Source organism: Gorilla gorilla, chromosome 11, assembly GCF_029281585.2.
Source record: "Gorilla gorilla gorilla isolate KB3781 chromosome 11, NHGRI_mGorGor1-v2.1_pri, whole genome shotgun sequence".
Lineage (NCBI taxonomy): Eukaryota > Metazoa > Chordata > Mammalia > Primates > Hominidae > Gorilla > Gorilla gorilla.
Window position 1 is genome coordinate 115,434,275 of NC_073235.2, and position 72,089 is coordinate 115,506,363.

The following is a 72,089-nucleotide window of genomic DNA, read 5'->3' on the forward strand; positions in this document are numbered from 1 at the left end:
AAAAGTGAAGGTATTAATAAGATGTGGGGGGTGGTCAGCGGATCCTTCAAAGTGGGAGCTAGACTAGGATTGCAGAAGATTCACAATATTATTGTTTAGGATTGGTGAACATGGGATGGATATGGTTTCAAAGAGAATTTTTGAAGAGGAAACACTCTTTTCATGCTATATTGTCCTGAGAAAAGGTATTTTCTCTGATGAAGTTATTGGGGCTCAGAGACTGGTACCCCAGCAGCTTTGACATACTGAACTAAAGAAGCAACCTCAAGGTCTCTTTGACCTTCCCCTACCCCTTCCTGTCTCTCAATCCTCTGTCTCTATCAAAGCACTTGATGAAGCTGGTCTCTGAAGTTTCTTTATCTGCCTGAAGTCCAGACCCACCAAAGAAGAACACAATTACCTCTGTTCCCTTCCTTGAATTTGCATTAACTTAATTCATATGGCAAGAACAAAGACTAAAAGACCTGGACAGACTTTTGTCCAAACCATTGTCTTCCTTTTTGGTCCATTCAGTATTTCAAAGAGAATCATTTACCAGTCACTGTCTGTTTTGTGGGATCAAAATACTTTGTCCTAGGCCATTGTATCTTCTCCAAATCCATTTATTTTCACCTAAAAATCATTTATTATGTCTCAAATTGCCACACTCCCCCCATCTTCCTTTGCCCTATGAAGAAGGGTATATAAGCATCTGTACCCCACTGGGTCATTGGGTAATCATTCTCCTGTGATTTCCTTATGTTATGCCCAGTAAAATAAATTTTATATGCTTTTCTCCTATTCACCTACATTTCTAAGTTGATTTTCTGCAAAATTTCAGAGAAAAAGAAATTTTTTCTATGGCCCCTACAATGGTAAATGGAATGTTTAGATAAATAGATTTTCTGTGAGGTCCTGAAATTAACAATAAAGATATTTACAACTTTAGTTTCCTAAGTTTCTTGAATAGTAAAATCATGTAAAACAAGATAAAAAATAGTAAACTCTTGTTAGTGCAGAGTATAGATAATAAACTTATAGTCTCTTGAACAGACACTTTGTAGTGAAACAAAATGTGCCTTTTCTTTAGGCCTCAGCCATCCTCATGACAGTACCTCCCTAACACCTACCATCTTTCTGGATTCTTCCTTAAACTGTTACCTGAAACCTTTCTGCTTTGTAGTCCCAACTTGAATCCCCATAATCATTTCTATTTCCAGGCCTTTTCTGTTGAAAATCAATCTGATATTTTCCCGTTCCTAGGATTCCAATCAGAATGACAGGATGCCAGCCCTAAGGAGGCAGAAACAATAAAGGATCCTTCCTTCTTAGAGCTGGAAGGGAGTGGAGGTTAACTTCAGTCTCTGAATTTGTATGTTAATATCTGTGTCCTCTCTATAGGTTCAAAAGATCTATCTGATGAAAGAAACAGTGAGGAAACAATTAATATTAGATGGTGGCACAGAATTAAGTTTCACGATGTTTGTAGCACCAAATAGAGGAAGGTTTTTTTAAAAAAAAGTATTTTAAGTCTTTTATGAGTGCAAGTAGAAGGAAAGGAAGGGAATGTTCTCTGTTGGGGGCCAATGATATATTGACTAATGACAAGGAAAAAGCAAACCTCTCTTTGGACTGAAAAAAAGACAAGACATGTTGATAAGAGGAAACTGTAGCTTTAGCTGGGGAAGCATAGTTAAACTTCTGGTCCTGAATTATTTCTAAAGGTCTGTAAAGAATCTTCAAATTAAATCATTAAACCAAACATTGGCAGTGACCTTTGAGGGACGATCAAAAACAGTAAAGAGGAATAAAACTGGAGACAGGCAAATACCAGCCAATCTTTGACAAATGGGACAAAGAAAGATTTGGCAAATTAAGACAAGTAAAAGTTACATTGATTTCAGCTAAGATTTTAGAATCGTTTATATAAAGGAATAGGTGTAGAGAACCTAAAGAAGCAATGATCACTAGGAGCCAACAAAGACTTCCATAAACAATATTAGACTCACCTCATTTCCTTCTGTATTAGTCAAGGTCCAGGCAGGGAACAGATGCACACATAACAAATTAACGTACTAGAGGAGAGTTTAGAAAAGAGAATCCTCATAAAAATATGGGTCAGGGTTAAAGGAAGCTTAGAGGGACAGTAAAGCAACTGGGGAGAACCAGTACCGACCACAGGACTGTCTGCACAATTTGCAGGCGCCCCCACCCCACTAAAAAAATGATTAAGAATTTCACGACAGGGATAGCCTAGCATTAAACCAAGCATGAGACCCTATATGATCACACAAGCTGCAAGACTATGCAGCCTGCCCTGGTCTTTAGGTTTGAAGAGGCAAGGAGGAAAATATGTATGGGAACCTGGAGAGGGTTGTAGCTGTATCTTCAGCTGAAGCAGAGTCCATTGGAGGGACATTGTGGACTTCGGTAGAAGAACTAAGCCACTTACACTAAACTACTGATTATCTCTGGCTATGAAGAGAGCAATCTGGGGAAATACATATTTTGATCTCATTCTCCTCATGTCCTCCTGCAATCTCTTGCCAGTGCAGGACAAAGGAATCAAGTTAATGCAGTGCATGGAAGACAGATTCCAGGGACACAAATCAGGGTCGACAGTGGATTAGGAGAAGCAGGAAGAAGATAACAGACATCATCCTGCACATCTTTGTGAAGTTATGCTGTTAAATCTGTGAAACCAATCTATAAGGAATTCAGAAAGATGTTTGACACAGTTTCACAATTTTCCTTTGTATAAGATGGAGAAATATGTACTAGAAGCAAAATAATTATGTGGATCAATAATAGGCTAAACAACTATATCCAAAGTCTACTGAAAACTGGATCAATGTAAAACTGAAGGGAGTTGCATATGTATCTCAATTCCTTTACCCTGTCCTATCTAGCTCAGAATTTTTATTATTGACTTGCAGACATAAAAGGAACATGTATTAAAGCATGGTTTGCAGATTGCTGAGAAGGACATTGTCTAACTGGGATGAAAGAATTAGAATCCAGAAAGATCTTGACAGGCTGTAGCAATGGAATAAAAAGATCTTGCCCAACTGGAACAATAGAATAAATCTAGCAGTAATAAGTCTTGAGAATTGTTCTCAAATTCAAAAAGCCAGAGGCATAAGTTTGGGACAGGGAAGACCATACTTATCAGCTATTAAAATGACTCAGGGAGTTTAGTGGAAGGTAAAGGCAATGTGAGTCATGAGCATGGCAGATGCTTCAAAAAAGCGGATTAAGTTTTAGGCAGTATTAATTGAACAAAGGAGGTAATAATCCAAACCTATGTTGTGTTGATCAGACCATACCTGGAAAATTTGGGTTACTTTTGAATGCCATATCTGACTTGCAATGCATTCTGAAAAGAATAACTAGGATTGGAGAAGACACTTATAGACTAGGACCAACCACAAAAGCTGGTCCAGCTTTAATAACTGATGTAAATGACAATGTGAACATGACAGTGTTGAGATTACTGCTCAGTCAGCAAACCAAAGAAGAGCATAGGATATACATGAGATAAAAGAAACATAGAGACTTACGAGTGGAAGAGGCAACTCTTGCTTCCCTAGTTCTTCCCCCGAAACTTGCAGAGTTAAGAATTCACCAGGACAGACGATCCATAACCAAATCTCACTACCTTTTGGAAGGGAAGGGGGACATTACCCCACAGGAATCAACTTTATCACCATATAAAGAAATTCTTGCTGTGTCATGGTTACATACTTGTGAATTCTCTTTCTTATTCTATCATTATACCTATTTGTATATAGAGCCATGCAGTAACACAGAACAGAAATCATGCCTAGGAAGTAATAATTGAAGAGATCCGGGGCCAGTATAAGAGACTACTCAGGAGAACCATGGCATCCAAACGGTATCCAAATATATTAAATGCTACCACATGGAAGAATAATTATCACTGTCCTCCATTATCTCAAGGAATAAAAAAGGATCCTTAAAAATATCAGAGAGATACTTCATTATGGTCCAACTTTCTGAGGACTAATGGACTGTCATGGAAAGTAGAAAGTTTCCCAAAACCAAGCATAAACAAACATAGTATCATGTCTGAATTACTGCTTAGTTGACATGTTATTTAAGCAATTCAAGCTTTAGATGGGTATTTAAAGTAGTTTTTAAAGATCTCTTCCAATAATGAACTTCCATGGCTCATTCTTTCTTTCATTAAGTATTTATTAAGAACCAGACATGTACCCAACATCATCCTAAGAACTGAGGATACTGCAACAAACAGAAACAAGCCATTTCCTCATGAAATCTGATGGAATAGGTAGAAAATAAACAAATAATTAATAAAATCTCAAGCAGCAATAAAGATTGTGGAGAAAAATCAAGCAGGGTATGGATCTTGAGTGATGGAGAAAGGGAAGAGACATGAATAGAATGGTCAGAAAAGCCTCTTGGGCCAATGAGCTCATCTGTTTATCATAATCAATTTCTCTAAATTTTCAGTCTGGTAGCTTCCTAAGGCCCTTATTTTTCCTCCTTATGTTAATTACCATCTATGCAGTTTACTCTTTAACTCTTAAACCCAGAATAACTCTAACTTATAAATCCAACAGAACTATTAGTGAAACTAGAACAGTGGTATACTTATTTCCACAATCAAAAAACTAAGTGGGTATCATTCAGTTTAAGATGGCAGAACAAGCACAGTTTTCTATTTTCCTCTTGTTCCTAGTTACTATGAAATCATAGAAAAATAATTTTTAAATAAAAATTGCAGTTTTGGAAAATAAGATATTCTGATGACAATTTGAGAAGATATTAGAAGTAGACAGGATCTGATCACTGGGGGAAATAGAGCAGGGAAACTATGGCCCCAAATGCCCTAAGTAGAAGAAGTCTGAATATTAAAGGAATTCTCAAAGGTTTTCCACGCTCAGAGTTAATAAGTACAAAGAGCAAGAGTAGATTGTGCAAAAATATCAGAGTAATTATTTAGAGAATCATACCTGAAAGGGGAAGACTTCTCCTCTTACTCCTCTCCCTCATGAATATCAAGCAAATGGTGATGGGAGCTGAAATTGTAGACCTAAAGATACACGTAACACCCCTTCACATGACTGCCTGGTCACATACCTGAAGTCTCTCACTCTTCTCACTGCTTCCAGACATGGATAAAGCACCACACAGCTGGATTTACCAAGCTGCTGCTAAAGGGTCTAGATATTATAACCCAGTTATAGAGGAGTTAAATCCCTAATGGACAAATTCTAACCAACGGGACACAGGATTCAGAAGAGCACCAAGCAGAAAAGTTATCCTCTATTCCTGACTCACTGGGATGGACTTGCTTGAGACTGATTTTCTCTTTATTCTTTATCTGAAAATATCATACATGAATAAATAAGCACATCTGCTTTGTAAACAACTGTGCTTTGCTGTGGCTTGTTGAGAAATGTGGCTAAAATGATAATATTTCACTGTGAATTGCTTCCTGGTCTTCCCTCCAACATTTCCCATTTCCCTCATTCTCTCACCAATGGGATTACACTTCTCCATCAACATTTAATCCTTGGCTCAGGCTCTTTTTCTAAGGAGTGAGGGCCATTATAAGTTAAATTGTGCCTCACCAAAAGATGTGTTGAAGTCCTAACCTTCAATATCTCAGAATGTGTGACCTTATTGGAAATAGCATCATTATAGATGTAATTAGTGAAGATGAGATCATACTGGAGTGGGGTTGGCCCTTATCCAATATGACTGGTGTCCTCTTCAGGAAAAAAGAGACAAAAACATACAGGGAGAAAACCATGTTAAGACTGACATAGAAATTGGACTTATACTGCCATAAACCAAGGAACTCATAGAGCTACCACTTACTGGAAAAAGCAAGGAAGGATCTTCCCCTAGAGATTTCAGAGGAAAGATGGCCTTGACGACACCCACCTTCATTTTGCACTTCTCATCTCTCCAAAAAGGAGGTTATACATTTCTGTTGTTTTAAGCCACCCAATTTGTGGTAATTTATTATGATATCCCCAGGAAACTAATACAAGGGGTCAAGCAATTGGCACTAGAAATTGTTCTAGAACACAGACCTTTACAATGGGATTTTGGAGTTGGATGCCCACTTGTTGGAAGGCAAGAGGGACATCATTACTGTGTTAAGTAGGATGCTAATAACCCATGGCACACAATGGTATCACAATTAAGCTTAAGGTAAAGCTAAAAGAAGGAGCCCAAGTATCTGTGGTAATCAGTATGGGTACACGATAAATAAAAAGATAATGGAGTAAGGTAGCTACTTTTGATAGGCCTAAATAACTTGTAAAAAGAAAATCATAGGCTCAAAGCAGTTAATTGCTAACAAGGCATGCTCTGATTCCCAGAGGACTGCTATGGCAGCATTAATGGAAACTCAGGACAGACTGTGGTGAAAAATTAAGACTGGAATCCATTTATGGCATTGTTAGAGATGTAAACGAAACTAAATGTACAGTTGCAAGCGTTCTCCCAAGTCATCGTCAGAACCCAGACAGAAAATATTGAGACCATCAGTATCTTGGATAATGACATTTAGGGGGATGAGCATTGTAGTCTTGAACCCCTGGATTCTCCTGAGATTTCCTGGCGGATAGAAGCAGCCTCATCCTTCTCACCAGCGAAGAACAGCCTCTGCTTGCCTAGAGACTGTGTAATGATTACACTGAAATTGTAAATTTGCAAGATCTCAGAGCGTGACATTATCATCTCTCACTGCTTCTAGGCCAATAGCCAGATCATGTCTTAACACAATTTGTGCACGGAAGTAAAATCCCAGCTTCCATGCTAAAGGCATTTCATGACCTAGCTAATAAGTATCAGCAGGAATTGGAAGAATGCATATGGGACTGGATCTTGAGTGAGTTAGAGGTAGAAAATGGAGGTTGGAGTTTTGGATGAAAGAATTCATTGACAACTTCCTGACCAAAGACCAAAGGCACTATTTTGCCCTTTCCCATCCTTCCTTGCTTTATTTCCTTTTTCCTTTATTATCATTACAATATTATTAGATTATTTAAATAACTTGTAGTATATTCCTTCAATCAAGTACTATTCAGCCATTTAAAGGTATGAGCTATACCTGTAAGACATAAGAAACACGGAAAAGCATGTTTCAGTCATCAATACATACTAGCACATCAGATCCTTTTGATAGTACCTGTGTCCAGGCCTTTATCCAATATGACTGGTGTCCTCATGAAAAAAGAGACAGGCTACTAGTTTTACCCAGGTGTTACGGTGACAATTCACTTTCTCAGACCTTACTATACTGTACACCTTAGGCCCCAGGGCTTTTCTGTTGCTGCTGAGCTATCAGTGGCAGGGGGATCCATTTGGTTCTCACACACTGGTAATCTGGAATCACAGGGGAACTGAATGCCCTGTACGGTGAATGAACTTTTGACATGTGGGAGATTGAGCTAATAGATACACTTTTCTCCCTTCATTTCAGAGATTAATTGTCCTGAGAGGAAACAGTTTACTCAACATCTGGGAAGATGATCCCATGAGATCATGCCGTCAGTTGCAATTGACACCCACAGTAGTCAGCCCAGTAATGTATCCCATCATATTTGTTCTCTTTTCTTCCCTTATTCCTATTCCTCTGGGATTTACCTGCAAATAAGTGAGCATATCAGCTTTTTCTTTAAGCTCTGTTTTCTAGGGTACCTGACTCAAGGTAAATGTTTGTCATATAATGTTACATGAAAAAGTAAGTTACAGAATACTATGGAAAATAATGAATTTTACGTAAAAATATAAAAGCATATACACATTTAATTATTTGTGACATTGTCAAAGAGGACTGGATGGTACACATCTTTGAGAACAAGTAGGAGTAAATAAAAAGATTGTTTATTTATTCTTCTCTAGAATTTTTAAGGTCATGTATTACATTTGCAATTTTTTTAAATACTGAAAAAAAACTTTAAAAAAATACTGAAAAATACTGAAAAAAATACTGAAAAAATATTTTAAAATATCATAAAGTTCATATTATGCTATACTTTAAATTGAACATATTGCATATTTTTATATCATTAATAACAAATTTTAAGTATTGGAAATAAACAATTAAAAAATGATAATATTGGAAAATGAGTTAAAGTAAATGTTGACGTGGTTTTCTATTAGCTTTAACATTTACTGGTCCTAAAGTGAAATGTCCTTGTACGTAGAGTGGAATTACAACACAAAACAATGTCTTTTAAGGTTGTATTTATACAACACAAAAAAAACCCCACAAATCTATAAATTAACTGATTTAAAAAAAAATCAATATAGATAAACAAGTAGATAAAAACTGTAAAAATTAACTGGTTAAATGACAGTATTTATTTACTGTGCTCTCAAGACAGACTTCTTTATCTTTGCAAAAAAAAAATAGCTCCTTAAGAGAAATTAAAATCGGTTTCTTCCCTTTAATCACATTGAAGTTTCAACTTCAATATTATAATAGTATTCTAATAAAATATAATGCTTCTTTAGCCATACATGTTCATTTTTAAGATGTAGTATGAGGCTGGACACGATGGCGCATGTGTGTAATCCCAGCACTTTGGGAGGCTGAGGTGGGCAGATCGATCACCTAAGGTCAGGAGTTCAAGACCAGCCTGGCCAACATGGCAAAACCCCACCACTACTAAAAATACAAAAATTAGCCAGGCATGGTGGTGGGCACCTGTAGTCTCAGCGACTCGGGAGGTTGAGGCAGGAGAATCGCTTGAACCTAGGAGGCGGAAGCTGCAGTGAGCTGAGATAGTGCCACTGCACTCCAGCCTGGGTGACAGAGCAAGACTCCGTATCAAAAAAAAAAAAAAAGATGTAGTATGACGCTTCTATATCACCATAACTTGGGTTTAAAACATTTCTCTTCATTTTATCCTGAAAGTGAGAAAATCTCCCCAAGAGAGGGTAGCATGTCCATGAAGGTAGTCTGAACAAAAGGTGATTGTGTAGGTTATTACAAACTGACTTGTTTTATTCAGTTATTACCTTTAAAATGCAACATACAAATAAATCATTTTGTTTTCACAAAATAATATAAAATTTCAGATAATTCTTACATACACTAGTGAATAATTTCAACTTTCTTTCTTGGCAATAAGGACAAACAATTGATTCTAGGGGCCAAAAAGTAGTTGTTAAACCAATATAAATCATGCTTTCATTTGTAGTGAAGGCAAAAGGCTTTGACGCTCCCACTAATGAGAAATATGTAAAATATGAGAAGAAATTACCAAACCAATTCATTTATATCCAGTAATATATATATATGTATAAAATAGGTAAGGATGAAAGCATATAAAGTCCCCTTAATGTATAGATAAGTACAATTCTTGATAACGGTCTATTTATGAATTTTATGGTTTTCATGAATTTATATTGTCAACCTAAATAGAAAACACAGAAGGAGATTCTGCAAAAGAAAATTATGTTTATTCAGAAATAGGTATTTCAGTGAAAACATACGTGCCATAGCAACTATGTGAGTATTCAGGAAAGTAAAGGAAGACAGAGGTTTTTAAAGGAAAAACGAGGATTGTGTCACTGTTTTTAGATAATTATTCTGGCTACAAGGATCAGTAACAACAAAGGTGGTGCCAGTCCAAGGTTGGACAGGCAGTTGCTGGGCAGATGTTCTACAGAGGTGTAAGATTGTAAGGTTGTGATGGCCTTTGTTCAAGATTGTGGTTTTTGTGGTCACTTTTGTGATACTTCTTATGAGGCATTTATGCACGAGAATTCTCCCTTCATGGCTTTCCTTACCTCTATTTGTCAGAGATTTTTAACACAAGTGACTGCATTTTGATTTTGACAATTTTCACAATGTTTAGGTCATAACTAAAAATTACAATAACTGGCTCCAAAATTAGCTGTTTCACACAAAGGTGTTAACTGATAAATAGGACAATAATAAGGAATATTTTAAAAGGTGATTGCTTATTAACCTCTGTTAAAAACAGCTTCAAGAATTTTGCACTCAGAACCAAGGATGGAGAGAAAGAAGTCCAGATTTATTCAGTAGAAAGCTCATATTCCTAAATGAGGATGAAGAGGCTAGGATTACACAGGCTAGAAGCTCACATCCATACCGAAAGATGAAGGAGGCCTGCGTTACACAGGTTGACACTTAAATGCCCATATCCAAGGAAGAAGGAAACCAGGGTTCATACAACCAGGAAAGTCATATTCATCTCCATATAGAAAAGGATTCCTGGGTTTACAAATCCAGGACATGCATATCTACATCTCAGAAACAAAGAAATTAGCCACTAAATTCATTACTAGTGGGAATATAAAATGGTACAACCACTCTGGAGAAGAGTCTGGGCATTTCCTAAAGCCCTAGATAAATACATAACCATTATACCACCCAGAAACTGCAGTTTGGGGTTTATCCTGGAGAAATGAAAACCTAGGTTTGTAGAAAAACCTGCCCAGGAATGCTCGTAACAATGTGATGTGTAATAGCCCCAAAGTGGAAACAACCCTACAGTCCTTTCAACAGGTGATTGGTTAAACCGACTATGGTACATCCATACCATCGAATAGTACTCAGCAATAAAAAGGGAACAAAGTATTGACACCTTGGTACCACTGGAAACTCACTTCCTAGTACAGAAAACAGGTGGTCAGGGTTTACAAAGTAAACACACTGAACGAATTTGCAGAGAACAATGCTGCAGGGGGAAAAAGCCAGTCCCCTAAGCTTACATATTATGCCATTCCATTTAAATAGAATTCTTGAAATGGCAACATTCTGTAAGTGGGGAACAGCTTAGTGGTTGCCAGGCATCAGGGCAATGGAGAGGGAAGAAGGTGGTTGGTTGGCACTGGAAGGACAATGGGAGGCATCCTTGTGCAGAGGAAAGGGTCTGTATGTTGAGTGCGCCGAGGTACTACAGCTGTCCAAGACGCCACCGGTGGGGGAAATAGGTAAAGGGTACACTGCGATCTTTGTATTATTTGTTATAAGTGCATGTGACTCCTCCATGAGCTGGTAAAAAAGATTTTAACTAAAATAGAGTTGAACCCTGCAGCACAGATTGACCTGAGTATTCTATCAGTACAGGTTGACCTGAGTATTCTGCCAACAGACTGACCTAGCAGGTCAGTCCCCAGGCCGGGCTCTACCCCTGGGAATGGCACCCCTCCTCCAGAGGAAGCATTTCCCAAATGCCCCAGGATAGGAGTTGGCGCGGAAGGAGAGCCAAGCCGGCGATGAAGACATTCTCCGCTGGACACAGGAACACCAAGAGCCAACGCTAAGAAGCGGCCTCCACACTGGACGGCGGCCTCCATTAGCCAGCTGCTGCTGGTAAAACAAAGAGAAGGCCGTGGGCAGGCGGCGCTGAGTGCAAACTAAGCGCAGTCCGCGGCGGCGGTACCTGAAAGCCAGCACAGATCCACCCAAATGGAGCCCTCGCCTCCCCACAGCTAGCGGGGCGCTCCCGCGGGGGTTCCGCGCCTCCCCTCCGCCAGGTGGAGCCAGTACTCGCAAGGGGGCGTCCGCGGTTCAGAGGTCACATACCGGCTGAAGTAAACCGCGCTCAGGCGGCCTTCAGGGGCGCGACCCCAGCGTCTTTCCTCGGCCCAAGCCCCGGCGCCGAGCAGAGACGACCTTAGCGGTCCTACACCTAGCGGTCCTGCAGGTCCCTGAATCCTCTTTGGATCAGCGCTGAGGAAAGGCGGGAGTGCGGCCGCGCGCCCTGCCTCCGCCGCCATGGCCCAGCTGCGAGCCTGCGAAGTCCGGCAGCTGCTGCACAACAAGTTCGTGGTGGTCATGGGGGACTCGGTCCAGCTGGCCGTGTACAAGGACTTGGTGCTCCTGCTTCAGAAGGACTGCCTGCTGTCCTCCAGTCAGCTGAAGGCCAAGGGCGAGCTGAGCTTCGAGCGCGACATGCTGCTGGTGGGCTGCAGCAGTGGCCGCATGCACTACGACCGCCACTACCGCGAGGTGCGCCAGTTCCGTTCGGGCCACCACCTGGTGCGCTTCTACTTCCTCACGCGCGTGTATTCGCACTACGCGGAGCGCGTCGTGGAGGAGCTGCGTAGGGCCGAGCCCGCCCCGGACGTGGTGGTCATGAACTCCTGCCTCTGGGACCTCGCCAGGGATGGCGGGGGCTTCCCCAGGAGCTACCGGCGTGACGTGGAGAGCCTGTTCGTGCGGTTGGACTGGGCGCTGCCCACGTCCTGCCTCCTGTTGTGGAACACGGCCATGCCCGTGGCCGAGACCATCTCGGGAAGCTGCCTCCCATGCGCGCGCCAGCTCCGCCGCGCCCGCCTGCGCGAAGACGTGATGGAGGCCAACTTCTACAGCTCCGCCGAGGCGGCGAAGCGCGGCTTCGACGTGCTGGACCTGCATTTCCACTTCCGCCACGCCACGCGGCACCGGCTCCCCGACGGCGTGCACTGGGACGAGCGCGCGCACCGCCACCTTTCCCAGCTGCTGCTGGCCCACCTGGCAGACGCCTGGGGCGTGGACCTGCCCCGCCGCGAAGCCGTGGACGGGTGGGTCAGGCATGGCCACGCCAACAGACGTGCAGCCCCGGCGGGCAGAAGGCAGCCCCGAGACGACCGACCGGACCCACACGGCCGAGGGGACCGAGCGGGCCGAGGAGACCGAGCGGGCCGAGGAGACCTCCGTGCCCCTCGATCGCTCGCTTCGTTCTTCTGGGCTCGACCGCCTTTCCCTCCCCGCCGTCAGGTCGCCTTTCTGTCCTCTGACCGGCATTTCTCCAACGACTCCTCCACGCGCCACATCCGACACAGCGGCGAAGAAAACGCCAGGGTTGGCCGCGAGTCGCGGCCGGGCCCCATCCGCCCAAGCTCTGCTCTGCGCGGAGAGAGGAGGCATTCCCCTTACCTTCGGTGGCGCCCCAGCGAGCCACCCCTAAGCCAGCGAAGCCGCACACGCACACACAGAGGGGTCCCGAGAACACCCAGGCCTCAGTAGCCAGACCTGGGAGAACGTCGTCTTCCCCAGCATGGTCAATGGGCTGCCTGACCACTATCACACGGGCCTGGCCTTCAGCAACTCTTCCGAGGTGGGGGTATTTTTACGCTTCCTACTCCAATCAGTGAACCGCTTTCCACCACTCGTCTTTGCCAGAGCTTCCACGCCACTTTTTGGGAAGGGAGCAGGGACCCAGACCACCAGGCCGTTCTCCTCTAAGCATTTAGGGAGAAATGAAGTCTACATAAAAGTGCTCCCCGCCTTAAAAAAAAAAAAAAAAAAAAAAAAGCAGCCATACCCGAATGTAAGTCTTCAGGCAGTATTTTCCACTGACATTCTTCCAAAAAAAGGTAAAAATTTTGATCCTTAGAACTTAAACATTTCAATTAAGATTTCCATTTCACCGTTCGTTTTTGAGTATGTTCATAGAACCTGATATCTAAAGCTTTCACCTAAGTTGTCTTATATATTCTTTACATTTCTCTGTGCTTCAACATAGCATTTGTCCTAAAAAAATTCCATTCACTAATGCAAGGTTGTTTATTTTCTGTTAGAAACATAATCTTTAAAGTTCATCGGATGCCTAGCACATTTTTAAAAATAGACTTTTTACTTTTTTTTTTTTTAAGATAGGGTCTCACTCTGTTGCCCAGGCTGGAGTGCACGGGCTCAAGCGATCCTGTTGCCTCAGCCCCTCAAGTAAGTGGGACCACAGGCGTGCACTACCATGCCTGGCTAACTTTTTAAATTTTTTGTAGAGATGGGGTCTCGCCATATTGCCCAGGCTGTCGTCAAAGTCCTGAACTCAAGCAGTCCTCCTGCTTAGGCCTCCCACAGTGTTGGGAATGCGTGGCCTCCCACAGCAGGGCACCTGACCTAGAATTTAATTTTTAGAGCAATTTTAGGTTCACAGCAAAATTGAGTGGACAGTACAGGGAGTTTCCATATACTTTTTTGATTTCACACAGGCAAAGCCTCCCCCACTATCAACATCCCACATCAAATGGTATATTTGTTATCTTTGATGAAGCTACGTTAACACATCATTATCACCCCAACACCATAGTTCATTAGAGTTCATTCTTGATGTTCTCCATTCTATGGGTTTTGACAAATGTATAATGGCATGTATTGTCCATCATTATAGTATCATACAGAATAGTTTCACTGTCTTGAAAATCCTCTCTGCTCTGTCTGTGCATCCTTCCTGGAAACCATGGATCTATAACTGTCTCTATAGTTTTGTTTTTCCCAAAATGCTGTATAGTTAGACATACAATATGTAGCCTTTTCAGATTGAGCTCTTCTGATTAGGAATTTAAGTTCCCAACATGTCTTTTCATGGCTTGAGAACTCATTTATGTTTTTTTATTTTTAATTTTTGTGAGTATATATTTATGGGTTACATGAGATGTTTTTATACAGGCACGCAATGTGAAATAATCACATCATGGTGAATGGGGTATCCATCCCTTTATGCATTTATGCTTTGTGTTACAAACAATCCAGTTACACTCTTTTGGTTATTGTAAAGTGTACAATTGTTATTATTGACTGTAGTCACCCTGCTATGCTATCAAATAGTAGGTATTATTCATTCTTTCTGTTTTTTTGTACCCAATAACTCATTTATTTTTAGGGCTGAATAATATTCCATTGTCTGGATGTACCACTGTTTATTCACCTACTGAAGGACATTATGGTTGTTTCCAAGTTTTGGCAATTATGAATAAAACTGTTATGAACATCTGTGTGCAGGTTTTTTGTAAATAAAATATAATTTGAATAATTATCAAGGAATATAACTGCTGGATGATGTGGTAAGAGTATGTTTAGTTTTGTAAGAAGCCGCCAGCCTGTCTTTCAATGTGGCTATACCATATTGCATTCCCATCCACATCCTTGGAATCATTTGCTGTTATCAGTGTTTTGGAGTTTTTCTGAAAAGTATAAGGTAGTGTCCAGATTTATGTATTTATTTTTGCATGTAGATTATTTTTGCATGCAGATGTCCAGTTGCTTCAGCACTGTTTGTTGAAAAGACTGTCTTTTCTCCATTATGTTGCCTTTGCTCCTTTGTCAAAGATCAGTTGACTATATTTGTGGGTATCTATTTCTGTGTTCACTATTCCGTTCTATTGACCTGTCTATTCTTTTGCCAATGCTGCACTATCTTGATTACTGGAAGTTTATAGTAAGGCATGAAGTCAAGTAGTGTCAGTACTCTGACTTAGTTTTCCTTCAATATTGTGTTGGCTACTCTGGGTCTTTTGCCTCCCCATGTAAATGTTAGTATCAATCTGTCAATGTTCACAAAGAGTTTGCTGCAATTTCCCTTGAGATTACATTGAATCTATAGATGAAGTTAGGAAGAACTAACATATTGACAGTATTGTCTTTGAGATATCTCTCGAGATTTCTTCTTTGATCCAAGTGTTATTTACAAGTGTGTTGTTTAATCTCCCAGTACTTGGGGATCTTCAAACTACCTTTCTGTTACTGGTATCTAGTTTAATTTTACTGAGGGATTTGACAGCAGACATTGTATGATTTTTATTTTTAAATTTGTTGAGGTGTGTTTTATGGCCAAGAATGTGGTCTGTCTTGGTGAATGTTCCATGTGAGCTTGAGAAGAATGTGTCGTCTGCTGTTGTTGGATGAAGTATTTTATAGATGCCGTTTATATCCAGTTGATTGATAGTGCTGTTGAGTTCAACTATGTCTTTACTGATTTTCTGGCTGCTGAATCTGTCCATTGCTGATAAGTGTTGAAGTTTCCAACTGTAGTAGTGTATTCCTCTATTTCTCCTTGGAGTTTTATAAGTTTGTGCCTCGTGTATTTTAATGCTCTGTTGTTCAGTGCATACGCTTTAAGGATTGTTATGTCTTCTTGGAGAATTGACTCCTTTTATCATTATGTAAAGTCCGTCTTTATCTGTGATAACATTCCTTGCTTTGAAGTCTGCTCTATCTAAAATTAATGTAGCTACTGAGTTTTCTTTTGATTCGAGTTATTATATCTTTCTCCATCCCTTTATGTTTAATCTTGATATGTCTTTATATTTAAAGTGCGTTTCTTGTAGACAATATATAGTTGGGTCTTTTGATCCACTCTGACAATCTCTTTTTGTGTTAATGACAATTGATGTTTAATTATTGATATTGTTGGATTAATATCTTCCTTATTACTGCATTCTATTCATTGTTTTTTATTCTTCCACTCTTTTGTGGTTTAACTGAGCATTTTGTGTGATTTCATTTTTTTTCTCCTTAGCATATCACCTATAGTATACTTATTTATTTACTTTTTTTAGTGGTTGCTCTGGCATTTTCAATATACATTTGCATCTAATCCAAATCTACTTTTGAATAACACTATACTGCCTCATGGATAGTGCAAGGTTATCCATAAGTTACAATCACTAAATACATTATTGCCATTATTATTATTTATTTATTTATTTATTTGAGACGGAGTCTCACTCTGTAGCCCAGGCTGGAGTGCAGTGGTGCGATCTCGGCTCACTGCAACCTCTGCCTCCTGGGTTCACACCATTCTTCTGCCTCAGCCTCCTGAGTAGCTGGGATTACAGGCGCCCGCCACCACGCCCCACTAATTTTTTGTATCTTTAGTAGATCTGGGGTTTCACTGTGTTAGCCAGGATGGTCTCAATCTCCTAACCTCGTGATCCACCCACCTTGGCCTCCCAAAGTGCTGGGATTACAGGCGTGAGCCACTGTGCCCAGCCTGCTATTATTATTTTTAACAAACTGTTGTATATTCAACCAATTAAGTAGAGAAAAATAAGTTCTTTTTTGTTTACCTTCACTTATTCCTTCTCTGATGCTCTTCTTTATGTGAAGCAAAATTTCTGACCTATATTATTATCCTCTCTGAAAAACTTCTTTTAACATTTTTTGCAAGGCAGTTTTACTGGCAACAAATTTTCTCTATTTTTGTTTGTTTGGGAAAGTCTTAATAGGCATACCTCAGAGATATTGTGGGTTTGGTTCCAGACCACCACAATAAAGCGAATGTCTCAAAGCAAGTCATGGATGTTTTGGTTTCTCAGTGCATACAAAAGTTAGATTTACACGCTACTATAGTCCAGTAAGTGTGCAATAGAAGTAAGTCTAAAGAACCCAATGGACATAAGTTAATTTAAAAATTTTTATTGCCAAAAAATGCTAGCTATCATCCGAGCCTTTAGCAAGTTGTAATCTTTTTGTTGGTGGAAGGTCTTGCCTCCATATTGATGGCTACTGACTGATCAGGGTAGTAGTTGCTGAAGGTTGAGGTGGCTGTGTCAGTTTCTTAAAATATAAAGTTGAAGTTGCTGTATCAATTGACTCTTTGTTTCACAAAATATTTATCTGTAGCATGCAGTGCTGTTTGACAGCATTTCACTCACAGTAGAACTTCTTTCAAAATTGAATCAATACTCTCAAACCCTGCATACTGCTTTATAAACTAAGTTTATGTAAAATTTTAGATCTTTTATTGTCACTTCAACAATGTTCAGAGCATCTTCACCGGAGAAGTTTCCATCTCAGGAAACTATTTTCTGTGCTCATTTATAAGAACCAACTCCTCATTCGTTCAAGTTTTATCATGAGATTATAGCAATGTAGTCTCATCTTTAGGCTCCACTTCTAATTCTAGTTCCCTTGCTATTTCAACCACATCTGCAGTTGCTTCCTCCACTAAAGTTTTAAACCCCTCAAAGTCATCGATAAGGGTTAGAATCAGCTTCTTCCAGACCTCTGTTAATGTTGATATTTTGACATCTTCCCATGAATAAAGAATGTTCTTAATGGCATCAAAAGTGAATTCTTTCCAGAACATTTTCAATTTATTTTGCCCAGATCCATCAGAGGAATCACTATGTATGGCAGCTCTAGCTTTATGAAATGTATTTCTTAAATAATAATTAAAAGTTGAAATTGCTTCTTGATCCATGAGCTGCAGAATGGATGTTATGTTAGCAGTCATGAAAACAACATTAATCTGTGTATATATCTTCATTGTAGCTTTTGGATGATCAGGTGCATTGTCAATGAGCAGTAATATTTTGACAGGAATCTTTTTTGTCGGAGCAATAGGTCTCATCAGTGGGCTTAAAATATATATTAAGAAAACCATGCTGTAAACAGATGTGCTGTCATCCAGGTTTTGTTGTTCCATTTACAGAATACAGACAGAGTAAATTTAGCATAATTCTTAAGGGTTCTAGGATTTTCAGAATGGTAATCGTTGGCTTCAACTTCAAGCCACCAGCATTAGTCCCTAACAAGAGATTCTCCCTGTCCTTTGTAGCCTTGAAGCCAGACATTGACTTCTCTAGCTATGAAAATCCTAGACGGCATCTTCCAATATAAGGCTCTTACCTCTACAATGGAAATCTGTTGTTTAATATGTCCACCTTCATCATTGTCTTTGCTAGATCCACTAGCTTTCTCCTTTTCTTCTGCAGTTTCCTCACCTCTCTTGGCCTTCAAAAAATTGAAGAGAGTTATAGCCTTGCTCTGGATTGGGCTTTGGCTTAATGGAATGTTGTAGCTGGTTTGATCTTCTATCCACATCACTAAGACTTTCTCCATATTTGCAATAAAGCTGTTTTGCTTTCTTATCATTCATGTGTTCACTGGAGTAGCGCTTTTTATTTTCTTCAAGAACTTTTGCATTCACAACTTGGCTAAACTGTTTAACACAAGAGGCCTATCTTCCAACTTATCTCGCATTTTGACCTGCCTTTCTCACTGTTTAATTATTTCTAACTTTTGATTCTGAGAGACCTGCAACTATTCCTTCTACTTGAACACTTAGAGGCTATAATAGGGTTATTAATTGGCCTAATTTAAATATTGTTGTGCTTCAGAGAAAATGGAGGTCTGAGACGAGGCAGAGGGATGGGGGAATGGCGAGTCAGTGGAGCAGGCAGAGCACACACGACATTTATCAGTTAAGCTTGCCCTCTTATATAAGTGTAGTTTATGGCATCCCAAAACAATTACAGTAGTAAAATCAAAGATTGCTGACCATAAATCACCATAACAGATACAATAATAATAATAAAAGTATGAATTATTGTGAGAATTACCAATATATCACACAGAGACACAAATTGAGCACATGTTGGGAAAATACCATGGATAGACTTGCTCAATGCAGGATTGCCACAAACCTTTAATTTGTAAGAATCATAATATCTGCAAAGTGCTATTAAGTGAAGCATAATACAATCAGCTATATTTGTACTTCTCCTTCACTTTGAAGAATAATGTAAAAGATACAAAATTCTAGGTTGGTATTTTTTTTTCCTTTTTTCTGAACATTTTGAATATATCACTCCACTCTCTGCTTTTTAGTTGTGGAAGTTTCTATGGACATATCCTCAAGCTCATTAATTCTTTCCTCAGATATGTCTAATCTACTAACCACACCATCAAAGGCATTCTTCATTTCTGTTACAGTGTTTTTGGCTTCTACAATTCTTTTTGATTCTTAGAATTCCATCTCTCTGCTGAATTACCTAATCTGTTCTTGAGTGTTGTCTACCTTTTTCTATTAGAATCTGTAGCATATTAATAATAGTTGTTTTAAATTACTGGTTTGATAATTTCAAATTCCCTGCTATATCTGAGTCTGGTTCTGAGCTTGTTCTGTCTCTGCAAACTGTGTTTTTTTTTTCCTTTTATTATGCCTTGTAGTTTTTTGTTGAAAGCTGGACATGATGTACTAGGTAAAAGGAACTGTAGTAAATAAGCTTTTAGTTATATGGTAGTAAGGTATGGTGGGAGGAGAAGCATACTATAGTCCTGTGATTAGGTCTCAGTCATATAATGAGGCTGTATTGCTGGGCTGTAATCTTCACAAGTGCTTCTAAGTTTTTACCCCCACTTAGTGGGACAGGATGGCTTAGAGGGGGCTGGAGTTGGGTACTTCCCTTCTTTGATGTCAGTTAGGTGCTGATAAAACCCCAGTAGATTAGGTTCCAGCAAAATAGTTTCTCTTGAGGGCAGCATGTGTTAGGAATAACAGAATTCTCTGAGCATATTTCACAATGGCTGCTTTTTCCCTCCCCATGCAGAAAGGATAGGGAATATTTCTTTCCTTTTTACTGTGAGAACCTGGTAGAGCTCCTGAAAGTAGAACCTAGAAAACATGGGGCTCACCTAAAACTGGGCTCTCCTGGAGTTTTTAGCATTCAGGTTTGTTCATACTGAGCCTTCAGCAATTAGCCAATTACAGTTTAAGTTTTCCTCTCTTGACCCAGCTCCCACAAGGTTTATTCTCCTTTAAGTTGTGCTTCTCTGTATTTGCCAGTCTGTCCCCAATTCGGGGGATAATGGTTTGCCCTGTGTTCTCAATTCTCTGAGGGATCTAAGATTTGTTGCCTTTCAGTTTATTCAGTATTTTAACTGTTAGAATGGAGTGATGACTTCCAAGCTTCTTACGTGCTGAACCAAAACTGGAACTCCCGTCTAGCACGTTTTGAAGTGGCCCAGAGAACTGAAACACATTGCACTGTAAGCTACAGCTCCCACTAAACAATTTTTATTGTCTATTTTTATTCCTTAACATTATCTACTTCTTTATAGTTTATGCTTTTTAAAAAACTTTTGGTTAAGAAATTGGTCTACTTTCCCATCAGCTATCTTTGGTTAGAACTTTACATTGACTACCCCTTCTAGTAATACTGCCCCCCATATGACAAATCAAAGTATGGGTTTACTCCAGGCTGCCCTGACTCTCTGTCTTTGCATCCTTTCCCCAGCTATAGTGTGGCATATTCCTGGGGTAGAAGCCCTTCTGCCAGGCTGCATGCTGCAGGAGGTACATGCAAAGTAAACAAGACAAAATGAACATCATCACACATTCAGCTTCATTACATGAACGGGAAATTGAAAGCAACATTTCCATCACATTTTCTCAATAATCAATGCCATGGAATTTTAATAATGAAAGATAGAGATTAGTACATTGTGATGTAGAGTGTTTTCAGGGAACTAGGATATTGCCTGAAAATAAATAGCATTGAACATTTCCTCACTGTTAAGTTTATGCTAGGTCCTCTTATGTCTCGCTTATCATAATTCTCTGAAGCAGGTTCCTTTGAAAAAGGCTCCATTCTTATCACATCCTTTGTTACACTCTCCCCATGTTTTCATAGACCGTAAACTCGCTAATGCATACACATGGCAGGGACTAAGTCTCATCTCAGTGCATCTTGTGTCACGGTGTACCCATCAATCCACTGTGCACTGAAAAAAGACTACAGCCCTACAACCTCTTTACTCGGGTTTTGTGCATGCTGCTTAATTTCACTGCATCTGTCAAGCCGTTCTTTATCGAAGAGTCTAACAGCCTTTGAGTGCACGGTGCTCTATCACTTATGTAGGGGTTATATTGATCTTTCTGGTGTGTGCTCTAAAGTGGCTGGCATCAAAATCCAGTGAGGCAGCCAGTTTGAGCAGTATGGGCCATTTACAAACTTCAGGATGAGATGCTGCAGGATGCCAGGGAAAACGTTTTTGTTTTTCCAGAGGGAACCATAGTTCATGAAATGTGGTTAATGTACCATATTTGTATACCCTTAAAATCATTTTATAACCACACTGAGTGCCTCTAAACATTAAATATATTTTATAAGTAGTTGGTTAACTAGCTGTTGTATGCTTTAAATAGTAAATAAAATGGAAAGGCACTAAACAGTGACTATATTTCATAGAGTAAGATGCTTTTCCAGCCACTCAATAATTCTCAATGTTAAGAAAAATTGATTTTAGAGGCTGAGTGCCTCTAAAAATTAGCATCTTATCTTCCTACAGGGGATGATATTCAGTTAGTCTCCTTTCTTCCAGCTTTTGACTTAATGGTCTCTAAGGGTCCCTCCTTTCTGAAAAATTCTGTAGGTTATGTTGGATTATAATTTGGGCATATATGTAATTAACTGGGCAAAATATAAATCAGGAAGCAGTTCCATCTTGTTTTTTTTTTTTTGAATCTTAATTGCAAAAGAACTAGCTCTTCACCCACTAACCATTCCATAACTCCCATCTCTTCTCTCTCCACCAAAGACTGCATAGAGTCCAAGCACTGCATAGAGAGACCTATGGCAAATTAAATCATTTTCCTAATTCTTTAGCAACTCCGGCCTTTAAGGAAGTCATATTGCCAATATTGAGACTTTTAAGATAAATAGAGTAATAGCTGACAGCATCACAGAAGTTGAGAACTGAAGTACTCAGATACTCCACAGTTATGGAAAACTGTGTTAAAAGAAGATGCAACTCTTAGTTCTGCCTAAACCACAACCAGCTGGGTGACCCTTGAGATGTCACAGGGCATCCTTGAGTAATCTGTTATAACCTCGTTAATGTAACTCATCAGTCAAATGCATAGTTTGAGCTAGATTCCAGAACCTGGCAGCAGGATAATCTCCATGGGTTCCGTTTAGATCTAATAATTTATAAATTACTTCTAGCTGTTTATCTCATTCTGAAGAACCATGTGTCTCAAGTGTTCTCAACAGTTCCACAGCAGTGGGTGGCTGGCATGTTGAAGCCTGAGGAAGAACAGATAAGCATCAAACTTCCTGGGTACATATGCTTATACTTAGAAAGAATGCAAAGAGTGAACAAAATTCTTCTCAGATACACCCTCAAAATTCCTACTGATGTCATTAGGAACTATGTGGGATTAGATGAGTATGGGTTGCTGATTTGAGTCAAATCCAGCAGTGAGCTGGCACTGATTTTTCCAGGTTAGAATGATGTTGCCTCCTGGTTCACAGACTTGAGAAAGATGTGGCAAAAAGCAAAACCCCAGGATACTACAGATTATAATTTGGGCACATATGTAATTAATTGGGCAAAGATCTCTGAGGTGGCGGTATTGCATCAATTGCCATTGTATCCCTAGCATCCAATCAATAGCAGTTGATCAGTGAACATCTGTGGAGCTAAACTGAATCCCATAAACAAATGCAGCATAGCAGACAGAAAATGTAAACTGTCTAAAATGAAAATCCAAGAAGGCTGAGGCAGCACTCAAAATGAGCCCTCTAGTCAATAGTGTTATAACATAAATGCCACGAAAATCATAATTTCCCAAAAAAGGAATCATTTCGCTGATTGGATTCAATCCAGAATTTGCTTTTCCAGCCAAAAAGCAGAGTAGGGTCCCACCCTTCCTCCCAACACAAATACATCCTCAAATACAGAGAAGTAAAGCAAAGAACACAGACAATGTCACCTTACTACTGAAGTAAACAATAGTAATTAACAATAGATGGCTTACCTTGTGCCAGCTACTCTTCCAAAAGCTCTGTGGGTATTATCTAATTTAAATCTCACTACAGTCCTCTTAGGTAGACATTGTTATTGCCATTTTATGTTATAGTTAAGGAAAAACATGCACCAGTGTTTTGAAAAACCTCAAAGTCTGGGCAATTTAGAAGACAGATGACTGACTCTGTAGCAGTAGTCACTATAGATAGCTCTGTATTTAAAATCTGAACTTCTAGTGGTCTACCATTATACAAATAAAAATATTCTCCAATTAATGTAAAACTCCATGATGTGAGAAAGCATTATAGAAAAGAACAATATGAAACACAGGAAATGAGTCAGCAAACCAGAAGTCCAGAATGATGTGGCCAGGAAAAGAAACAATTACCATAGCCACAGTTGGAGAAAGATTTTATCTGTCCCATTGGGTATGATCTCACTATGTATAATCCCAGTGATTAGGATATGTGTATATTCATAACTTTTGATGCACTAGAGAAAGAAATAGGCCAATAATTTTGTATACAAAAGGGCATTTTTTTCCATGGCTAGCCCTAGGCAAAATTGTAGACTATGATGGAGTAATGGGCTTATATATCAGATCTGGATATTAATTATGACCTTTACCAACTGGTCACAAGTCCCATGGCTGTCGTGACAGAGGTCCAGGACCCCTTCCTGAACAGCAACCATGGTAGCTCACTAGTATTTAATTTTTCCTCTTAACTGTGGAATGCAACCTCATGTTAATAAGACTTAGATAAAATAGGTGAGTAAACAGAGAGTAGACCCAACTTTTGAACCCCTCAGTGGTTACATCTACTTCTCCTATGTAGAAGACTAACCCTGATTATTAACTTATTCGATGTTTAGTCAACAGATGTTTGTTGAAACATACAATGTGTCAGAAACTGACTGTCTGGGGATAAATCTAGTGAGAAAGGTCTCTACAAACATTGCTAACAAGGGAGACTAACAAATATAGTGAAGCACTAATAAGTGCTAGGAGAAACGTAAAGGAGGCAGTGTGGCTTGGCAAGGAGTATGGTGATATCAGATATTAGATGATCATGAAAGGCACTGCGGAAATTACATTTAGCACAGAGCTGAAGGAGGTGAAGGACCAAGTCATGAAGATATTTAGGGAAAAGGGTGAAACCCTGATGTTTCAAGGTAGATGTATGTTGTCATATTCAATGAGTTTTAAGTAGCAGAAGGGTCAAGCTGGGAAGGGGTAGCTGGTTAGCTCAGATCAATCAGGTTTCATCCTTAGCCTTATGGGCCATAATAAGCATTTCGGTTTTTATTCTAAGAGAGATGAGAAACATGAAAAAATCGTATGATCCTTTAGTTTTTAAAAGGACCATTCTGGCTATGGGTTGAGAATGGGGAGGAGGCAGAGTGAAATGAAGGTGATAAGTTAGAAGACCATTGCAAATCCCAACTTTCTTTCAAGGCTTGGGCAAAGATGATTTTGCTGGAGGTGGTGAGAAAAGGTTGATTTGGGAGATATTTGGGATTAAAGCCTGGAGCTTTGCTGATGATTTGGATATGGGATGTGAGGAAAAAAAAGGATGCAAACATGACTAAGATTTTTGCCTGAGCAACCAGAATATTAACTAAATGATTATAGCATAATCTCAGTTTTCTTTCCTCAAAGACATCTGTTTAACTTTTCAGATTAGTTATGACACCACACAACTTATCACACACAAAAAAAGAAAAAGAAATTGTATCACATTATATCTAGCCTCCACTCCGTAACAGAAGTTGAGGTCATTTACAACATTAAAACCTAAATAAAGTCAAACAGTTGGAATAGAAATAAAAACACAAACAAATAGAAGTGAAAAATAGTAGGAAGACATAGAACCTAGGAAATATTCCCTACTTCTGTTTCCAGCTGAAAGAACAAGCTAAATTGCTTGAATTCCAGAACTTCAAATCAAGGAACATGTTTCCTCAGATGCTCCACCCAAACTGTAATAATTGCTTAAGCCCCACAAATCCAGAATTAACACAGTTTGCTAAAGTAGGCTGGTGCCAGCCCGAAGGTACATCAGGGACAAACGCTACAGAATGAGAGAAGAAAGGTCATTCACCAGGTTTGGGGCCATAAAGAATACACAATTGTCCACTTCCCTGCCTGCAGAGCCTGTCTCTTCCTTGCCAATTCCCTTTACCACTCATCCAATAAGCCCCGGTTTTCTGGGTGAAGTGTGCCTTTTTTCCCTAAGACTCTTGATTCCTCAAAGTTTTAAGTTTTTCTCCCAACCCATTCTTCCTCAAATTAATAATACTGTGAGCTGAGACTCGTCTGTTCTGTGTGACCCCTTTTTGCCTCCCAGGGACTCTTACGCATATCCCTAATAAGACATAAAAGGAACCAGCATGTCTCTCCTTTTCCTACTCGAAGGAATGTGTGAGAGTCATTTCTGTTGAGCCATTGCCCTGACACCTAATATTTTCATAAGGAATAAGCAAACTGTCAGGTTTAGTCAGACTCGACACTCCTCATAGGCAACTTCAGAATTTAAAGTCACCAGCACTAAGATTACTCACCTTTTCAAACAGTCTCTAATCTGAGCCCCATGTTTGGGAGTTGAACTAGGCTGGCACCATTGCTTTAAAGTCTTAATTATTTCAGCACAGGATGGTTATGGAGAGGCTTAGAAAGTACTATATAATTTCATCTGTTTAATAACATTTCAGGAACTAGAATCAAAAGAATGGTAATACTCTAGATTCCAGTGTCAATGTCAAACCTCCCATGGATGTGGTCTTACAATCTGGATCTGAGGAAGGGGTTAAAAACATTTCAGATAAAGAAAAGAAACTTAGCCTTGCAGCCCACCTGGAACATCAACATCCCCTTAATGAGTAAACCTGGCAAATCTTTCCAACAAGGAAGAAAGTAGAAGCAGAGTCCTCAGTTCCCTTTCGTACAACTTATGATACCAGAGCCAGAAGGGCCAAGAGGAACAAGGCAGCCAGACATACCATTCCTGAAATAAAAGTCAAAAAATGGAAACACAATAATCTCTTGAAACCCCTCCCACATATAAACACTGACCTGGGTGTGGAAATAAGAGGACACCTGTCTCCTCAGACTGGGCCACAGACACTGGCATGGAAATATCTTTGAAGGTAGTTCCCCACATCTGTCTTCTGAAAGCTATACATCATTTTGACATAGATATTTTCCTTAATAATTTTTATTGATCACTTATTGTGTGCCAGGAATTATATGATTTCTTTACTTGTAGGTCGTGGTAACTTTAGGGAGTACCATTATTTCCCTTAAGATACACATTCCTTACCTACAGTAGATTTTCCTTCATTTAATTCTAAGTCTTGTTGATCCACATTGTTTCCGAAGACTTCAAGAGTAACAACACTTGAGTGGTGAAGTTCAGAATATTTTAGACTAATGAAAATGACCTTGAGACAACATAATCTAAAGTTTGAGTTCTGACTTAACCTCTTAGTCTTATTTAGTAATGCTACATAAGTAATGCCCCTATTGCCTCCTAAATAGTTCATTTCATTTTAATCTTGTCCCCATTCTGAAGCTGAGGCTGGATTAGAAAAATTGACTTGCTTCCATGAAGATGTCCAGTATAGATGTATAGGGCAGGCTACAATCCCATAATCAACAGGTTTGATGACTAGGAGACACCATGGGTGGGGCTAAAAGTCCTCTAAGAACCCAGTGATCATTAGTGAGGAGAGACAACCCTCTTCCTCCAGCTCTTGGTGTTTGGATGTTTGAGCTGTCAAATGAGGATTCTTGGAGATTTTAATTATGCTTTGCATTTGAGGTCAGAAGCTGGGCTTTGTTCTTCCTTGTCACCCTATACCCTGCGCAGAGCCTGACATGCAGAAGATGCTCAGCCACGTTTGGGGAGACAAGGGAGGGAGGTAAAAAAAGAAGGGAATGGCATATGGTTAAACACAGGACTAGATCAAAGAATATGTTTGCAAATAAATATTGCCCTGTGATATGTCTTCTGTTTTTAATCTTGAGGGATATTTTTTATTATTTCACTTTTTATTGTTTAAAAAATTTTTTCCTTTAATAGGAATAAACTATGAGAACAAATATTTGCCTTTTTATTTTATTTTTCATGTCTGCTTTATGGCAGCAAGCACAGGATTAGCAGAGGCTTTACAATATTTATGATTTGACTTACTTGCAATGAATATTATTTCATATTGATTGAACTTTAAGTTAAATAAAATTTTCATGCAAACTTTTTTTGCTTTTTAAAAAGCTTCTTCAGATTCTGAAGTTTAAGTCTTGTCCCCATTCTGAAGCTCAGAGTAGATCAGAAAAAAATGACTTGGTTTCATGAAGATGTCATGCATATTAACATACATTTTCTATTTCCTAACAATTATTTGACATGGATTTCATGTGGACTTTTCAAGTGATTTGCCTTAAAATACTACCTAAATTATTAACTCAAAATTTCAATTGCATATACAACATTCTAAATTCCTCTCCAATTTTTCCCTCCAGGATTCATTATTATACTTTTATTTATTAGCAAAAAGATACATTTTTTGAGTAACTTCCCTAATCAAACATTTTAAAAGTACACAGATACACCCCAAAGAGCCTGTAGCTTTAGTCTGATCTCTAAAAATTACAGATAAGCCTCTATATAGAAGATAGTTGAAATGTATTTATTATAAATTCAAGGGACAAGATTATTCATGATTTCCTAGCTGTATGGTACTAGATGAAATCATTCATAATTAGGGCAAGTTAACACTTCGTTCCTATTAACATGTGGAGATCTAGATAACAGTCAAGATCAAACCAACAGAATTTCATTCAAATTTGGAGAGTTGGAGAGAACCAAAAGTTTGTTCTAGGAAGCAATAAAAAAAATGAGGTTTGGTTAAATTCTAAGATCAATAAATTAGTATGATTTATTTGAAGCTGAAGGTTATGAAAAGTCCATTTTCAAAACACTGGTTGATTGTGTTTCTGAACCAAAAAGCCAACAAATATTTACTGAGTGTCTACTATCTCCATGGCCCTATTAGGTGCTAGTGATGGATACAAAAAAATATATAAAATATGATTGGTGATTACCCACATGAAGCTTTCAATCATGTTAGAAAGGAAGAAAAAGACACTTATGCATAAAAAGTTACAATATCAACTGGTGTTTTGCAAATTAGTTCATATTTACTTTGTTCTTATTCTCTTTTAAAATTCTCAGGAAGCTACATGTAATTTCTAGAAAAGGTGATAATTTAAACAATGTTTAAAATTTAGTAGAAAGAATTAGGCCAAAATAAATATTTAAGTGTAAAATTCAAACAGTTGTTAAAAATGTATTTTACAGGCAGAACAAACAAGGGAAATTATATTTATTAAAACTCAGATGATTAGAAAAGCAACCAGTGGAGTTGGATAAAAGAAAGTTTAATATAAAACTCTTGGAGGACAACAGCCTTGGTGCAATGAAAGGTGTCCAGACCCAGGAGGGCTTCCATCAGAGCACTTCCTTTCTTTCCGGACCCTGCAGAGTACAAAATCCTCGTAGGTGCATCCTTAATTATTTCTTCACCTAACACAGAAGCATGAGCCAGCTTTAAAATTCTAGCTAAAGAATAGGGCCTTGGGCATCAAATACATGCACACATAAAGAAGTTCTTTCATACTTAGGAAAGTAGAGACTGAACTATTGTGCAAGCAGAAAGGGTAAGAAGCCAGGAGAGGCCCCAGAGTATACCATTCACTATGTGTGCAGTAATTTGTGTAAGAAGGTAGTGACATGCTTGTCTGCCTCACAGATTACCTGCCCAGAAAGCCTATGTTAAAGAAAGGAAAAAAAACAAAAAAGAGTTGACCAAAAAGTACTAGTAGAGCATAGTCTCTTATAAAAAAATATTTTTATAAATAAAAAGAAGTGCACTTTTATGAGCAAGGTCACATTTACCTTCAGGAAACCGTCACGTTTGGGAGTTGGGTGTGGAGATGGAGCAGCTTGTGTTTGGGGTAGACAAAGAATGCATTACCTGTAAGGCAGGTAAATTATCAAGTGGGAATCACTTACCTCCTGTTAGAATTACAGGAGATGTTGAAAACTATTTACTTACTAAATAAACAAGCAAATAAAATGAAGATGAGGGGTTAATAGAACTCAATTCAGGACACAAAAACAGTGCAGAAAATCATGAAGATCAACAGAAATATTATTGCTACTGAAGAACAAATGATTTGAGGAATAGATGGGGACAGATTGCAAAGGTCAAGAAGTTTAAGCTTTTGGACTTGAATCAATGAGCAATGGAAGGTCCATTAAAGCTTGAGAGGCCAGGAAGGCTAAGGATAGGGCCAGCTGGAGAATATGAATCAAATTCCGATTCAAGAAGATTTATCTGGTAAGCTTGTGACATAACAAAAATTAAATGTTTGGTCTCTGCCCCTGGCTTCTGGCATACAGTGTCTAAAACCTTTGTAATTTCCTGACCAGTAGGGGTGCTGGATGTATCTTTTGTCCTAATATTTGGTCTTTGACCCGGTTCCTGACACAGAGCTTCTATCCCTTAGGATTTTTTGGCTGATAGGAGCATCATTTATTATAATGAGACAATTTTTGTGGGCTCCTAGATATGGGCTGATCACCAGAAACACCAAACTATAATTAGAAGCTTGAAACATTCAGCTCTTGCACCCCAACCTCTGGGAAGAAGAGAAGGGCTGGAGATTAAAAATCAAACATGCCTATGTGATGAAGTCGACATAGAAATCACTAAACTATGGGGTTCAGAGAGCTTACATGTTGGAGAACACATCTGCCTGCTGGGAGAGTGCGGCACAGAGGCTTCTATGTTTGGGGCCCTTCCAGACCTTGACCTAAATATCTCTTCCTCTGGCTGTTTAACTGTATCCTTAAAATGCCCTTTGCAATAAATTAACACTAGTAAGTAAACTGTTTTCCTGGGTTCTGTGAAATGATGCTCTGGCAAATTATCAAATCTGAGGAGAGGGTCATGGGAACATCCAATTTGTAGCCAAGTCAGATAGAAGTTGTAGGTAACCTGGGGACTTACTAATTGCAGCTGGCCCCTGAAGAGTAGAAGAAAGTCTTGTGAAACTGAGTTCTTAAACCATAGGGTCTGTGCTAACTCTGGTTGGTGTCAGAATTGAATTGGATTATAAGACATAGAGTTGGTGTCTGCAGAGAATTGGAGAATTGCTCAGTGTGGGGAAAATCCCACATTTGGTCACTGATGCATGGAGTGTGAATATAGAGAAAAACAGTTGTTTTTTTCCTATACAAAGGTGTATAGCTCAAATCAAAGCAATGAGAAACCAGAATCAAGAAAGTCAATTAAGAGACTACTATAACAACACAGATATAATGTTATTAGGAGACACAAAATTTTAAGGAGAAAAATTTCCTGGAGATGAAAAGAAACTATTACTTTGTGGGTAATATGATAATTCTGTTTTTGAAACACTGAGTTTCAGGTATATGGGGAATGCATGTGCAGGTTTATCATAGGAATTTGAAAATTTGGGTCTGGAACTCAGGATAGCAGTAATGGCTGGAGGTATAGACATGCGGGTCACCTGTATAGAGGTGGTGGTTGAGTCATAGAGGGAAAATGCCCACTGAAGAAGACAAAGAGGAGTGGAGGGTCCAGGTGGAAACCTGCATTAGGAGGATGAAGGAGGGAAGAGGGAGTTTTAAAAGGACAGAAAAAATCCCAGCTGATAAATAGAAATGGAAGCAGGACTGATGCCTAAGGAGGAGAAAATTTCCATAGTTGTGGAATGAGGCAGAGAAGGCAAAGGGAATTAAGTCTGAGAACAATCTATGAGGTGCTAAATAATGAAAATTGTGGAAAATGGGGGAATAAATTATAAGAGAAGCTCAATAATGAAAGCCAGAAAAAAAAAACCCAAAAAACTAAACTTAGGCCAACTCTAAAATGCAGATGCACAATACAGGTTGCTGCCAAATTAACCCCCTTAAAATGCACCTTTGCACACCACCTTCCATTATCAAAAACAAACAGTGGTTCTTCATTAGGTTAGAATTCAGTATAGATCTCCTTTTTCCATCACCCAAGGCCCTTCAACAATTGGGCCTTGCCTATTTCCTCTCTTCTGTGCTCATAAGTGGACTACTCTAATCAAAATGGTCACTGTTGCCAGCTTAACTGATGTGTTTGTGGTCTAAGCACTACCACCATTGGCACTGAAGTTGACAATTTTTTATGTCTTTCTTTCTTTTTTTGGAGACAGGGTCTCTCACTCTGTCACCCAGGCTGGAGTGCAGTGACGCAAACATGGCTCACTGCAGCCTTGACCTCTTGGGCTCAAGCAATCCTCCTGCCTTGGCCTCCCAAAGTGCTGGGATTACAGGGGTGAGCTGCTTTCTCTTAAGCCTAAAATTTTAACTCTCCTTTTCTCCATATCATGTTTTCCCAGGAAGACTTTCCCTCTTGCGCTGGCGCTGGGAAGATTACTTCTGTTATCATTCATATGGTACCTAATATTACAAGAGAAGAATGCTGATAGTACTAACTTTTGTCTGCTCTACTTATCCCATAATTCACCTATCTCAAACCAATTCATTTATCCAGTGTTTAGCTTCTATACCCATATTTCAGAAATGTATTGAATAAAGATGCACAATTAGTTCATTTTAATGTCTCTTAGTAAGGTGATGTCCTTAATTGCACTCAGCAGGCCTTTGTATCTCCCCTTTAGTTCAGTTCCCTTCTCCTTAGCTTCTTTGAATTATCAACCACTTTTTGGCTTCATAGGTCATGAGTCCCTTCAGCTTTCCCTCCTGCCCCTAAGGTATAAACTTCTCTATATCCACAACCTTCTATAAGCCTTTTCCTAGGGGAAGAACTTAGTTTTCTCCTAACTTGCTCTAGGTCTCAGGTTCTCCAGCTTTTACCAATTATCTTTTATTAACCAACTTTTCATCCTTTTCAAACTTTCACCTTCTCTTTCTTCCTTTCAAAGCAAGTTTCTTGAAAGAATAATCTATACTCTTTCTTCACTTTCTCTCCTTCATTCAGGTCTCAATCCATTGTAATCTGGCTTCTGTTCCACTATCTTTTGAATCTCTTTTCATCAGGGTCACTAGCTACTTTCTGATTCTCAAGTCCAGTGACCGTGTTGATGTTTCTCTGACATTTAACAGTTGACCACATGTTTTTAAGAGGGCTCTGTAGTGTTACAACACATTTTTTCTTGCATCTCCTATCAGTTCTAGGGCTCCTCTTTCATTTGTGCTGTTTCTTAGCCTCCTGTTTTGACTATCCTTTTCCCTGCGAATCCTGTTAACTCAAGGGTTTCCATTTTGACCATTAGAATTACCTAGGCTGTGTTTTAAAAATATTAGTGCATGAGACCCACCTCCAGAGATTCTAGCTGAATGGGACTGGAATGGAGCCAAGGCAGCACTTTTTCCAAGCTCCCTGAATGATTCTAATGTGTACCTGTGGTTAAAAGCCACTGTCTTAACTCATGGTTCCCAATTTTGTCTCTTCAGAAGAATCACTTGGGGTAGGTAAACATAAACATGCCCAGATCCCTCCTTTTTGACGTTCTAGTTGACTAGGTCAAAACTCAGAAACCAAAAAGTTACCAGACACTCTCCCTTCTACACACATCCACTGGGCAACACTTAGAGCCATAGCCTTTTGGAGCATCTACCATTTGCCAGAAAACTCACATTTTTTTTCTCTCTCTGAAGCCTGTATGAAGTGTCCCTCAAGCTAAGAACTTTCTTAGAGTATTTTCCATATATCTATGACTTGTTTGTTTGTGTCTCCTTTACTTAACTGTGAGTTCCTGAAGGGCAGGCAATCTGTCTTACTCATTTTTATATTTCACAGTGACCAGCAGCTGGTCCAGCACATATTAACTCCTAAATAAACATATACATATATATTTTTGTGAAATAATGAATGAATAAACAAATTATTTTCACATACATAGTCGATTTCTAACACAAGATATAGAGGATGTTCTAAGCCTGTTTGTATTCTTGGCACTTAAGCAAATTAGGCTAAGTGTTCATGATGATGAATGAGAATTTTTGGCAATCTGTGTCTTTACCTATAGAATCCTTCTGTATCCTTATGTGGCTCATTTTTTGTTTTTATTTTTTTCTTTCCCAGCTTCTTCTCTGTTGATACTGTTCCTAACTTGGCCAAATGAATTATACACAATGTGGTATATATTTGTGATTCTCCTTTGTGGGAGGCAGAGTGCACATGGACTTTTGAGTCAAATATATTTGGACGTCTGTCTCTTTCCTTGTCATTTATATAATGGGGATAAGACCTACTTGTGATGATTACAGATATGAGAAGCTCTGGACAGTTCTAATTTTTTTCTTATCAGTCACTGCTTTTATGTGAAAGATTATACAATTTATATAAATCCAAGGTACAGTTTTTCTTTAGCTTTTTCATTGCCCCCTCCATACACATGACTATATCTTCACTAATTCTTCCTTTTTCCCTCTGAAATGTTGAAAATGTTGGGCCTCTCTTTCTATTCAAGCCTAAGGAATCCACCTGTGTCTTTAATCATGTTAACACTTTGTCTGCCTAGACAACTCTGATTCATCCCTGAAAACCTTCCTGATACAGGGTTAGGCATTTCTTCCTCTGTACTAACTCTATCTGGACAGGAGCATTTTTGTCTTTGCATAAGTCATAATGGACTGTAATTTTGTTGTATTCATTCTGTCCAATAGATTTCAAGATTCTCTAAGACCAAGATTTTTTTATCTTTCTCATTTCAGTGCACTGCTGAAATATGGACGCTTGATATTTGTGGAGTTGAATTTAGTGCCAAAACCAGACTTTCACTTCATCTGTACCCAAAACTCTTCCAAAATTCCATACCCTCACCATTGTTCAACATTAACTTTGGAGTCAGAGAGCTCTAAGTTCAAACCTTGGCTGACTTTTTGTTTTCAACTACGAAATAGAGATTATTGTACCAACTTACAATGCTGTTTGTGAAATTAAATGAAATAGTAGATATAAATAACTTAGCATGATGAACACTCAATACCTGGTGATAATATGAAGGTCATCATAATTATGGTAAGTTTATTTGGACCATTTACTCCAGGGTTCTACTGGTAAATTGCAGTACTGAAAATGCAGCTCTGTGTTAAGTAATCAGGCATTTTGAGTAAATCTAAACCTTTCCTGTTTGGCATTTTTATGACCAACTCTTAAATCCTCCTTCTCACCTTTCCATACTTCCCTGGAGGCTTCCTGACATGTGAGGGGGCTGAGTAATCCTTTCTGCAGATAGCAAAATCTTATTTCAGGACTAAACCCATCATGCCCGACATTCCTGTTTACTTCATTCACTCCCAAGAGCTACAATTCGTCTCTCGTCACCTGAACTCTTTCATATTGCTTTGAACATCCCCTAATCTGGAACCACCTTCCACTCCTCCCTTCTCCCTCAAATCCTTCCAGTGGGCTCTCTGGAATTCCTGATAACTCATCTTAATTCTTCTTTAAGTGTTTCCATTACCTTCTTGCTATAATTAAAACCTGGTTGCACTTCCAATAGTGCTTTCCTTGTAGTCTCTAAACATGGTGAAATGTTTCTTTTTTTTATCTCACAAATCAGAAGATGTGGTCGACACTCTCCTTTGTTGCTTGTTGATATTTCCAAGTTAGTATTACCTCTTTCCACACACACACACAAAAATCCTTGCTCTTTGAAGTTCATGCCATGTGGCAAACTCCTATCAATACCCCCATCTTATTAAAATCATCTGCGGATACTGAGGTCACACCTCCTCATTCTGTGAAAATGTAGCAAGTAGCTCACTGACTCTTCACCAGTACTCTGCGATCATTCTTGGTGACTGTGATATCCATGTCGATTGACACTGTGGAAAATCCTTTTATTATCCTCACTCTCAGTGCCTTGACCTCCTGATGTCCAATGATTTTGTTTCCACCTCCTTCAGCCACCTTCTCTGAGGTTATATCCTAGATCCTACTGTTGCCTAGTGCGGATCTCAACAACCTCCATTTGAAATATCCCACTTTGTGACCACCTCTTTTTGTTCATTTTCAGTTTCATCTCTTTCATACACCATCCAAAGACGCGTCATTCTAGTGGTGAAAGAGATCCTAGACTTTAGCCTGTCTTTCATCCTTTTCACATTCTCACTTCCCTGCTCACCCAATGTATTAAAATATGATCCATCATGATATTGACAGCCTCACACAGTCCCCTAACACTGCTGCCTCCCTTCTTTATTGTATATTTGCCTGACAAAACGCCACCTTCATTGAATTCAACTTTTGTTTGTTTTGTGCTTGGCTATGAGAAGCTGGACATGAATTGACAAAACATGTAACCATCCTGACTTCTGTGACTTGAAATGTGTGACCACCACCTGAAGTGGGTTCATGGTGCTCCAACAATCCTATTACACATTGCAACTCAATTTGCCTCCCCACTTTCCAAAATGACTATTTCAATATTTATCCTTTCTCCTCAAAATCTAATTTCTGGGTTTTTTGTTAATCTATTCTCAACACAACAGCAAAGTCAATTTGGTTAAAACATAGATCAGTTTATTTCACTGTTCTGCTCAACAAAACTTCATGGCATCCTATATCACTTGGGAGAAAAAGTCCTAGTGGCTTCAAAGATTCTCCTCTGACCTGCCCATGGCCAACTGAGACACCACTCCCCACTGATTACACTGCTCCAACCACTCCTGCCAGGCACAGTCGCCTCAGGGCCTTTGTACTTGCTGGCCTCTCTGCCTGAAAAGGTGCTCCTCTAAACATCACAGTGGTTGGTTCCCTACTATATTTTGGTCTCTTCTAAAATGTCACCTACCCAGACTGGACAACATAGCGAGATCCTGTCTCTACAAAATGTAAAAATAAAACAGAGTAAAAAATTAGCCACGTATGATAGTGCCCACTTGTAGCTGCAGCTACTCAGGAGACTGAGGCAGGAAGATCACTTGAGCCCACGGATTTGAGGCTGCATCTCTAAAAACAAATAAATAAATAAATAGTGACCTTCTCAGAAGAAAACTACCTTTTTTTTTTTTTTTTTTTTTTTTTTTTCCTGAGGTGGAGTCTCGCTCCATCACCTGGGCTAGAGTGCAGTGGTGCCATCTTGGCTCACTGCACCATCCACCTCCTGGCTTCAAGTAATTCTCCTGCCTCAGCCTCCCAAGTAGCTGGGATTACAGGCACCTGCCACCATGCCCAGCTAATTTTTGTATTTTTAGTAGAGATGGAGTTTCACCATGTTAGCCAGGGCTGGTCTTGAACTGCTGACCTGAAGTGATCTACCCCTCTCGGTTCCCAAAGTGCTGGGATTACAGGTGTGAGCCACTGCACCTGGCCCAGAAGAGGAGTTCTTAAAAATGGTTATACAGCCTCTCTCTCCTCCTTGGTAGTCACTATCTAATCCATTAATCTGCTTTGTTTTTCCTTCATAATGGTTAATACCACCTGCCACATTATGTATCATTTATTTGATTATCTTTTTTCTTCCCCACATAAAAGTAAAGCTCCATGGGACCAGGTACACAGTATCTGTTCTTTGTTGTTGTTTTTCTTTTTTCACTGCTGTTTCACTAGTAGCTGGCTATATTTATTGCTCAATAAATATTTGTTGAATAAATAAACCCATCTTTTAAATGTCCACAGTAAGCAGCATCTGCATATGCATTCCTAAAATCACTGAACACTTTGATCCACTACTTAAACCAAATCCCTAGCATAGTAAATTGAGAATTTAGGCAAATAGGTTGGCAATAATCCTCTGTTGAATGCCTTTCCTCTGTCCTAGCACTCAATTTATTGACTCACTTTTCTAACTCTCTTCATTTCCCACAAAATGCAGGGTGGTTGAAGTCCAAAATCAATAAAAATAAGCATGCTTAGAGCAGGAAAGAAGAAACAAAGAGATAATAAAAGAAGAAAACATTTTAAAGGAACTCATACACACCTTGGAACTATATTTGGGAAAAGAAGATCATGCAGAAGAATTTTGAAAGAAAACACCTCCACAAAAGTGCACCTTCTCTCTCCCTCTGTTTTCTCCATAAGATATTCTAATATAATTCTTGCTTGGGCCGGACTGTGCTCTGTCATGCAAAACAAAGGACAAGCCTCTTAGCTTCAGCTTCTAGTTATTTGAGCCCAGATAAAGACAAACAGGATAGGCCAAAGGCAAATTGTCAAGTGGAAAAACTTGGCTTATATCTGGACATTCCCTTTTCCCTGCTCTCTCCTGACTTAGAGATACCCACCCACCTCCACCCTTAGTGCCCAGTACTCACCTGCTCTAAAATCTCTCTTCTATCAAAAATAGAAAGCATGTTTTACAATATTTATCTCTGTAGCCAGGTTTCAATTTTCACTTTTACTGCATTTAAATAATAAAAACAATGTCAAATTTTTTTAAATTAACTGACTTGATGTTTCCACTGAAGCAAGGCAGAATAGACTGCATCCAGCCCAGGAGGCTCAGGCCAACCCAGTATCTTTAAGTAGTATTTCACATACATACTCAGTGTCTGCAGGTAAAGTGCCCAGTCTCATATTTTCTTCCTCCTTGGCATGGAGGTGTTTGTGACCCCATGACCTAAGGGGTGAAGAGGAACCCAATCCTAGCATTTTTCTCTGCATTTTCACATTTTCTGACATCAGAGTAACTCCCTTGTTCTGTTCTTTGGGTTGGTAACTGTTGAGTTTGAAAGGCCCATCTGCCTTTGGCTGGGGATGATGAGTGGTACCTACTGCTGGGGTCTGTGTCTCAACTTCCTGCCTGCTGCCCCACCTTTCTCTAACATTAGGTCTCTGTACAAATTCGTTGGCTCTCTCAGCAGCTCCATATTCCCTCAGACAGGAAGTGGAGAAGCAGAAGGATGACTGCCTCAGGCTTCTCTCCCTATCCTGCTCCTAGCACCAGTCCAGCTCTCTAGCTCCTGGCCATGCTGGGTGTGGGAATTGTCCTAGATACTGACTGGCAGCTTCCCTAACATGCCCAAGAAGACATGCATGTTAGGTGATGCCAGGCTCTGGACAACAACAGTTAAGGATTTCTGAGGCTGAAAATACATTGACTTCTTATCTCCTAAATATTATCTCTATTACACATTAGGAACCTCATTCCTATTAACTTACTCAGATATTAACACTTAAACTTTCTATTCAAACTACCATCAGAGAATACTATAAACACCTCTATGCAAATAAACTAGAAAATCTAGAAGAAATCGATAAATTCCTGGACACATACACCCTCCCAAGACTAAACCAGGAAGAAGTTGAATCCCTCAATAGACCAATGACAGGCTCTGAAATTGAGGCAATAATTAATAGCCTACCAACCAAAAAAAGTCCAGGACCAGATGGATTCACAGCCAAATTCTACCAGAGGTACAAAGAGGAGCTGGTACCATTCCTTCTGAAACTATTCCAATCAATAGAAAAAGAGGGAATCCTCCCTAACTCATTTTATAAGGCCAGCATCATCCTGATACCAAAGCCAGGCAGAGACACAACAAAAAAAGAGAATTTTAGACCAATATCCCTGATGAACATCGATGCAAAAATCCTCAATAAACTACTGGCAAACAGAATCCAACAGCACATCAAAAAGCTTCTCCATCATTATCAAGTTGGCTTCATCCCTGGGATGCAAGGCAGGTTCAACATATGCAAATCAATAAACGTAATCCAGCATATAAACAGAACCAAAGACAAAAACCATGTGATTATCTCAATAGATGCAGAAAAGGCCTTCGACAAAATTCAACAGCTCTTCATGCTAAAAACTCTCAATAAACTAGGTATTGATGGCACGTATCTCAAAATAATAAGAGCTATTTATGACAAACCCACAGCCAATATCATATTGAATGGGCAAAAACTGGAAGCATTCCCTTTGAAAACGGGCACAAGACAGGGATGCCCTCTCTCACCACTCCTATTCAACATAGTGTTGGAAGTTCTGGCCAGGGCAATCAGGCAGGAGAAACAAATAAAGGGTGTTCAATTAGGAAAAGAGGTAGTCAAATTGTACCTGTTTGCAGACGACGTGATTGTATATTTAGAAAACCCCATCGTGTCAGCCCAAAATATCATTAAGCTGATAAGCAACTTCAGCAAAGTCTCAGGATACAAAATCAATGTGCAAAAATCACAAGCATTCCTATACACCAATAACAGACAATCAGAGAGCCAAATCATGAGTGAACTCCCATTCACAATTGTTTCAAAGAGAATTTAAAAAACCCTAGGAACCCAGCTAACAAGGGATGTGAAGGACCTCTTCAAGGAGAACTACAAACCACTGCTCATTGAAATAAAAGAGGACACAAACAAACGGAAGAACATTCCATGCTCATGGATAGAAAGAATCAATATCATGAAAATGGCCATACTGCCCAAGGTAATTTATAGATTCAGTGCCATCCCCATCAAGCTACCAATGACTTTCTTCACAGAATTGGAAAAAACTACTTTAAAGTTCATATGGAACCAAAAAAGAGCCCGCATTGCCAAGACAATCCTAAGCCAAAAGAACAAAGCTGGAGGCATCATGCTACCTGACTTCAAACTATACTACAAGGCTACAGTAACCAAAACAGCATGGTACTGGTACCAAAACAGAGATATAGACCAATGGAACAGAACAGAGGCCCCAGAAATAATACCACAAATCTACAACCATTTGATCTTTGACAAACCTGACAAAAACAAGAAACAGGGAGAGGATTCCCTATTTAATAAATGGTGCTGGGAAAACTGGCTAGCCATATGTAGAAAGCTGAAACTGGATCCCTTCCTTACACCTTGTACAAAAATTAATTCAAGATGGATTAAAGACTTAAAGTTAGACCTAAAACCATAAAAAGCCTAGAAGAAAACCTCGGCAATACCATTCAGGATGTAGGCATAGGCAAGGACTTCATGACTAAAACACCAAAAGCATGGCAACAAAAGCCAAAATTGACAAATGGAATCTGATTAAACCAGAGAGCTTCTGCACAGCAAAAGAAACTACCATCAGCATGAACAGGCAACCTACAGAATGGGAGAAAATTTTTACAATCTACCCATCTGACAAAGGGCTAATATCCAGAATCTACAAAGAACTCAAACAAATTTACAAGAAAAAATCAACCCCATCAAAAAGTGGGCAAAGGATATGAACACACACTTCTCAAAAGAAGACATTTATGCAGCCAAAGACACATGAAATATGCTCATCATCACTGGCCATCAGAGAAATGCAAATCAAAACCACAATAAGATACCATCTCACACCAGTTAGAATGGCAATCATTAACAAGTCAGGAAACAACAGGTGCTGGAAAGGATGTGGAGAAATAGGAACACTTACACTGTTGGTGGGACTGTAAACTAGTTCAACCAATGTGGAAGACAGTGTGGCGATTCCTCAAGGATCTAGAACTAGAAATACCATTTGACCCAGCCATCTCATTACTGAGTATATACCCAAAGGATTATAAATCATGCTGCTATAAAGACACATGCACACGTATGTTTATTGCAGCACTATTCACAACAGCAAAGACTTGGAACCAACCCAAATGTCCATCAATGATAGACTGGATTAGGAAAATGTGGCACATATACACCACGGAATACTATGCAGCCATAAAAAAGGATGAGTTTGTGTCCTATGTAGGGACATGGATGAAGCTGGAAACCATCATTCTCAGCAAACTATCACAAGGACAGAAAACCGAACACCGCATGTTCTCACTCATAGATGGGAATTGAACAATGAGAACACTTGGACACAGGAAGGGTAACATCACACACCGGGGCCTGTTGTGGGGTGGGGAGAGTAGGGAGGGATAGCATTAGGAGATATAGCTAATGTAAATGATGAGTTAATGGGTGCAGCACACCAACATGGCACATGTATACATATATAACAAACCTACACATTGTACACATGTACCCTAGAACTTAAAGTATAGTAAAAATAAATAATAAATAAAGTTTTTATTCTAATTTATTCATTTGACGTTTTCCAAATTATAAAACCAATATCTAACTGTGGTAACAAGATAAACAATATAAAGAGGGTTTATAAAATTATTTTTATCTTTTCTCACTTAATTTCCTCTCCTACACACACATACACACCCTATACATGCACTCATCCATATACACCTGTGCATATACAGCCACATATACACACAGAAGGCTTTGATTTCCTTTAAATAAAACATCAAAATGGCATCATATTCTCTTACCCTGGGTGTCCTTTTATTCAGTTAACAATATATTATGGCCACCCAAAAATATGTAGGAATTAACTAAACTCTGTTTTTTCTAATAAATAATATGTGAACACAAAATAACATATCCTCATATGCACACATATAATATTATATATAAATAGAACTATATTGTATTATTTTAAAAGGTAGTCATTTTCTTTATTCTTCACTCCACTGTCCTCTTATCCTTCTGTGAACCTGTACACTGCCATATCCTCTAATCTGCATCTGCTCTGGCAAAACCAAGATAAGTAGTTAATAATTCAGGTGGATATTTTATATCATTAATGCTCTAATCATTTAGTTATATATTAAGAGTGATGGAACAGGCCCTGTAAAGAACAATCTTAAATACTGGAGTTGAAAATACAGGGCATTTACTTGTTTGTGGTGGTGGTTAAAAGAAAATTCAAACCTATTATAATGTAATGTGACTTGACACCTTGTTTTTGTCTCTGATCATGGAAAACTCTGAGTAAACTGCAACTGTTCTAATTCATTTCTCTTGGTGGCTGCATGATATTCCAAGGTGTGAAGTTTTGGTTTGAGAACTTTACTATTTTGAATAATGCTGTTGTAAACATTCTTCTATATCTACCCTTTCATATTTATGGGTGAGTTTCCTATGGGTTATATTACTAGATCAAAGGGAATTTTAAATTTTCATAGATTTTCCCAGATTGTTATTTCAAAGAGGTTATAGCAACACTTTCACTATCAATGCATAGAAGAATACTTTTCTGCAAATCTCTATGAAAAATGGCTAATACATTTTTAAATGTTCCAGTTGGCTGTGTATAAAATCATATAATTGTCATTTTAATTTTAATTTCCCTGTTTACTTGGAAGTCTAGGAACCTTTTCATATGTTAACAGGTCACTGGCACTTGCCCTTTTGTAAAAACTCTAGTCATATATTTTGCTCATATTTCCACCTAGTTATTTATATATTTTCCACTTTTATTACTTTTTAAGAATTCTTTTTCTAATATGGCTCAATTTTCCCAAATCTATCACTTGACTTTTACTTTATGTTGAATTCTTGCTCAGAGAGCTCATATAGTGCTCATTAGGGTCATTCACTGGTTCCTTGTTTTATCCATTTGGAGAGGTCATAGTTCCTCCCTGTTTGCTGTTGTTTCTTGTGGGTGTACATTTATGTATTTGCATTGAATGATTAGTTACTGATTCCAGTCTTTTCTGTCTGGCTTGTTTTGTTTTATAATTGGACACATTTTGTTAGAGCCTTGTAATTTACCTGATGAATTCCTTTTCTTTTTTCCCCACTAGGTTGCTGCCTCTTTTTTGGCACTAGATGGCGCCTGAAAGCCAGCTTTGCCTGTGCTCTAGCAAACAGAAAGCTGCCTGACCTGAATGGGGTGGGTCCCAAACAGACAGTATCCTGGCCGTGTGGGAAGACTGGTTCATGCGCAGAGGACCTGTGTAAAGTACTTCCTACAGGGTGATGCTGCTGAACAACCACTCTGCTTTGGCGTCTCCTTTGGCTGAGCTACAGAGCAGAGTTTCCCTGGCTGAGGATGGTAGTCCCATCTCCACATTTTGTCTCTGCCTATCCTAAGGAATATTTTTCCTTTCAGGCACTAGGAAAGCTTTGCTGTGTTGAAGAAGGGACAGATATCCTGCCAGGGAACCCAAGATGATGGGGAAACTGGCCATCTGCCATGACCTCACTTTTTCTAGTGTAGAAACCATGAGTTAGAGGCAGACTTCCCATGTGCTTGGTGCCAAGCTGACTGGTGGGAGGGGCATCACAGGTATGGAAGTCCAATTCCCTTATCATTTGCTCAACGTTTTTTCACTTACTTGTGGCCCTGGAAACTGTCTCATCTTTATATTTGAATTCTGGGATAATGCTGGTGATAATCTCAGTGCTGTTTATTTGGTTTTGGTTTTTCTGTTGTGGGTGGGGGTGCGTAGTGAAGCCAGATTGAGTCTGTGCTGCCATTTTGAAAACAAAAACTGACTTTAAGCTATTTGCTGTACATTTTAAGTGCTTATATTAGTCAAATCAGCTACAAAAAAATTTACTCAAGTAATTGAATAACAGTTTCCAAAAAAGAATTTTTTAAAAAAATCTTACCAACAAGATATTTGGATGTGAAATTCTAAGATAGTTCCTTGGCTTAAAGGGAACATCATGGATTCATCCCCTTTCCATTCATCCTTTTGCTCTTTCATCTAAGTGTTTTAGCTTTTTATCCTAAGCCTAAATATTGACTGTTAGACATAAGATAGCTTCTAAGATATAAACATGGTGTTTTCACATGGTTGTGTTCAAAGGTAGAAAGTAGAGGTACTGGGGCAGTGAGAAAGCTCTCTCTTTCTCTTATTTTATTTTATTTTATTTTTGAGTCAGAGTCTCTCTCTGTTATCCAGCCTAGAGTATACTGGTACAATCTCAGCTCACTGCAACCTCTACCTCCTGGGTTCGAGCAATTCTTGTGCGCCTCAGCCTCCAGAGTAGCTGGGATTACATAGGTGTGTGCCCTCACATACGACTATTTTTTTTTTTTTTTTTTTGGAGACAGAGTCACGCTCTCTCACCCTGGCTGAAGTGCAGTGGCACGATCTCGGCTCACTGCAACCTCCTCCTCCCAGGTTCCAGTGATTCTCCTGCCTCAGTCTCCTTAGTAGCTGGGACTACAGGCATGTGCCACCACATCGGGCTTTTTTTTTTTTTGTATTTTTAGTAGAGACAGGGTTTCACCGTGTTGGCTAGGCTGGTCTCAAACTCCTGGCCTGAAATGATCTGCCCACCTTGGCCTCCCAAAGTGCTGGAATTACAGATGTAAGCCACCACGCCCTGCCCAAGAAAGTTCTCCTTACAAAAGAAGGGAATAGCCCTTGGATGAGCCATGTGTTTTCCACAGCCAAATACATACTTTTCTTTATAGCTTCTAGATTTCTTACATTATTTAAAAGGGTTTCTTCTACCTATAGATAGTACATTTAATCTCCCAATTTTTCATTGTCTTATGTTTTATATTTAGGTCTCTGTTCTATCTAAAATTTATTTCTTATATCATTTGGATAAAAAAATTCAAAGAAATTTAATTTTGTTTTCCTTCAGGAGGAAAGCCAGTTTTGTCTGCACTCTTTATTAAATAAACCGGCTTTCCTCACTGAAGAAAAATACCAGCAATGCCATCTATTTAATGTTTGTGTATTCTGGAGGATTTTGAGTCCTCCTTTCTCCTGGCCTGATTTTATATCATGGGCTAATTCATTATTTAGTTTATTTTAATTACTTTAAAATATTTTTATTTTCATGTAAGTCAAATTTTTTCCCACCATTCTTCACTTTTTCTTGGCTGTCATCAAATGTATTGTTATATAGGAATCTTAAGCTCATTGTATTCAATTTGAAAGTGAACAAACCAAATGCTAATGTTATTCTGATGGGATGAAAATTCATTAAATTTATGCATCACTTTTGTGGAGATTGACATTTTAAAGATATTAACTCTTCTCATCTTAGAATATAGTCAAGATTATCGTTTGTCTTTTATGTACTTTGTCACTTTTTTTTTATAGTTTTCTCTATTTTGGGGGGTTGATCTTAAGTTTATTTTTAAGATTTTTATAGGTCTAATTACTGTTGTGAAGGAATAGTCATATTATGAGGAAATTACATATTTCTATTTCTAAGAAAACACTTTTTTTATATTTGTTTCTTATGCAGATACCGTGCCACATTTTTTCTAAGAAGCTTTTACATATAATTTGAATTTTCAAATGCACAGTTTTTCCACCAATAGCCTTTATATCAATTACTTCACTTTATTAACTTATTGCATTCCCTCGAATCTCCCAATGTTGTAGTGGTAATAACAGGTATCCCTGTGTAATATCTGATTTTAATTGAAATAGTTTTCTTGTTTAACAACTCAGAATAATCACTAGATATTGGATTTGGGGAAACCAATATCTTATTTATGCAGTTTCCTTCTTATTTCACTTATATTTTTGTTAGAAATGGCTATTTGATTGTTTGAAATACTTATTAGCATTTACTGGTTTAGTCATATGGTTCCCTTTAAACAAAATTATGTAATAAATGATGTTGATTGATTTCCAGATATTGAACCATCCTTGTATTCTTAAAATAAAATCTACTTAGTTTTCAATATATTTCTAGATTCTATTTGTAAATATTTTCTTTAGAATTTTTGCATCTATATTTGCAAACTATATTTTATATTTTTCTTTTTATAGTATATTTGTCAGCTTTAACATTGTTGCTATTTTATTAGGCCATTCTTACATTACTGTAAAATACCTGAGACTGGGTAATTTATAAGGAAATGTGTTTAATTGACTCATGGTGCTGCAGGCTGTACAGGAAGCATGGTTCCGGCATCTGCTTGGCTTTTAGGGAGGTCTCAGGAAGTTTATAATCATGGCGGAAGATGAAGGGGAGCAGGCGCATCACATGGCAAAAGTGGGAGCAAGAGAGAGAAAGTGGGGTGGAGGGGAGGTGCCACACAGTTTTAAATAACCAGATCTCATGAGGACTCACTATCATGAAGCTAGGACCAAGTCGGGGGGATCTGCCCACATAATCCAAACAGCTCCCACCAGGCCCCACCTCCAGCATTGGGGATTATAATTCAACATAAGATTTGGGCGGGGACAAATGTCCAAACTATATGTTATACTAGCTTTAAAAATGAATTAGAAAGATTTCTACTTTCTTCTCATTACTTGGAAGAATTTAAGAATCTTTGAAATTTTATTTTCTGTAAAGGTCAGAAAGAACTTATTTGTGAAACTGGTTTTGTTGCCTTTCTACATGGCAAATCTTTTTATTGCTTCTATTATATTTATTTGGGTCATTCCATTTTTTTCACTTTTTCTTGAATCAATCTTGGTCATTTACATTTTGTTAAGAGATCAACATCTTTGGCTTTTAAAGCTTTGAATATTAATTTGTACTTAGTAATGTATAATTAATTAAGTTTATTCTGCACTTAGAGTTATGTCTCCTTTCTCAATTTTATTTTCACTTTTTGTTTCATTTTGTTTTTCACTTTTAATAACAGTCAAATAATTTATTTGATAGTCTTGAAATAAATATTTTTTGATATGTTGGTCTTTTCTAATAATTTTTAAAGTGTTTAAAATTAATTTCACCTTAATATTACTAATTCTCTTTCTCTAAATTCTTTTGTTCTTTTTTGTTGTTATTCTGCACATTTCTTAAGATGGTCACTATCTCTTACTCTTTAATATGTTTTTATTAACAATAAAGGCATTTAAGGCTGTAAGTTGTCTTCTTGGTAAATTTTGGTATTTACCATAACTTCATATGAGACATACAGCTTTTAATTACATTATGGTGAGCTTGTAATTTCAGTTTTGTTTTTCCCTTTGATTTATACATTAATTTAATGCTTTTCATTAACCAGAATGCCACAATAAGAGCATATTAGTATATTATATAAATGGCACCAGGTATTACAGCTATTTTTCAAATTCATTCTTGAATCAAAACTTCAAACAATGGTATAATAATTATGTTTGGGAGCCACCCAAATGTTACCACAAAAACAAAAGTGCATAATCATAGCTGGAAATGAATGAAAGCACTGTGCAAAGTTCCATATGTGCTTCAGCATTCCATGAGTCTCCTTTAAAATAAAGAAAATAAACCATCCATGAATATATTTTGGCAACAGGAATATGTAGTATGTTTTAAGATTCCCACTACACATCAGCATCTCCTAATGCATCCAATTAATCAGGAAAATAGTTACTCCTCACGGCAACCAGTTACCTATTTATTGGCTGTGGGAAGGCAAAGTAACAATGCAAAAAGTGGCATGAATCTTATTTTCCCAAAAATGGAAAGAGAAAAATGGCTCTCAAAAGTGATCTGGATCTGCACAACTACTACTGAGTATCTTCTGATATTATTTCATCCCAAGTTTCTCTTTACTAATAAGGATTCTAGACAACTAGCTCCTCTACTGTTCTGAGTGTTAAGTGGGCAGTACCAATCAGATGAAATGAACAGCTATCTCACATGGAAGGAAGAGGACAAAACAACAACTACTCAGTATGATTGCTCAGTGCTTCTCTACAGAGGAACAGGCAAAGAGTATACAGGGTTGGGTCTTGGCAGGAGCATAGCATAGGTAACCCCTATTAGAATAATCCCAACCCAAGTGCCTCTTTAATTTTTCCTACTCTTCTAGGTAAGTTCACACATTCAATTACTTATTGAATGTGTACCTATTATGTGCCAGGCACTAGTCTAAGCTGTGAGGATTTGATTAAAAGATATAGCTCTTGTCCTTAAAGGTCTTTAAGTATTTTTAAAAAGAATACAGGAAAAAAACACAAATTATGGCATAATAAGAACACTGTTATAACTGAATAGAAAAGTTTAGTGGGAACAGAACAGAAGGAGCATTTATGGGCCCAGTGCATAATCAGGACTCAATAAAATTGAACAAAAACAAAAGTGAATGAGTAAATGAATTAAAGACCTTCAATGATAATGAAGGTTTCATAGGAAAAAACTTTTGAATTGAAGCTTATAAAAGCATGAATTTTCTGGAAATGCAGGAGGAGAGGGTCCTAGATAGAAGGAAAGGCAGATGCAACTTCAGAGGGTAAAAATCATGGCACAGTAAGGGAGCTTTGCATAATTTAAATGGCTGGAAGTTAAAGATCCAACTCTTGGGAGGAGCAGGGCCTAAGAATTGAGGCTGGACAGTTGGCCGGAGACATCACTGATATCCTTGAAAGCCATATGAAGGATTTTAGGCTTTGTCCTGTAAGTCAGGGGATAGCCCCTGTAGAATGTTAAATAAGGGAGTGAAATGCCAAATTTATATTTGATAAATATCCTTCTGGTTATTCTCTGGAGGAAAGCTTGGAAAAGAACAAGCCAAGAAGCAGAGAGAGACAATAAAGTACTCCCACAATAGTCCCAGGACTTGACAATAGAAACCTGTAACTGTCTCGTGGAAGTGAGGATGGAAAATGAGGAAGATACCTAGAACATTTGTGAGGAAGAATTCACAAGTCTGATGGGCTGTGAAGGGTGAGAAATAGGGAGAGAGAAAAACCTGGAATCTCTCAGATGACTGCTTTTCTTGCTTAAGCAGTACATTCATCAAGACTAACAGATGTGTCTTAAAAAGATGACTCTGGCTACAGAACTAATAATAGATTGGTGTGGGACCAAAAGGGGGTGAAAGAATAAAGGGTTGCTTAACAGGGTGTTTTCTGTAAATACCAAAGCCTCCCTAGGCACCTGCTGTAGTTCTGTAAATGCTGCCAAGGAACTGGCCCAATAACTCTTCCATCTGAGCAAAACTGCAGCATCACAGAGCCCAAACCCTCTCTCTTTTCACTTTCCCAAAATCTGTGTGGCTGCAATGAAGGGAAGGTTTCCTCTGAGGTCCTTTCAGCTCACTCATCTACAATTTTCCCACATAGCCCATGGCATACACTCAATGTATTATCCACAGTAGCTTTACTAGCTTGGTTCATAAAACTACTTGGAAAATGCATGATTGAGAAACTTTTAAGAGCTTCAGGGAAAATTAAACTCAAGGAAGAAGATCATCAGGGAAATGATGAAAGTTGTTATCAATGTTTTTACTGTAATTTAAATGAAATAATATGGAAGGATATTTAAATTCAATATAATATCTAACAATTTTTAAAGAGTTCATCTGAGCTTAGCACTGTGCACTATTGTCTCATTTAATTCTAACAATAGCTTTATGTGTTAGATACTATTATTACTCCTAGCTCATAATAATAAGCACTGTACAATTAATTTGTAGTTGCACTTCATTGTTCATTATAAACATTTAACAGTTTTCTTTCCTACAATTTCAACCAGATACTCACTGATTAGCTTTTCTTTGCTGCTTATAATAGGAATGTTAAAATTTATTCTGTGTACCTATTTCTTCTACTAAATGTTTAATATCTTTCTGATATTATTTGTATTTGTTTATTCTCACCTCCTACATTTCACCACAGTCCTGGAGACAGACAGTAACTTTGATGCTTGCCATGGAAACAGCTTAGCTGAGATGCTAATTTTTAAAACTCCCTGTTAATATATAGTGAGGCATAAAACTCTGGTTTTATCTAAGGTCAAGTCACCCCAAAGCAGACATCATCAGTCTTTTTGATACACCACTTGCTTTTAATGACATTGGAAGATCTCTAAGGTAGAGTTTAGCATTTCTTATGTTTCATAAGTTTTTCCTAAATAGTTCAGTTCCTGCTCTACAGCACACTTTATCCCCATTTTTCTATGCTAGTGTTTAATTATCTCTCCAATTATCACCAAGATAAGTGACTGGAAATACAGGTTTATGTCAAGTCCTAAATCTGCCAGGGCATAGAAAGGTTAAACTAAAGTAAACTGGGGTAAAGTAGAATTTCATGTCAAAAAATGAGATGTTGATGAAAGATTACTGTATTTCTCTGTCACTTGACAAAAACATATCCAGGTATACTAGACTTTTGTTTTGTCTGACCAACATCTATTTGTCCTTCTTCTAGTAACAGAAACAGCTTCTCTTCCATTTTTCCCACCACGGTGGCATTTGAGTGGGACTGACTTGAGTCCTCAACTTCAGGAGTGGATAGATGTCCTTTAAAGTGAAATTTGGCAGAATTGTAGCCTAGGATCAAAAATGGAACAAAATCAATCTATTACAATACAAGTACCAAGCTTGAGTGGTCATTCGGAGCACTCTATTGTACTTGGCCTTGGTAATTACTCAGGGGTGAGTACATGACACAATAGGAGGCACTGGTAGCCATTCCAGGAGCTTTGGCTGAAGTGACAGGGACAGAGGCGCCTGTATTCTTATATTGGTACTAAACTAAATACAAAATATTTTCCATCTTTGCCCCCATTCGAATATTGCCTGCCTGGGAATTGAGGATATATAAAGGAAGCAAAGTTGTCATCTAACAATGACATTGTTAGACCAACTGGACAGATACACCTGAAGGCAAACAGTCCCAAACTTCACATTTACAGAAATCCAAAATTTATTTTTTGCTAAAGCTCTTTTGAATTTCTGTCACTTAGGACCAATAGTTCTAAAATGCCAGTAAGATATCAATCCTGTAAGCTACAGTGCAGGCTACATGTTCCTTACCCTAAATTCCCACAAATTTGAGTTGAGTAGAGAATTGGGAAATATGAAGAAAGCCTCTTTTTCTAGGTATGGTTTATAGAATTACCATTCTATAATTGATTGCCTGATTCCAAAATAAGTAAATATATATATATGTAGACTACTTGTGAACATCTTGGAACATGAAAAATTAGTACTTCATTGACATTAAAAAAAGACCTTTTAAATCTGTGTAGTCAGCATTCTACATTATGGTTGCTAGACCACTCAAGTCTGGCAATTTTATTTTAGTAGATCAATTGTGCCCCACTATTGCTTCTAGGCTACAGCTTGGCCAAATTTTAGTTTAAAGAGGATTTTATGGCAAAGATCCAAACCCTTTCACAGCAAAAGCTGAATGCTAATGGAATTGTTGTGATTTAAAACTGTGAAACACAATCTAATTTTCAATGGAGGAAACAGAAACCCTAACCACAAATATCTTCAGTTTCTTAACATAACCTTGAAGTATATTTTAAAATTTGTATTCATTATTTAATGATGAGGGATATTGTAAAGTAGCGTTAGATAGCATCAGAGCATCAGATTAAGAGACCTGGGTTCAAGTTTTAGCAATGATACCCACTATCTGGGTAACCAGGGGTAAGTTATTTAACATCTTGTAGCACCAGTATTAAATTGTAGCATGGATACTAAATGAGATGATGCTTGTAAAATGTTTTGTTCTGGCCTGGAACATAGAGAATATTCAACAAATGACTATTGTTGCTATTACTATCATTGGTAGTAATGCTAGGAAAAGTAGTATTACTATAGATTGAGCATCCTTAATGCAAAAAAAAAATCTGAAATGCTCTAAAATCTGAAATTTTTGTATGCTGACATAATGCCACAAGTAGAAATTCCACACCTGACCTCAAGTGATAGGTGTGTAACACACAGCTTATTTAGTGTTTCCAAGGGAAAAAGAGCCTCCTCGCCCCTTTCAGCTGTACTATATCTTTTCTGTGCATGCTGAAATTCCCCTATGCAATCACACCCACAAAGGGTAATAAAATGGCATGCATGTGGGCCAGACACACCAGCAATGCCCCGCATAGGGCCAAGACCTAAATGTATTCCTCACTGTGGGTTTTTGTATGTTTGTTTGTTTGTTTGTTTTTTGCTTATTCTCTGCTCTGTGGTATAAAGATACTGTTGAAAATGTCAACAAAACCTGTAAATACCCCTATGAGTAACAGTGGCAAAAAAGGAGGCATTTATGTTTATCTGTAGCACAGAAATTTAAGCTGTTGGAGAAACTGCACAGTGGTGTGTGAAATGTATTATAGAAGAGAATGGTATGGGAATTACCAACATATATGACCTGAAGAGACAGAAGGATAAAATGTTGAAGTTCTGTGCTGAAAATGATGCACAGAAATTAATGAAAAGTAGAAAACACTCTATAAATCTAAAAATGAAGATCTCCATCATGTAATGAAAAATGGATTCATTAGCATTGCAGTGAACAGTGCCACATAATAGTATGCTGACTATAAAACAAATAAAGATCTACCTTGATCAACTGAAAATTGAAGGGAACTGTTAATATTCAATAGGCTCCTTGCAGAAATGTAAGAAAAGCCACAACATTAAATTGTTTAAAGATTTGTGGTAATGAAGCAGTAGAGAAATTCATTCACAAGTTTGCTGAGGTCATCGCTGATGAAAATCTGACACCAAAACAAATCTATGATATTGATGAAACATCACTGTTTTGGTGTTATTGCCCCCAGAAGGCCCTGATTACACCTGAGGAGACAACTCCTACAGGAATTAAGAATTCCAAGGACAGAATAACTGTGCTGGGATGGGCTAATGCAGCAGGCATGCATTAAGAATAAACTTGCTGTGACAGGCCAAAGCTTGTATCCTTACAGTTTTCAAGGAATATATTTTTTACCAGTTAATTGTTATGCTGACAAAAGGGATGGATCACCAGAGAAATCTTTTCTGATGGGTTTCACAAACATTTTCTATCAGCAGTTCATACTCATTGCAGGGAAGTTGTACTAAATGACAACTGCAAAATTTTGTTATCCCTTGACAACGGTTCTGCTCATCCTCCAGCTGAAATCATCATCAAAGTAATGCTTATGCCATGGGTTTTTTCCCAAATTTGACTTTATTAATTCAGCCATATGCCCAGGGTATCCTTACATGAATGAAGAGTAAATATGAAAACACTTTCTTGAACAGCATGCTAACAGCAATGAACACAGGTGGTGGCATAGAAGGTTTTCCAACAGAGTTTAGCATGAAGGATACCATATATGCTGTTGCCAATACTTGGAACACAGTGACTACAGACACAGTTGTATATGCATGGTGCAACCTCTGGCCTGTAACTAGGTTCATAGATGATGATGAACAAGTTGGTGACTTTGAAGGGTTCTCATATCAAGTGAGAAAAAAAAATGCCTGATATCCTTACATATGCAAAAATATACCTTCAGAGTCCATTAGTCAGCTGGAAAAAGTGGACACTGAAGATATTTTTGACATTGATAGTAAGGCTTCAGTTTTTCATTCACTGACTGATGGTAAAATAGCCAACATGGTTCTGATTTAAGGAAATCCTGATAATAGTGATAATGAAGATGACTTTATTAGCACTGCAGAAAAGGTATGTAAAGACAACATGGTGAAAATGTGTGATGAGCTTTTTGAAGGACTAGAGTAGCATGCATTCATAACAGAACAAGAAATCATGTATGTTTATAAAATCAAGGAAAGCCTTGTAAGACAAAAGGTGTTGTTAACAAGGCAGATAACTTCAGAAGAAACATTTAAAAAAAAACATCCAGCAGAATGCCTCCTTATCCCAAGAGGACCCACTTCCTGATCCTTCACTGCTTCTGATGATTTTTCTTACAGAAATAAAATACACTGTACAGTAATCTTTTAATCAAAACACAGCATCACAGGTAGAGACAAAGAGCCTGCTATTGTTCGTTGTTGCTGTTAACAGCTGAGATGGGTGTTCTGGTGATGCTACTGTGCTGCTTAGTTCCCCTGAACACATTATTTTTTCACTGTATCAGTGGTGTGTCATATTTTTTACTGTTAAGTACTTATGTGTAAATAACTGTAAAAAATGATGGCTTATCAGTAGCATATAATTCAGTAAGGAATGATGGTGATGCTAGACAACCAGAATGTCCATGTGGGTGGCTGAGATAGTGACACCTTTGCTTCTGATGGTTCAATGTACACAAACTATTTCACACAAAAAATTATTTTAAATGATTGTCTAAGATTACTTTCAGGTTATGTGTATAAGGGTATCTGAAACATAAATAAATTTCATGTTTAGATTTGGGTCCCATCCCCAAGATATCTACATATATACATATTATATATATTATATATATATATATATATATATATATGCAAATATTCCAAAATCCAAAATTGAAAACACTTCTGGTCCCAAGCATTATAGATAAAGAATATTTAACCTGTACTAGTAGAATATTAGCCATTCACTTTTGTTTCAGTGATGCAGAATTTTGGCATGCATTATATTTTTTCCTTCTGCCCTCCCTCCCTGCCTTGCTTTCTTCTGTCCTTCTTTTTTTTTTCCTATCAGTTGAAAATACCAAAAATGAAACTTTTCTAGGAGAAATCTTAAGACTAGTAGAAAGAGCAGGACCTTATTTCACAAGGAACAAGACAACTTTTAAATGCCCAAGGATTTTTTTCAGAAATATAATTGTGCACAATAACTCACACATCTGAGAATCTAAGGTAAATTTATCACCTCATAGTCATTGATTCATAGCATGCAAAATCTTTAAAAATTCAAGAGCAAATAAAAATGTGTTTTAAATTTGACCTTAAATTTTGGGGGAAAGGGTAGAGAAGTTGTTTCCTGCTGTTAACAAAAGACAGTATTTCAGGACTATAAAACAAAGATTTTTGGTTAAAGAAGAAATGCAATATCTAAGGATTATCTTCAACTTTCACTCCACATTTAGTGAACATTCTAACTTTAAAAAAAAAACATTTTATAGCAGCATCCAACAAAAATAACACTGGCAAGACCTCAGAGTTCTCATAAAACCAGGACAAGTTTGCAACAGAGGAAAGGACAGAATTGTTCTGATTGTACAAAGAATAGACTGTAGGAAGAAGGTTCCAAGATGGCCGAATAGGAACAGCTCCAGTCTACAGCTCCCAGTGTGAGCGACACAGAAGACAGGTGATTTCTGCATTTCCAACTGAGGTACTGGGTTCATCTCACTGGGGTTTGTCGGACAGTGGGTGCAGCCCTTGGAGCGTGAGCTGAAACAGGGTGGGGTATTGCCTCACCCGGGAAACAGAAGGGGTCACGGAATTCCCTTTCCTAGCCAAGGGAAGACAGACAGTACCTGGAAAATCGGGACATCCCCACCCTAATACTATGCTTTTCCAACAATCTTAGCAAGCAGCACACCAGGAGATTATATCCCACACATGGCTCAGAGGGGCCCATGCCCACAAAGCCTCACTCACTGCTAGCACAGCAGTTTGAGATCAAACTGCAAGGCAGCAGTGAGGCTAGGGGAGGGGCGTCCACCATTGCTGAGGCTTGAGTAGGTAAACAAAGTGGCTGGGAAGCTCAAACTGCGTGGAGCCCACCGCAGCTCAGGGAGGCCTGCCTGCCTCTGTAGACTCCACCTTTGGGGGCAGGGCATAGCTGAACAAAAGGCAGCAGAAACTTCTGCAGACTTAAACGTCCCTGTCTGACAGCTTTGAAGAGAGTAGTGGTTCTCCCAGCATGGAATTTGAGATCTAAGAACGAACAGACTGCCTTCTCAAGTGGGTCCCTGACCCCGAGTAGCCTAACTGGGAGGTAACTTCCAGTAGAGGCCAACTGACACCTCATGTGGCTGGGTGCCCCTCTGAGATGAAGCTTCCAGAGAAAGGATCAGGCAGCAACATTTGCCATTCTGCAATATTTGCTGTTCTGCAGCCTCCACTGGTGATACCCAGGCAAACAGGGTCTGGAGTGGACCTCCAGAAAACTCCAACAGACCTGCAGCTGAGGGTCCTGACTGTTAGAAGGAAAACTAACAAACAGAATGAACATCCGCACCAAAACCCCATCTATACGTTACCATCATCAAAGACCAAAGGTAGATAAAACCACAGAGATGGGGAGAAACCACAGCAGAAAAGCTGAAAATTCTAAAAATCAAAGCGCCTCTTCTCCTCCAAAGAAACGCAGCTCCTCGCCAGCAACAGAACAAAGTTGGATGGATAATGACTTTGATGAGTTCAGAGAAGAAGGCTTCAGAAGAACAGTAATAACAAATTTCTCTGAGCTAAAGGAGGATGTTCGAACCCATCACAAACAAGCTAAAAACCTTGAAAAAAGATTAGTTGAATGGCTAACTAGAATAAACAGCATAGAGAAGACCTTAAATGACCTGATGGAGCTGAAAACCGTGGCACGAGAGCTTCATGACGTATGCACAAGCTTCAGTAACCAATTTGATCAAGTGGAAGAAAGGGTATCAGTGATTGAAGATCAAATGAATGAAATGAAGCAAGGAGAGAAGTTTAGGGAAAAAAGAGTAAAAAGAAATTAATAAAGCCTCCAAGAAATATGGGACTATGTGAAAAGACCAAATCTACGTCTGATTAGTGTATCTGAAAGTGATGGGGAAAATGGAACCAATTTGGAAAACACTCTTCAGGATATTATCCAGGAGAACTTCCCCAACCTCGCGAGGCAGGCCAACATTCAAATTCAGGAAATACAGAGAATGCCACAGAGATACTCCTCGAGAAGAGCAACTCCAAGACACATAATTGTCAGATTCACCAAAGCTGAAATGAAGGAAAAAATATTAAGGGCAGCCAGAGAGACAGGTCGGGTTACCCACAAAGGGAAGCCCATCAGACTAACAGCTGATCTCTCAGCAGAAACTCTACAAGCCAGAAGAGAATGGGGGCCAATATTCAACATTCTGAAAGAAAAGAATTTTCAACCAGGAATTTCATATCCAGCCAAACTAAGCTTTATAAGTGACGGAGAAATAAAATCCTTTACAGACAAGCAAATGCTGGGAGATTTTGTCACCACCAGGCCTGCCTTACAAGAGCTCCTGAAGGAAGCACTAAACATGGAAAGGAATAACCAGTACCAGCCACTGCAAAAACATGCCAAACTGTAAAGACCATCGATGCTAGGAAGAAACTGCATCAACTAACGAGCAAAATAACCAGCAAACATCATAATGACAGGATCACATTCACACATAACAATATTAACCTTAAATGTAAATGGACTAAATGCTCCAATTAAAAGACAAAGACTGGCAAATTGGATAAAGATTCAAGACCCATCAGTGTGTTGTATTCAGGAGACCCATCTCACTTGCAGAGACACACACAGGCTCAAAATAAAGGGATGGAGGAAGATCTACCAAGCAAATGGAAAACAAAAAAAAGCAGGGGTTGCAATCCTAGTCTCTGATAAAACAGACTTTAAACCAACAAAGATCGAAAGAGACAAAGAAGGCCATTACATAATACTAAAGGGATCAATTCAACAGGAAGAGCTAACTGTCCTAAATATATATGCACCCAATGCAGGAACACCCAGATTCATAAAGCAAGTTCTTAGAGACCTACAAAGAGACTTAGACTCCCACACAATAATAATGGGAGACTTTAACACCCCACTGTCAATATTAGACATATCCACGAGATAGAAAATTAACAAGGATATCCAGGACTTGAACTCAGCTGTGCACCAAGTGACCCTAATTGACATCCACAGAACTCTCCACCCTAAATCAACAGAATATACATTCTTCTCAGCACATTGCACTTATTCCAAAATTGACCACATAGTTGGAAGTAAAGCACTCCCCAGCAAATGCAAAACAACAGAAATTGTAACAAACTGTCTCTCAGACCACAGTGCAATCAAACTAGAACTCAGGATTAAGAAACTCACTCAGAACTGCTCAACTAGATAGAAACTGAACAATCTGCTCCTGAAGGACTACTGGGTACATAACAAAATGAAGGCAGAAATAAAGATGTTCTTTGAAACCAATGAGAACAAAGACACAATATACCAGAATCTCTGGGAAACATTTAAAGTAGTGTGTAGAGGGAAATTTAGAGCACTAAATGCCCACAAGAGAAAGCAGGAAAGATCTAAAATTGACACCCTAATATCACAACTAAAAGAACAAGAGAAGCAAGAGCAAACACATTCAAAAGCTAGCAGAAGGCAAGAAATAACTAAGATCAGAGCAGAACTGAAGGAGATAGAGACACAAAAAACCCTTCAAAACATCATTGAATCCAGAAGCTGGTTTTTTGAAAAGATCAACAAAATTGATAGACCACTAGCAAGACTAATAAAGAAGAAAAGAGAGAAGAATCAAATAGATGCTGTAAAAAACGATAAAGGAGATATCATCACCAATCCCACAGAAATACAAAATACCATCAGAGAATACTATAAACACCTCTATGCAAATAAACTAGAAAATCTAGAAGAAATGGATAAATTCCTCGACACATACAACCTCCCAAGACTAAACCAGGAAGAAGTTGAATCCCTCAATAGACCAATAACAGGCTCTGAAATTGAGGCAATAATTAATAGCCTACCAACCAAAAAAAGCCCAGGACCAGACAGATTCACAGCCAAATTCTACCAGAGGTACAAAGAGGAGCTGGTACCATTCCTTCTGAAACGATTCCAATTAATAGAAAAAGAGGGAATCCTCCCTAACTCATTTTGTGAGGCCAGCATCATCCTGATACCAAAGTCTAGCAGAGACACAACAAAAAAAGATAATTTTAGACCAATATCCCTGATGAATATCGATGCAAAAATCCTCAGTAAAATACTGGCAAACCGAATCCAGCAGCACATCAAAAAGCTTCTCCATCATGATCAAGCTGGCTTCATCCTTGGGATGCAAGGCTAGTTCAACATACCCAGATCAATCAATGTAATCCATCATATAAACAGAACCAAAGACAAAAACCACATGATTATCTCAATAGATGCAGAAAAGGCCTTTGACAAAATTCAACAGCCCTTCATGATAAAAACTCTCAATAAACTAGGTATTGATGGGATGTATCTCAAATAATAAGAGCTATTTATGACAAACTCACAGCCAATATCACACTGAATGGGCAAAAACTGGAAGCATTCCCTTTGAAAACTGGCACAGGATAGGGATGCCCTCTCTCACCACTCCTATTCAACATAGTGTTGGAAGTTCTGGCCAGGGCAATCAGGCAGAAGAAACAAATAAACGGTATTCAATTAGGAAAAGAGGAAGTCAAATTGTCCTTGTTTGCAGATGACATGATTGTACATTTAGAAAACCCCATCGTCTCAGCCCAAAATATCCTTAAGCTGATAAGCAACTTCAGCAAAGTCTCAGGATACAAAATCAATATGCAAAAATCACAAGCATTCCTATACACCAATAACAGTCAAGCAGAGAGCCAGATCATGAGTCAACTCCCATTCACAATTGCTTCAAAGAGAATAAAATACCTAGGAATCCAACTTACAAGGGATGTGAAGGACCTCTTCAAGGAGAACTACAAACCACTGCTCAACGAAATAAAAGAGGACACAGACAAATGGAAGAACATTAGAACATTCCATGCTTATGGATAGGAAGAATCAATATCGTGAAAATGGCCATACTGCCCAAGGTAATTTATAGATTCAATGCCATCCCCATCAAGCTACCAATGACTTTCTTCACAGAATTGGAAAAAACTACTTTAAAGTTCACATGGAACCAAGAAAGAGCCCACATTGCCAAGACAATCCTAAGCCAAAAGAATAAAGCTAGAGGCATCATGCTACCTGACTTCAAACTATACTACAAGGCTACAGTAACCAAAACAGCATGGTACTGGTACCAAAACAAAGATATAGACCAATGGAACAGAACAGAGCCCTCAGAAATAATACCACACATCTACAACTATCTGATCTTTGACAAACTTGACAAAAACAAGAAATGGGGAAAGGATTCCCTATTTAATAAATGGTGCTGGGAAAACTGGCTAGCCATATGTAGAAAGCTGAAACTGGATCCCTTCCTTACACCTTATACAAAAAGTAATTCAAGATGGATTAAAGACTTAAATATTAGACCTAAAACCATAAAAAGCCTAGAAGAAAACCTCGGCAATACCATTCAGGATGTAGGCATGGGCAAAGACTTCATGACTAAAACACCAAAAGCAATGGCAACAAAAGCCAAAATTGACAAATGGTAGCTAATTAAACTAAAGAGCTTCTTCACAGCAAAAGAAACTACCATCAGAGTGAACAAGCAACCTACAGAATGGGAGAAAATTTTTACAGTCTACCCATCTGACAAAGGGCTAATATCCAGAATCTACAAAGAACTTAAACAAATTTACAAGAAAAAATCAAACAACCCCATCAAAAAGTGGGCAAAGGATATGAACAGACACTTCTCAAAAGAAGACATTTATGCAGCCAACACACACATGAAAAAAATGCTCATGATCACTTGCCATCAGAGAAATGCAAATCAAAACCACAATGAGATACCATCTCACACCAGTTAGAATGGCGATCATTAACAAGTCAGGAAACAACAGGTGCTGGAGAGGATGTGGAGAAATTGGAACACTTTTACACGTTGGTGGGACTGTAAACTAGTTCAACCATTGTGGAAGACAGTGTGGTGATTCCTCAAGGATCTAGAACTAGAAATACCATTTGACTCAGTCATCCCACTACTGAGTATATACCCAAAGGATTATAAATCATGCTGCCAGAAAGACACATGCACACGTATGTATGGGGCACTATTCACAGTAGCAAAGACTTGGAACCAACCCAAATGTCCATCAATGATAGACTGGATTAAGAAAATGTGGCACAAATACACCATGAAATACTATGCAGCCATAAAAAAGGATGAGTTCATGTCCTTTGTAGGGACATGGATGAAGCTGGAAACCATCATTCTGAACAAACTATCACAAGGACAGAAAATTAAACACCGCATGTTCTCACTCATAGGTGGGAACTGAACAATGAGAACACTTGGACACAGGATGGGGAACATCACAAACTGGGGCCTGTCATGGGGTGGGGGGAGAGGGGAGGGATAGCATTAGGAGATATACCTAATACAAATGATGAGTTAATGGGTGCAGCACACCAACATGGCACATGTATGCATATGTAACAAACCTTTTTTGTACATATGTATGCATATGTACAAATGTTGTGCACATGTACCCTATAACTTAAAGTATAATAATTGAAAAAAAAAGAATAGACTGTAAAGGGACAAGAGTAGAGGAAGGGAGATGGTTTAGGAAATCCATGGGGTCATTCAAGCAAGACATGATGATGACTTGAATCAGGATGGTAGCAGGGAGGAGGATGAAAAGTGGTTGGATTTGGAAAATAGTTCAGAGGTAAACTGATAGAACTTACTATTAGATGAGATATGGGGTATGAGGTAGAAAAATAAGTAGAGGGTAAGTCCTAGGTTTGGGGTCAAAGTGACTGGAAGGACTGTGGTGTCACTTATGGAAATGGGGAAAGTTCATGTTGCAAGCTAAGTAGATATCCGCCAAGTAGGCTGGAGACAAATGGTATTCCAAAGCCACCATCGTAAGCCAAGGCCTAAAGGTTTTAAGGAGCCTGGCATGTCCATGGAAGGAGAACATGTTTGAAATTAAAGACATGGAGAATACTAGATGAGGACAGGGAAGGTTGACAGGTGGAGTGGAGGATGTTGCCAGGAGCTATCTCACTAAGATTGAACTAGATTCTTTAGGCTGGAGAGGAATTGAAACTAACCTATTGTTTACAAACTAAACAATAGGTAACATTAAGGTTACAAAATAGGATGTAAATATTATACAGTATGATACATCAAAAATAATATAGTCAACACAAACCACATTGAAGGAGTTTGAAAGGGGAGAGTGAATAATAATTTCTAACACTTGTAGAGGCTCCTAGTTTTTCTTAAGTGTTTTAAGGACTCATTTAATCATCACAGAGCTCTTTTGAGGCATATGCTATTATTCTTGCCATAACAGATAAGGAGACTGAGGCATGGAGAGCTTAAGAAATGTGCCTGACTTCATACCACTATTGAGTGGTAGAGATAGGATTTGAATGTTTCAGAGTCCACAACTTTTAACTATTATCCAGAGAGCTGGTCTCTGAACAACATACGAATCTTTATAGCTGGGAGTCAACTTATTCAGAGTGAAACTGAAACACAAGTTAAAAGGACTACTTCTAAATGCTTTCTTTATATGATGAAGCCATGTTTATCTGAAGTTCAATAACGCATGCAGTTTAAATCTGATTTCCTTTTTTCTATTAAATTTCCTTGAAGTATAATTAAGTTGATTTTTTAAAATAGCCCATTGTTATAAAATTATTTTGACAAACCTCCTTTCCTCTCTACAAATTTCTTTCTCTATATATGTGAAAGTGATACCTGGAATTAGGTTTACATTTGTGTTTTTGTTTTGGAATAATTTGTTGCTATTTTTTCTTTGTACTTTTCTATAGTGATTAATTTTTAAATTAGGGAATATGTATCATGTCAATAAAAACTACAAAGTGATTATTATAATAAAAGAAAAATGCTGAAGTGGGGATGAGGATTATAAGATTATACCGATCATGAAGGTCATTCATTCTGTTCTTACAATTGTTTAAAAAAGAAAAACCCTGTTATCTACAATCCCCCAAAATCTATTCTCTAGGTTTCAAGTATTAATTCTATACATAAATGTAATGACTGTCTACTTTTAGCTGCACTACTTGTGAAAATGTAAATACTTCATCATTCACTAGTGTGGCACACATATATATTGGGATAATGATAGAAAAGCACTTTACAGAAACAGTGTGCCAAATAATGAATTGCAGTAGTCTTGTGGATATTAAATTATTAAACAGGTAGAGGTAAGTTCCTTACATAAAAATTCAATCATCTGTGTGATGAAGAGGAAAGACTAATAGTCTATTATAAGAGATAGTGGTGCAGCAGAAAATTATACTGGTAATCAGGGTCATGGAGTCTAGTCCTGGCTCTGCCATGGAACCCTAAATGTCTTGGTCAAACCACTTTTCTGGAATTTTGTATTCCTACAAAGTGGATAATGAAACTAAATGATCCCAACACATTTATCGAACACATGCATTTTTCTCTGCTCTCGCTCCAAAATGCACAACAGACAGGAATTTTTTTAAAAAAGAAATACCACTACAAAAATAACAGGGGGAGAAACAACAGAAAACAGAAGTCAAAATGTTGGAAAGTGGGAAGTGGATGTATGAATGGTAACTGACTTAACAAAATACTAGGCAGAGGCAGGTAAGAGGAACAAGAAACAAGTTAATACCCGTTGCACAACTTTGGAAAGACTTAGGAATTGCTCACTCCAAATACTTCTAAAACTGCAGGATATAGTGAAAAATAGAACTGGCTAAACAATGTGTGTGTGTGTGTGTGTGTGTGTGTGTGTGTGTGTGTGTGTTGGCAAAGGCTGGTGGGGCTGACAGGGAAGGGGTGTAAAAAGAAAAATTCTCTCTCAGCCAGAGAGAAAGGTCGGGTTACCCATAAAGGGAAGCTGATCAGAATAACAGCAGATCTCTCTGCAGAAACCCTATAAGCCAGAAGAAAGTAGAGATCAATATTCAACATTCTGAAAGAAAAGAATTTTCAGCCCAGAATTTCATATCCAGCCAAACTAATCTTCATAAGTGAAGGAGAAATAAAATCCTTTATAGACAAGCAGATGCAGAGAGATTTTGTCACCACCAGGCCTGCCTTACAAGAACTCCTGAGGGAAGCACTAAATATGGAAAGGAAAAGCCGGTACCAGCCACTGCAAAAACATACCAAATCGTAAAGACCATCGATGCTAGGAAGAAACTGCATCAACTAATGGGCAAAATTACCAGCTAGCATCATAATGACAGGATCAAATTCACACATAACAATATTAACCTTAAATGTAAATGGGCTAAATGCCCCAATTAAAAGACACAGACTGGCAAATTGCATAAAGATTCAAGACCCATTGGTGTGCTGTATTCAGGAGACCCATCTCAGTTGCAAAGACACACATAGGCTCAAAATAAAGGGATGGAGGAATATTTACTAAGCAAATGGAGAGCAAAAAAAAGCAGGGGTTATAATCCTAGTCTCTGATAAAACAGACTTTAAAGCAACAAAGATCAAAAGAGACAAAGAAGGGCATTACATCATGGTAAAGGGATCAATGCAACAAGAAGAGCTAACTATCCTAAATATATATGCGCCCAATACAGGAGCACCAGATTCAAAAAGCAAGTTCTCAGAGACCTACACACTCTTGTGTGTAGAGACCTACACAAGACCACACAATAATAGTGGGAGACTTTAACACCCCACTGTCAATATTAGATCAATGAGACAGAAAATTAACAAGGATAATCAGGACTTGAACTCAACTCTGGACCAAGCAGACCTAATAGACATCTACAGAACTCTTCACCCCAAATCAACAGAATATGCATTCTTTTCAGCACCACATTGCACTTATTCTAAAACTGACCACATAATTGGAAGTAAAACACTCCTCAGCAAATGCAAAAGAATGGAAATCATAACAAACAGTCTCTTAGACCACAGTGCAATCAAATTAGAACTCACTCAAAACCACACAACTACATGGAAACTGAACAACCTGTCCTGAATGACTACTGGGTAAATAACGAAATATAGCAGAAATGAATAAGTTCTTTGAAACCGAGAAGAAAAAAGACACAATGCACTAGAATCTCTGGGACACAGCTAAAGCTGTGTGTAGAGGGAAATTTATAGCACTAAGTGCCCACAGGAGAAAGTGGGAAAGATCTAAAAGAGACATCCTGAAAGCGCAATTAAGAGAACTAGAGAAGCAAGAGCAAACTAATTTAAAAGTTAGCAGAAGACAAGAAATAACTAAGACCAGAGCACAGCTGAATGAGATAGAGACATGAAAAACCCTCCAAAAAAATCAATGAATCCTGGAACTGGTGTTTTGAAAACATAACAAAATAGACTGCTAGCCAGACTAATAAAGAAGAAAAGAGAGAAGAATAAAATAGGCACAATAAAAAATGATAAAGGGGATATCACCACTGATCCCACAGAAATACAAACTACCATCAAAGAATACTATAAACATCTCTACACAAATAAACTAGAAAATCTAGAAGAAATGGACAAATTCCTGGACACATAACACCCTCCCAAGACTAAACCAGGAAGAAGTCGAATCCCTGAATAGACCAATAACAAGTTCTGAAATTGAGGCAGTAATTAATAGCCTACCAACCAAAAAAACCCAGGACCAGACGGATTCACAGCTGAATTCTACCAGAGGTACAAAGAGGAGATGGTACCATTCCTTCTGAAACTATTCCAAACAAAAGAAAAAGAGGGACTCCTCCCTAACTCTTTTTATAAGGCCAGCATCATCCTGATTCCAAAACCTGGCAAAGACACAACAAAAAAGGAAAATTTCAGGCCAATATCCCTGATGAACATCAATGTGAAAATCCTCAATAAAATACTGGCAAACTGAATCCAGCAGCATATCAAAAGCTTATCCACTACGATCAAGTCAGCTTCATCCCTGGAATGCAAGACTGGTTCAACATACGCAAATCAATAAATGTAATCCATCACATAAACAGAACCAATGACAAAAAGACACATGATTATCTCAATAGATGCAGAAAGGCCTTCAAGAAAATTCATCAGACCTTTATCCTAAAAACTCAATAAATTTGGTATTGATGGAACATATCTCAAAATAATAAGAGCTATTTATGACAGACCAAGCCAATATGGTACTGAATGGGCAAAAGCTGGAAGCATTCTCTTTGAAAACCAGCACAAGAAAAGGATGCCCTCTCCCACTACTCCTATTCAACACAGTATTGGAAGTTCAGGCCAGGGCTATCAGGCAAGAGAAAGAAATAAAGTGTATTTAAATAGGAAGAGAGGAAAACAAAATGTTTCTGTTTGCAGATGACATCATTGTATATTTAGAAACCCCATTGTCTCAGCCCAAAATCTCCTTAACCTGATAAGCAACTTCAGCAAAGTCTCAGGATACAAAATCAATGTGCAAAAATCACAAGCATTCCTATACACCAATAATAGACAAACCAAGAGCCAAATCATGAGTGAACTCCCATTCACCATTGCTACAAAGAGAATAAAATACCTAGGAATACAACTTACAAGGGATGTGAAGGATGTCTTCAAGGAGAACTGCAAATGACTGCTCAAGGAAATAAGAGAGGACACAAACAAATAGAAAAACATTTCATGCTCATGGATAGGAAGAAGCAATATCGTGAAAATGGCCATACTGCACAAAGTAATTTATACATTCAATGCTATCCCCATCAAGCTACCATTGACTTTCTTCACAGAATTAGTAAAACCTACTTTAAATTTCATATGGAACCAAAAAAGAGCCCGTATAGCCAAGACAATCCTAAGCAAAAAGAACAAACTGGAGGCATCACACTACCTGACTTCAAACAATACTGCAAGGCTACAGTAACTGAAACAGCATGGTACTGGTACCAAAACAGATATATAGACCAGTGGAACAGAACAGAGGCCTCAGAAATAATGCCACCATCTACAACCATCTGATCTTTGACAAACCTGACAAAAACAAACAATGGGGAAAGGATTCCCTATTTAATAAATGGTGCTGGGAAAAGTGACTAGTCATATGCAGAAAACTGAAACTGTACCCCTTCCTTACACCTTATGCAAAAATTAACTCAACTTGGATTTAAGACTTAAATGTAAGACCTAAAACCATAAAAACCCTAGAAAGAAACCTAGGCAATACCATTCAGGACATAGGCATGGGCAAAGACTTCATGACTAAAACATCAAAAGCAAAGACAACAAAAGCCAAAATTGACAAATGGTAGCTAATTAAACTAAAGAGCTTCTGCACAGCAATAGAAACTATCATCAGAGTTAACAAGCAACCTACAGAATGGGAGAAAATTTCTGCAATCTATGCATCTGACAAAGGACTAATATCCAGAATCTACAAGGAACTTAAACAAATTTACAAGAGTAACCAAACAACCCCATCAAAAAGTGGGCAAAGGATATGAACAGACACTTCCCAAAAGAAGACATTTATTTAGCCAACACACATATGAAAAAAACCTCATCATCACTAGTCATTAGAGAAATGCAAATCAAAGCCACAATGAGATACCATCTCATGCCAGTTAGAATGGCAATCATTAAAAAGTCAGGAAACAACAGATGCTGGAGAGGATGTGGAGAAATAGGAATGCTTTTACACTGTTGGTGGGAGTGTAAATTAGTTCAACCACTGTGGAAGACAGTGTGGCGATTCCTCAAGGATCTAGAACCAGAAATACCATTTGACCCAGCAATCCCATTACTGGCTATATACCCAAAGGATTATAAATCATTCTACTATAAAGACACATGCACACATATGTTTATTGCAGCACTGTTCATAATAGCAAAGACTTGGAACCAACCCAAATGCCCATGAATGATAGCCTGGATAAAGAAAAGGTGGCACATATACGCCATGGAATACTATGCAGCATAAAAAAGGGTGAGTTCATGTCCTTTGCAGGGACATGGTTAAAGCTGGAAAACATCATTCTCAGCAAACTAACAGAGGAACAGAAAGCCAAACCCTGCATGTTCTGACTCATAAGTGGGAGTTGAACAATGAGAACACATGGACACAGGGAGGGGAACATCACACACTGGGGCCTGTCAGTGGGTGGGGGGATAGGGAAGTGATAGCATTAGGAGAAATATTAATGTAGATGACGGGTTGATGGGTGCAGCAAACCACCATGGCACGTGTATACCTATGTAACAAACATGCACGTTCTGCACATGTATCCCAGAACTTAAAGTATAATTTTTTTAAAAAAGGATAAATTCTCATCTTTCATAATAAGGAATTTATAGGTAATGTATAAAACTAAAGAGCAAAGACATAGCAATAAAGCATGTTACTTGGAAATATAGAATTAAATACCAGAATGTGTAGCTCAAAGTGTTGCAAATGGTTGTCTTAGGTTATAGGGAAGTGAAATGGGATTGGATGTGTCAGGGTTCTGCTGCTTTTTATAGTAAACTCACTGTTGTTTTTGACTTTTAAAAACATATATACATATATAATATCTTTTCTAGCATGTATGTTTTACTTTTAACAAATTTTCATTTATCTATGGAAGCAATCTTCAAGCCTACAAATGTGCCAGGAAAACTTGATTTTTACCTTTGGATGCACTAAACTACAAACATTTTTATATTATATCTTAAAGTCAGAAAGAGAAACATATGTTTGAAAATAAAGTGATCATATAGAAGTTAGATCAGGCCAGGCACGATGGCTCACAGCTGTAATTCCAGTACTTCACAATGCGAAGGTGAGCAGATGGCTTGAGCCCAGGAGTTTGAGACTAGCCAGGGCAACATGGTGAAACCAAGTCTCTACAAAAAATACAAAATAAACCCACAAAAAGCAAGTAGTTGGGCTTGGTGGCACGCGCCTGTAGTACCATCTACTCCAGTGGCTGGGGTGGGAGGATCACTTGAGCCCCTGAGGCAGAGGTTGCAGTGAATCTTAATCAAGCCACTTCACTCCAGCTTGGGTGACAGAGCAAGACCCTGTCTCAAACAACAATAACAACAACAAAAGTTAGATCAGCAAACATGCTAGGTTTTTGTTGTGTTTTTTGTTTGTTTGTTTTTTAATGTTCACCAGTTGAAGTCTGAGTGATTAGGGAATCTTGAACCTGGATTTTGAACTATACTATCAACAGCTTTAACTCCTTCCTCTCTCACTTCCCCAGTAATCCAGTTTTATAAAATTTAGATGAGGTTAGAATCTGTCATTTGTTATAGAGTAATGATTTGGTTATCATTATGTATAATAATTTAATATTAATATTACTAAAAACTAATTTAATTTATAATAATTTAATTATTATTATTATTGTAGGGCCATGATCGTAGTCATTGTTTCTCCATGTTGTAAGTCACAGTTTGGGAATATGCAGGCTCTTTGGATTTATTTAATCCTTCTGTGCCTTTCCCCATTGTGTGACTTCATGTGGCCTCCTTACCGGCCTAACTGGCCTTTACTGGGAAGCCTGTCAGTACAGCTACTATTTAATAACACTCGGGCTGTCAAAATTCTTTCCTTTGTCAGAAGGACACCCTCCGAACTCCCTACCCCCACATCCTTGGAATAATATGTTAGAATGACAGCAACTCATGATGGAGCATATGTGCTCTATATCCTTTTGTTTTTCTTCTATCAGCAACAGGTATGTCATTAATGCTCATAAAACTGTTTAATCCTTTAAGCCTTGTTAAATTACTTGTTAAAATTATCTCCTAAATGAGTGATTTCTGTACATTATTCAATACTACCAAAAACATATTCAGTCATTATTTTTAAATTTATTCACAGGCAGTTTCATAAAGGCTTCTCTTGGCCTTTTATTCTATTGAGAAAGATTAAAAATAATGTATCCTAAAACAGTTCTTTTTTATTTGTTATTCATTTTAACCTCATCCCTAAATGAGACTTTGGCAATATAATCATCATCTAGTACATATTCAAAGTACACTCAAAATTTGGTGATTCCTTCACTAGCCATTGATCTAATTTAATCTATATTAAGGAGGGGAAGCTCTTACATTACATACTATTTCATGATGTTAAAAGATAATGGTTGATCACAGGAACCACACCCTTCCCCTCAAAGGAAGAAAATTAAGGAGAAGTTACTGTTTCTTTCATGTACCCATTTTCTTTACAGGACACAACTGATAAAAGTTTTCCGGAAAATAAATGGCCAAACTGATACTTCTTATCTTTTGAAAATTTAGAATTCATAGATACTTTGATTACTACAATTAAAAATTATCTAAAAATTGAGCGATTGGGATAGGGTTTAGCAGGGGGATTAGAGTGAGGTTTGAGGGTCCAGCTGATGGAATATAGGAAGAGTAACAGGAAATGACTGTGGCCCATCAAGACACACTGGAGGTTTGATGATTGCTTTACCAGCTATTGCTGAATATTAGAAGAACAAGAAGTTCCACTAACACAACCTAAGCTATTACTATAAACTTAAAAGAATTATTTAAGACCATGCAAGGCAAAGCAAAAAAAAGAAAACTATATAGTCAGAAAAGGCAGTAATGGTAAGTGGAATTTACCAGATGGGATTTTTGCAGAGAAAAGAAAGAGGAGAACAAGAGAACATATAAAGCAAGAAAGGAAAACAGCTTGTCAAGAGGCTTTTGTATGAAAAAGAAAAAACTGTAGATAGATGGCTTACTGTTTACAACTGTATATGCTTAAGAGACAACAGGCATATCTAAAATAAGAATTAACTTAAAACATCTGGGACCTGTTGTTATTATCTACAACATGTAGCTTTGACAGAGATATCAGAATATTAAACTACGGTAGTTCAGAGACCAGTGTCCCTTTAAGTAGTATTTGAAAATATACTTTAAGGGAGATCTACATCAAAATCTGATAATTTATCTGGTCTGGAATGCTCTCTTTGAAATTTACCTTATTAATAAATTACTAGCAAAATAAATTTTGTTTTCTGATATATATTGGGTATTTGTACCCTCCAAATCTCAAGTTGAATATAATGCCCAGTGTTGATGGTGGGGCCTGCTGGGAGTTGATTGGGTCCCATGGGGCAGATCCCTCATGAACAGCTTGGTGCCCTCATCACAGTAATGAGTGAGTTCTCACTCTGACTTCACATGACATCTGGTATTTTAAGAGTGGGGCACGTTCCCCCTTCTCTCTCTTGTTCACTCTTGCCATGTGATACACCAGCTCCCCTTTTGCCTTCCTCCATGATTAGACGTTTCCTGAGGACTTACCAGAAGCTAGGCAGATGCTGATGCCATGCTTGTACAGCCTGCAGAACTGTGAGCCAAATAAACCTCTTGTCTTCACAAATTACCCAGCCTCAGGTATTTCTTTATAGCAACACATAATAGACTAACACAGTTTTTTAAATTTTTGTTTAATAAAAATTTATTTAATTTATTAATTTAAATAATAGCTTATTTAAATTAATTATTAAATTTTATTGATTTCTAAAATTGTATTAATTTTTTCTAATGAGTATGCCCTGTATTCTATGGTGGCAACAAAACTTACCAGTATAATGAGTTCTTTAAGTTTCGATAGCCCTAATCAACTCTGATATGCTATTATCTCATGCAGGTTTCATTTTCCCATATTTATCCTTAATATCTATAGAGGTAGAGACTAACAGAATTCTCATGACACATCCAACATGGCGTAAGTTTTAGTTTGGAATTGCCTGATAAACAATATCTCACCAGAGTGCAAAAATTAAAGGTGACATATTACAATTTGAAAAACGTAAAACAAATGATTTTTAAAACTAGTTAAGCTACTTTTTAAAATCATAAAGTGATGTTTAATAATACATTGGGACAAAATAAAGGAAACTGCCTTGGGGGATTAAGAAAAAACAACACTACACTGCAAAGAGAAGCACAAATATAGACAAGCTTATGGAGAGTAACAGCCCACCATCTACTTATGCTTTTCACTTACAGCTCTATTATGCTCTTAATTGTGAGGTCTAGTAAGACCACAACTTGTTGATTGCCGAAACAGGAGGACTACACATAGGATCATCATACAGTGCAGCACCACCTGGTGACAGAATGAATAAAAACCACACACACGAAAAAAGCTGATTAAATCGGCATGAATTCCATACCCAAAAATGGGGAAGCAGGATTCAGGGAACCAAGGTAAAGGCATGTACACTCCCTCATATTTCTCTGTCACTCACATTGAATCCTAACAACCCTCTTCCAAATTAACTTTCTACACATCTCCATATTTTTGGAACATCCAACTGAAAAAAAAATCAGGTCTGTTTCCAATTGAAAAAAAAAGTCAGGTCTGTTTACCTTTTGCAAGAGAAGCAGGTGTATCTTGAGTGAATCTTGACGCTTATAACATTTCCAAAGCTGTCTTCACGACCTCTTAGGACTCAAGAAGTCTTTTTATATTCTCTAGAATACTTCCTCTTTTTCTAAGAGAAAGAAAATAAAATCTAATATTTTAAAGATTTTTACCAACTGGAGCTAAAACTTGTTTTTAGAACTTATTTGTTATTTAATTTTATAATTGCCTGTATAACCCTTAATG

At 38.2% G+C, this 72,089-nt stretch overlaps 1 protein-coding gene across 2 annotated transcripts; it reads left to right on the forward strand.

The window, feature by feature from the left end:
* Positions 1–8,970: 8,970 nt before the first annotated feature.
* On the forward strand, positions 8,971–37,671 carry LOC129532158 (PC-esterase domain-containing protein 1B-like). 2 transcript variants are annotated; one of them, XR_008677795.2, is made up of 2 exons: positions 8,971–13,320; positions 37,173–37,671. XR_008677795.2 is itself a non-coding variant. In XM_055380490.1 (1 exon), the coding sequence occupies exon 1, from the start codon at positions 11,738–11,740 to the stop codon at positions 12,968–12,970; it is 1,233 nt and encodes a 410-aa protein (XP_055236465.1). In that variant the 5' UTR covers positions 8,971–11,737; the 3' UTR covers positions 12,971–14,717. The 2 variants fall into 2 exon arrangements, 1 of the variants encoding a protein (XP_055236465.1); XM_055380490.1 differs by lacking the exon at positions 37,173–37,671 and having other exon boundaries at positions 8,971–14,717.
* Positions 37,672–72,089: the final 34,418 nt, after the last annotated feature.

Excerpts from the sequence above, each read along its gene's own strand:
- LOC129532158 (XM_055380490.1), top strand. The coding sequence starts at position 11,738 with ATGGCCCAGCTGCGAGCCTGCGAAGTCCGGCAGCTGCTGCACAACAAG.